At 36.9% G+C, this 72,089-nt stretch overlaps 1 protein-coding gene across 1 annotated transcript; it reads left to right on the top strand.

The window, feature by feature from the left end:
* The first annotated feature begins 18,994 nt into the window (after positions 1-18,994).
* Positions 18,995-43,247, top strand: LPL (lipoprotein lipase). The gene is made up of 10 exons (XM_021699030.1): positions 18,995-19,269; positions 25,915-26,084; positions 30,472-30,651; positions 31,990-32,101; positions 33,234-33,467; positions 34,862-35,104; positions 36,992-37,112; positions 38,058-38,240; positions 39,272-39,376; positions 41,469-43,247. Coding segments are annotated over exons 1-10 (1,437 nt in total). The 5' UTR covers positions 18,995-19,181; the 3' UTR covers positions 41,470-43,247.
* Positions 43,248-72,089: the final 28,842 nt, after the last annotated feature.

A 72,089-nucleotide genomic window follows, 5' to 3' on the forward strand; every position in this document is an offset into this window, starting at 1 on the left:
TAAAGCAGACCTTATTTGCAAGATTCTAAACTATTTGGGGGTAGCCTGAAGAAATGGTTTCTTTTTCTTCATTCCTATCCAGGCAGAGGGCTCAAAAAGCTAGAGGGAGACTAAAACCCACAGATGCCTAGGGCAAGAAATTACAGGTGAAGATATATGGTAGACCATTGAATGCAGCAGCCCAGTTCCCAATCTCTCTTTTGAACCAAATGAAGCAGAAAAGATCTTATTTGTTATATTCTAACCTATCTGAGTGTTTCATGAAGGTCTGGTTTCAGTTTCTCCTAATTCAGATCTCAGGTAGAGACAAGGATCAGATGGTGCTTAGCAATGTTTTAAGGAGACAACAGACACCTGGGGGAAGAGATTACGGGTGAATACACAACAATAGAACATCCAGGAAGAGAATCTGGAGTAAGGCTTGACATATATTACAATGGCTATGATAAACTAAACCAACCCCAAAACAGAAAATAACAAGATTTGGTGAAAATGTGGAGAAATTGGTACCCTGTGCATTGATATTGGAACTGTAAAATGATCCAGCTTCTGTGGAAAACAGCATGACAGTTCTTCAAAAAATATAGAACAACTGTATTTAGCAATTCTATTTAAGAGTTACTATTCAAAAGAATTGAAAGCAGGGACTCAAATAGATACTTATATACCAATATTATTACTCACAATAGCCAACATGTGGAAATAACCCAAACGTTCATTGATGAAAATATGCATGAACAAAATGTAGTATATGCATACAATGGAATATTATCCAGTCTTAAAAAGGACAGAAATTCTGACACATTCTATAGAATGGATGAATCTTGAAGACATTGTGCTAAATGAAATAAGCCATAAAAGGATAAATATTATATGATTTCACCTATACGAAGGACCTAGAATAGTCAAAATCATAGAGAAATAAATTATAGTAGTGGTTACCGGGGGAAGGAGAATAAATGGAGAGTTATAGTTTAATGAATATAGAGTTCTGATTTGGGCTGATGAAAAAGCTCTGGGGATTTATAGCGGTAAGAATTGCACAACAATGTGAATGTACTTAACACCACTTGGATTGTACTCTTTAAAATGCTTACAACTATAAATTTCATGTTATATGTATTTCACCACAATTTAAAAAAAAACCTCATTGAGTAATCTTGGTGGGCTTTGAGCTATAAGGGTGGTCTCTCTTGCCTAGTAAGTGGCCTGGGAATGATTAATACAGAGGAATATTGCCTCCTGAGATGACAGGCTAGAGGAAATACAGCTCTAGATTGGTTAGTTTGCTTTATCAAAGACATGTGCCCAGCTAGGTCTTTCACTAGTTTTTAGACTTGACCATCCCAGTGAGAGGCAGTCTCTCCCCAGCCAGAACTTAAGATGTCCAAACATCATAATATACAGAAAATTAAAAACACATATGACACAAACATCAACTGAACATTTCACCCAACAGTAGTAGAATATTCATTGTCCTTAAGTGCACATGGAATATTCTACAGAATAGAACATATGCTATGTCATAAAACAAGCCTCAGTAAATTTAAAGAACTTAAATTATACAAAGAGTGTTCTATGACCACAATGGGATGAAATTAGAAATCAATAACACATAGAAATTAAAAAAAAATCAGAATAACCAAACCAATGTTAAAAGACAGAATAAAGTTAGAGGTTTCACATTTCCTGCTTTCAAACTTACTACAAAATCATAACAATCAAGATAGTATGATACAGACTAAAAGATAGAGATATAATCAAAGAAATAGAATCGAGAGTCCAGAAATAAATCAATCTTCACCTTTGTGGTCAATGATTTTTTTTGATAAGTTTGGGGAAAGAATAGTCTTTTCAAAAATGTTGCTGGAGAACTGGATATCCGTGGTCAGAAGAATAAACTCGGATCCCTATATCACAGCATTCATAAAAATTAACTCAAAATGGATTAAAGATCTAAATATAACAGCTAAAACCATAAAGCTTTTCGAAGAAAACAGGGATAAATCTCTGTGACCTTGGAGTAGGCAATGGTTTCTTAGATATGATAACTAAAACACACTATAGAAGAAAAAAATACATAAATTGGACTTCATCAAAATTAAAAACAACAACAACAACAGCAAAGCATATGTGCTTCAAGGGACACCATCAAGAATGTGAGGAGACAATCCACAGAACTGAAAAAAAAAATCACAAATTATATATCTGATAAGCGATTTGTATATAGAATACATGGAAAACTCTACACCTCAATAATAAAAGACATATAATCCAACTGAAAAAATGGGCAATAGATCTGAATTCACATTTCTTCAGAGAAGATATACAGATGGCTAGTACACACACAAAAAGATTCTCAATATCATTATCTATTAGGTAAATGTAAATCAAAACCACAATGAGATAACCCTTCACACTAACTAAGATGTCTATAATCAAGAAGACAGATAATAACAAGTGTTCATGAGGATTTAGAGAAATTAGAACCCTTATACACTGCTGGTAGGAGTGCAAAATGGTGCAGTGACTTTGGAAAGCAATATGGCAATTCCTCAATGATTAAACACAGGGTTACCATTTGACTTGGCAATACTGCTCCTTGGTGAAAACACATGTCCACATAAAAACTTGTATCTGTGAATGTTTATAGCAGCATTATTCAAAATAGCCAAAAAGTTGGAATAATTCAAAGGCCCATTAACTGATAAATGGATAAATAAAATGTGGTATATCCATACAATGGAATATTATCTGTCATGTAAAGAAATGACACATGATTCAACATGCTGACAAAACCACATGTTATATAATTCCATTCATATGAAATATTGAGAATAGTCAAATCTATAGAAAGTATAATAGTGGTTGCCTAGGGCTGGGGAGCTTGAGGAAAATTGGGATTTACTGGTTATAGGTTTGAGGTTTGTTTTTGAGGTGATGAAAATGTTCTAAAATTGATTGTGGTAATGGCTGTGGAACTCTGTGAATATACTAAAAGACATTTAATTGTATACTTTAAATAGATAAATTTTATGGTATGTGAATTTTATCTTGATAAAGCTATCTCTCTCTTTTTAACAGTGGTAGGGATAGTTATAGGTAGCAGAATGTCACTGGGATAGGTATAAAAAAGCAATGAGATACAAGTAACTGGGAGGTGGGCAGGGCTGCAACACAAGTAGATATGAATAATACAGAAGAGGCAACAAAATTTCAGGTTTGAAGCACCTGTAAGCTTAAGTTTTAATACACAGGCACTAGCCATGATTGTAAGGTGGCTCCATGAGCCTTTAAATGAGGAAGGAGAGAATAATTATAGGGATATCAATATCCTAGTCAGTTCTACCACTGGGAATCTATGTGGGTCTTAATGAACACGACATATTAGGAAGCTCTATTTTTCTATATTTCTTCTTTTACACCAAGGTTTCTCAGTGTCAACATTGACATTTGGGGCTGGATAATTCTTTATTATGTGGAGTTGTATTAAGATGTTTAGCAGTGAGAGGAGGGTTTAGATGGCAGAAGAGTAGGGTGACCTTAAGCTTGCCTTCTCCCTCAAACCCACAGCTAGGTAAATATTAAATCATTCTGAGCACTGAAGAAATCAATCTGAGGGCTGAGAGAACAAAGCTGCACATCTATAAGCAGAAAAAATGACCACCTCATGGAAGGTAGTTGCTGCAGAGAGTTGATTTGGGGGAGAAAAGAGCTTTGAGCACTGTGGAGGGGCGGGAGCTCTGACTGTAGAGAGAGAAGCTAGAGAAAAAGAGTGAAAACACATGCAGGGAATTGCACAAGACAAACTCTTCCCCCTAACCACTGACTGGAAAAAGGAGAGGGTTTAAATATTCCAAGTTTTTAAATAAACAGTGGAGCACAGAGTCTGAAGTTTCAGAGGTCTGTAGCATCACCAGTGTTGCACCTGGAATTCTTGGTGGTGCTCCAGTGGGGTAGGAGGTGGAGATCCAGGAGCGGGCAGTGTGGTCTGAGGATTCCCTTGATCATATGCAGAGAAACAATTCCCCTGTTTGGAGTGCATTCGGTAGAGGTGATACAGTCTCTCAGGGGCAAAAGACCCTGCAGGCACCATTGAGCTGCCTTGTTCACCACCATAGGAACTAAGATGCTGCCTGAGGACAGCAAACCTTGGCTCTGGCTTTGTGCTGTGCTCTCCATAAACGTTGAACTGCTGCACAGTCATGCTACCATTTTCTGAGACAAGCTAACACCAGTCACAGTGCAGGAAGACCCTTTCCCAAAGGATCAGCATGGGTCCATGCCCCAGGGGTCTCTGAAGTTTGGAGATTTGAAGTCCAACCATGCCTGAGATAAAACACCAGAGTGCTGTGCAGCCTTGCAGGCAGACAGCTCAGACACAGACAAGGTGAAGGCAGGGATCAGACAGAAGCCAGGGACACAGGAGGGGTGATTGTTTGCTCATCTTTGAGGGCTTCCTAAACAGTGGTGCATGAAGCTTCCTGCTTTAGAGATGAGAGAGCAGGGTGAAGCCATTTTCACTCCCAACCCATCGACCAGCACAAACTTCCTGCATGCACCAAGTCTCCTAACAGTACTGCAAAGCTTCAGCACTGGGGAAACAGAGCTAGCTTCCTTTTTTTTTTCTTCTTTCTTTCTTTTTTTTTTTGGTTTTGTTTTCTTTTTGGTTACAGAAAGCATTTTTAAAAAAATATTATTTATTATTATTTTATTTTTTATTCTTTATTTTTATTTATTTTATTTTATTTTTTGGATCAAGCTTCTCTTAACAAGCAGACCAAGACACACCTAGAATCATTTATTTGTATTTTTTTAGACCTCCAAAATGTCAAGAGGGAGGAATTTACCCCAAAAGAAAGAACAGGAAGAAGTTACAGCCAGGAATTTAATCAATACAGACATAAGAAAGATGTCTGAACTAGAATTAAAAAAAAAAACAATTATAAGGACACTAGCTGGGCTTGAAAAAAGCATAAAAGACACTAGAGAATCCCTTACTGCAGAGATAAAAGAACTAAAATCTAGTCAGGCCAAAATTAAAAATGCTATAACTGATATGCAAACCCAAATTGATGCCATGACAATGAAGATGGACGAAGTACAGGAATGAATCAGTGATATAGAAGATAAAATTATGGGAAATAATGAAGCTGAAAGAAGAGGGAAAGAATGGTATTGGATCATGAATGTAGAATTAGGAAGCTCAGTGATTCCTTAAAGTGCAGTAACATTCGTACTATAGGAGTCCCAGAAGACAAAGAAAGAGAAATGGGGCAGAACATTTATTTGCACAAATTATACCTGAAAACTTCCCTAATCTGGGGAAGAACACAGACATCAAAATCCAAGAAGCCCAGAGAACTCCCACTAAATTAAACAAAAGCCAGCCATCAACAGGACATATGGTAGTCAAATTCACAAATGCACAAGGAAAAAATCCTGAAAGCAGCAAGGGAAAAAAAAGTCCTTAACCTATGAGAGGAGACAGATCAGGTCACAGCAGATCTGTCCACAGAAATTAGGCAGGCTAGAAGAGAGTGGCATGATATATTCAACATGCTGAATGGGAAAATTATGCAGCCAAGAATACTTTATCCAGCAAAGCTGTCATTAAGCATAGAAGGAGAGATAGAGTTTCCAGGACAAGCAAAAACTAAAGGAGTTCATGACCACTAAACAAGCCCTGCAAGAGATATTAAAGGGGCTCTTTCTGTGGGGGTGAGGGAGAGACCAAAAGCAACAAAGACAAGAAAGGAATAGAGAACATCACCAGAAACATCAACTTTATAGGACACACAATGACACTAAGTTCATATCTTTCAATAATCACTCTGAATGTAAATGGATTAAATACTCCAATCAAAAGACATAGGGTATCAGAATGTATAAAAAAACAAGACCCATCTATATGCTGCCTACAAGAGAGTAATTTTAAACCTAAAGATACTGGCAGACTGAAAGTGAGGGGTTGGAGAACTGTCTATCTTGCTAATGAACATGAAAAGAAAGCTGGAGTAGCCATACTTATGTCATACAGCCTAGATTTTAAACCAAAGACTGCAACAAGAGATGAAGAAGGGCATTATACCATAATTAAGGGGTCTATCCATCAAGAAGATCTAACAATTACAAATATTTATACCCCTAACTTGGGAGAGCCAAATTAATTAATAACAAACATAAAGAAACCCATTGATAATAATACAATAATAGCAGGGGACATTAATAACCCACTAACAGCAATGAACAAATCATCTAAGGAAACAATGGCTTTGAATGACAGACCAGACCCGATGGACTTAACGGATATATTCAGAACACTTCATCCTAAAGCAGCAGAATACACATTCTTTTTGAGTGCACATGGAACATTCTTCAGAATAGATCACACACTGTGTCACAAATCAGGCCTCTCTTCAAGTACAAAAAGGGATTGAGATCAAACCATATATATTTAAAAGTCACAATGCTATGAAACTTGAAATCAATCACAAGAAAAAATTTGGAAAGATCTCAAATCCATGGAGGTTAAAGAACACCCTACAAAAGAATTAATGGGTTAACCAGGAAATTAAAGAGGAAAATTTTAAAAAGTACATGGAAGCAAATGAAAATGAAAACATGACAGTCCAAAACCTCTGGGATGCAGCAAAAGCAGTTCTAAGAAGGAAGTATATTGTAATACAGGCCTACCTCAAGAAGCAAAAAAAGTCTCAAATACACAACTTAACCTTACACCTAAAGGAGCTAGAAAAGGAAGAGAAAATTAAGCCTATATCCAGCATAAGGAGGAAATAATAAAGATTAGAGCAGAAATAAATGATATAGAAACAAACAAACAAAAATGATAGAATAGATTAATAAAACTAAGAAAGAGTTGGTTCTTTGAAAGAATTCATATAATTGAAAAACACCTTACCAGACTTATCAAAAAACAAAAGAGAAAGGACCCAAATAAGTAAAATCATGAATGAAAGAGGAGAGATCACAAACAATACTACAGAAATACAAACAATTATAAGAGAATATTATGATGAATAATATGACAACAAACTGGGCAATCTGGAAGCAATGACAAATTCCTAGAAATGTACATACTACCAAAACTGAACTAGGAAGAAATAGAAAATTTGAACAGACCCATAACCAGTAAAGAAATTGAATCAGTAATAAAAAAATCTCCCAACAAAAAAAGTTCAGAGCCAGATGGCTTCCCTGAGGAATTCTACCAGACTTTTTATTTATTTACTTATTTTTATTTATTTATTTATTTAAAGATTTTATTTATTCATTTGACACAGAGAGAGAGAGAGAGAGTCCACAGTAGGGGGAGTGGCAGGCAGAGGGAGAGGGAGAAGCAGGCTTTCCACTGAGTGGGGAGTCTGATGTGGGGCTTGATCCTAGGACCCTGGGAAGGCAGATGCCTAACTGACTGAGCCACCCAATGTCTACCAGACATTTAAAGAAGAGTTAGTACCTATTTTTCTCAAACTGTTCCAAAAAATACAATGGAAGGAAAACTTCCAAACTCTTTCTATAAGACCAGCATTACCTTGATTCCAAAACCTGATGAACATGGATGCAAAAATTCTCAATAAAATACTAGCAAATTGAATTCAACGGTACATTAAAAGAATTGTTCACCATGATCAAGTGGGATTTATTCCTGGTCTGCAGAGGTAGTTCAATATTTGCAAATCAATGAATGTGATACACCACATTAATAAAAGAAAGGATAAGAACCATATGATCTTCCCAAAATATGTAGAAAAAGCACTTGACAAAATACAGCATCCATTATTGATAAAAACCCTCAACAAAGTAGGGATAGATGGAACATACCTCAACATCATAAAGAGCATAAAGACCCACAGCTAATATCATCCTCGATGGTAAAAAACCGAGAGTTTTTTACCTATGGTCAGGAATAAGACAGGGATGTCCACTCTCACCATTACTATTTAACATAGTACTGGAATTCTTAGCTTCAGCAATCAGATAACAAAAAGAAACAAAATGCATCCAAATCAGCAAAGAAGAAGTTAAACTTTCACTATTTGCAGATGACATGATTTTCTATGTGTAGAAAACCCAAAACACCACCCCAAAATTGCTAGAATTCATAGATGAATTTAGCAAAGTTGCAGGATATAAAATCAACTTACAGAAATCTGTCACATTTCGGGCGCCTGGGTGGCTCAGTTGGTTAGGCGACTGCCTTCGGCTCAGGTCATGATCCTGGAGTCCCGGGATCGAGTCCCACGTCGGGCTCCCTGCTCAGCGGGGAGTCTGCCTCTCTCTCTGACCCTCCCCCCTCTCATGCTCTCTATCTCATTCTCTCTCTCAAATAAATAAATAAAATCTAAAAAAAAAAAAAAAAAAAAAAAAAAAGAAATCTGTCACATTTCTATACACCAATAATGAAGTTACAGAAAAAGAAATCAAGGAATCGATCCCATTTGCAATTGTACCAAAAACAATAAGATACCTAGGAATAAACCTAATCAAAGATGTACAGTATCTGTACTCTGAAAACTACAGAATACTTAGGAAAGAAATTGAAGAGGACACAAAGAAATGGAAAAACATTCCATTCTCATGGATTTGAAGAACAAACATTGTTAAAATGTTTATACTACCAAAAGCAATCTACACATTTAATATAATCCTTGTCAAAATACCACCAGCATTTTCCCCAGAGCTAGAACAAATAATCCTAAAATTTGTAGACCCCACAGAAGACCCCAAATAACCAAAGCAATCCTGAAAAACAAAAGCAAAGGTGGAGGCATTACAATTCTGGACTTCAAACTATATTACAAAGCTATAGTCATCAAGGCAGTATGGTACTGGCACAAAAACAGACACACAGATCAATGGAACAGAATACAAAACCCAGAAAAGGTGACTCCTGGGTGGCTCAGTCAGTTAAGTGTCCAACTCGTGATTTTGGCTCAGGTTATGATCTCATGGGTTGTGGGATGGAGCCCCACATTGGGGTCTGTGCTCAGTGGGAGTCTGCTTGAGTTTCTCTCCCCCTGCCCCTCCTCTCCTCTCTCTCAAATAAATAAATAAATAAATAAATAAATATTTATATATTTAACATTTAATAAAAAATATGTATTTTTTAAAGGAAAGAAAACCCAGAAATGGTACCACAACTATATAGTCAACTAATCTTTGACAAAGTAGGAAAGAATATCCAGTGGAAAAAAGACAAGTCTCTTCAACAAATGGTGTTGGGGAAACTGGACAGCAACATGCAGAAGAATGAAACTGGACCCCACCCTTTTATACCATACACAAAACATTAAAAATGGATGAAAAATCTAAGTATGAGACAGGAATACTTCAAAATCTTAGAGTAGCACACAGGCAGCAACCTTTTTCACCTTGGCAATAGAAACTTCTTACTAGACACGTCACTGGTGACAAGGGAAACATAAGCAAAAATGAATTATTGGGACTTCATCAAGATAAAAACTTCTGCACAGTGATGGACACAATCCACAAAATTAAAAGGCAGCCTACAGAATGGGATAAGATATTTGTAAACAACATATTGAATAAAGTGTTAGTATCTAAAATCTACAAAGAACTTAACAAATTCAACACCCAAAAAACGAATAATCCAGTCCAGAAATGGACAGAAGACATGAATATACACTTTTACAAAGAAGACATCCAGGTGGCTAATAGACACATGAAAAAACACTGAACATCACTCATCATCAAGGAAATACAAATCAAACCCATGATGAGATACCACATCACACCTGTCACAATGGCCAAAATTAACAAAACAAGAAACAACAGGCATTGGTGAGGATGTGGAGAAAGGTGAACCAACCCTCTTACACTGTTGGTGGAATGCAAACTGTTGCTGCTACTCTGAAGAACACTTTGGAGGTTCCTCAAAAAGTTAAAAATAGAACTACCCTATGATGTAGCAATTGCAGTACTAGAAATTTATCCAAAAGATACAAAAATACAGATTTGAAAGAGTACATGCATCCTGATGTTTATAGCAGCATTATCAACAATAGCCAAACTATGGAAAGAGCCCCATTGTCCATCAACTGATGATTGAATAAAGAAGATGTGGTATATATATATATAATGGAATATTACTCAGCCATCAAAAATAATGAATTCTTGCCATTTTCAACAATGTGGATGGAGCTTGAGTGTATTATGCTAAGTGAAATAAGTCAGTTAGTGTAAGACAAATACATATGATTTCACTCATATATGGAATTTAAGAAACAAAACAGATGAAAAAGAGAGAGAAAAACAAACCGTAAGAGACTCTTAAGGATAGAAAACAAACTAAGGGTTGATTGAAGGAGGTGGGTGAGGGATGGGCTAGATGCGTGATGGGTATTTATGAGGGCACTTGTGATGAGCACTAGATGTTGTATCTAAGTGATGAATGACTGAATTCTACTCCTGAAACCAATATTTCTTTTTAATTTATTTATTTGAGAGACAAAGAACACACACATGAGTGGGGGGGCGGGGAAGGGCAGAGGGAGAGGGGAAGCTGACTCCCTGCTGAGCAGGGATCAGGACACTGGGCTCAATCCCAAGACCCTGGGATCATGACCTGAGCCAAAGGCAGATGCTTAACTGACTGAGCCACCCAGACGCCCCTCCACTAGAATTAAAAACAAACAAAAAAAGTTTAGCAGGATTTCTGGCTTCTTCCCACTAGATGGCAGTAACACCTCCCCACGCTTACCTTTCATGACAACCAAAAATGTCTCCATACATTGCCAAATGTCACCTGTGGGCCCAAATCACCCCTGGTTGAGAACCCATGTTTTATATGTACACTTTATTCGGTAGGAATAAATGCTATACTGGTAAATATTTAGCCTACTCACTCTCTTGTGGAAAACACACACACACACACACACACACACGACTCAGTTTGTACTATTTGCTAATTTCCATACTCCCTTAATGACTTGTTTCTAGCTCAAATGCCATCAACCTGCTTGCATAATTCCTAAAAGTTTAGCAGTCATCTTTAGCAAGCTTTTTAAAGCCTGCTTCAGCAAATTACAGATAAGGATTAACAGTGTTTGAGTGAATAGAGCATTCTAGCTGAGACTTGATGTTAAAGTGATTCCTGGACCAGGGTGCTAGCAACCAGGAATAGGTCCAGAGCTCCAACTTTCGTGGTCTCCTCTCCTTTCACTGTGGGCTTTGACACCTATTTTCTTTTTTTTTTTTAATTTTCTATTGTTATGTTAATCCCCATACATTACATCATTAGTTTTTGATGTAGTGTTCCATGATTCGTTGTTTGTGCATAACACCCAGTGCTCCATGCAGAACGTGCCCTCTTTAATACCCATCACCAGGCTAACCCATCCTCCCACCCCCCTCCCCTCTAGAACCCTCAGTTTGTTTTTCAGAGTCCATCGTCTCTCATGGTTTGTCTCCCCCTCCGATTTCCCCTCCTTCACTCTTCCCCTCCTGCTATCTTCTTCTTCTTCTTTTTTTTCTTAGCATATATTGCATTATTTGTTTCAGAGGTACAGAACTGTGATTCAACAGTCTTGCACAATTCACAGCGCTCACCATAGCACATACCCTCCCCAATGTCTATCACCCAGCCACCCCATCCCTCCCACCCCACCCCCCACTCCAGCAACCCTCAGTTTGTTTCCTGAGATTAAGAATTTCTCATATCAGTGAAGTTTGACACCTATTTTCAATGCTTACTATCAAGATCTAATGATTCGCTTTCCTTGGAACTTTTCAGTGAAGCTGCTGCAGCCGAAGTCCAAGATGGAAAAGTCTTTGGCATTCAGGCAGTACTGAGGCGACAGGACTTCTTATTTTCTCATGGCCAGTCAAATAGACAAATTGGGTTCAAGGCCTCTAGAGAAAGCCCTTAATAATGTGGGCTCAAGGTCCTGGCAGATTTATGCCCTTCTTTCATTTCTCTTAGGTAATAAGTCAACTGGGTTGACCTGTAGCTTGAAATAGTCCAAAGAGTGCATCTAGGGTAGGATATGTGTAGTAGGCTTGGGATGGCTGTGTAGAATTTTGAACACGGGTCAATCAAATCTCTGTGTAGTGAGAAGACATATGGTAATTAATGTATGAAGTCAGAGAATAAACTTTTTAGAAATAATTCTAAAGATCAATTTGTGTGCGGATTCTCCCAGGTGATTGTCCAAGTCCAGACAAATTCTCAATTCTGAGTATGATCAATTCTTAGCCTTTATAATGGTGAAGATTGTTCACATGTGGCACAATGTACTATTATTAGATAATAAAATTACATGTTTTGAATGAAAGGTATTGGAATGGGTACTGGACAACATATACATATTTTTTGATAAAATAGTACTCTAACTCTATTAATGATGACAAAAAATCAATAAAATGGCAAGGTTAGTTTTATACTAAAATAGCAATATAAGTAGGAGAAAAATATCACTTATAAAATTATACTGGTTGCAATAACATTTCTAAATCATGCAATAAAATTAAAAAGCATCACCATATAATCACAAATGTTTATAGCAATGCAAGCTCAGACCTGGATCCTTTTGATTTGGTTCTGATTTGCATTTACCTTTCTTCATTTGTGAACAGCATTACATTGTCATTTTCAGGCATATGTAAGCTTCTTTAAGACTTCAAAGGTTTCAATTTATTCTTTTAATTCTGGCTTTTTACTTAACTATTTTGCCAAGGAAACTAGAAATAAATTTTAAGATAAATGTAAATACCTTGTATTATATACTGATTTTCACCTTTTAAACTTTTCCTTCCTTTCTTCCCCTATTCAATCATTTGTTCATATAAATGTTTGAGTACCTATAGTGGTGCCCAAATCTATGTTTGGTGCTAGGGAAACAGATGCTATGACTCAGGAGGTCATAACAAACTCTTGGAAGGAAATCTGGGAAACTCTATGAAGAGGTACTTAATATGGCAGTCCTTCAAAGACTTAGAAATAGAGTTACTTGTCATATGACCCAGCAATTCTACTACTTCATATATACCCACGAGAATTAAAAACATACTGTTCACACGAAAACTTGTACATGAATATTTATTAGCAGCATTATTCATGGTGGCCAAAAAGTGGGAACACTCATATTCATTAACTGATAAATGGATAAATAAAATATGTTATATGCATACAATGAAATATTATTTGGCAATGAAAAGGAATGAAGTACTCACTCATGTTTCAAGATGAATGAACCTTGAAAATACTATACTAAATGAAAAAAGCCAGTCATGAAAACCACATATTATATGATTTCATTTTTATAAAATATTTATAAAATATCTAGAATAGATAAAACTATGGAGACCAAAATAGCCTAGGGTTGGGGCTTGGGGTGGGGAGGGGATGTGACAGCTAATGGGTACAGACCTACTTTGGGCATGATCAAATTTTCTAAAATTGGTCATGTTCACACAGCTCTGTGAACATATTAAAAACAATTTAATCATCTTAAATGGATGTATTGTATGATATATTACTTATATCTTAATATTATATATTATATTGTATATATATTAATATTAGTATTATATATTATATATTATAATATTATATATTATACATATATAATATTATATATTATATGATATATTACTTTTATCTTAATAAAGGTATTTTGTGTCATATATGTAAAGCTCTTAGAAAGACTCCTGGCACATATAGCAAGTGCTGTATGAGAGCTAGCTGTTATTATTTAAAATAAAAATTAAAACAAGAAATCATTTTTCACTCTCTAGGTTGGTAAAGATTAAATAGTTCAATAATATACAGTGATGGCCAGAATATCCACAATCATTCAACTCTCCTACACTGTAGGTAGGAATGTAAATTTGTGCAGTTTCATTAAAGGACACGGGGGCTTTACATATTACGATGATAAATATTCATACTTTTTGACTCAATAATTTTAAAGAATTTGTCTTTTTCATTATAACCTAGTTTATATTATCAAAAGATCTAAATAACTATTAATGTTGTCTGGTTGAATAAATGATGGTACATCCATATAAGGGAAACTCACATGGCCATTAAAATTTTAAAAAGGGAGGTCTTCTTCATAAGCTCATGTCTAAGTCACATATTAAGTGGAAAAATAAACTGCAGAACAGTTCTTATAGTATGCTAACATTACTGTAAAAAGTAAGTTGTGAATTTGTAGATGAATATGAACATACATAAGCACACATTTACAAACACAGTTATGCTTGTAAATGCATAGACTTTCTACAAAGGTACACAAGAAAGGGAACTAGTTGCTTCTGGAGAAAGACTAGAGGATTAAAAGTATGAGGTCAGAAAAAGACTTTTGTTTGGTTGCACACACATTTGTGCTGCTTGAAATTTTTTGCCTTTTGTGGTTTTATTTTGGTCAAGAATATATTAATTTTTTAACTAAAGAGGTAATTAAGAGAAAGAAGAGAAATATGAGGCCAGCAGAAAGCTCCCGTCAGATAAAGAGTCCTCCATTTCCATAACCCAGATAGATTTGGCCTAGATTATGACAAGTTTCATAATTTCAAAATTCAGCAAAAATTAAAAATAAAATATATCTTGCTTTTCCCCCCATTTAACACTGGATCATCTTTTACTCAGTGTTATTAATACCCCCAACAACTATTGACCAAGAACCTCTTAACTTCCCAGCACAGTTTGATGCTATGGGAAGTACCCAGAGGTGATAAGAACAATACCTTCTTTCATGTTACATATAATTTAACAAGATAAACAAGAAAATTTCAAGTAATAAAAGAGCTTAATGATTATTCAAATTAATTCTGTCTGAAGCCTCTAAAAAATAACTTTTTTGAGATGTTACGGTGTCACCAGAAGTCAGCAGGGGGCACTTCAAACATATCTGTGCTGAACTCAGGTTAGCTCATTTTCAGCCTAGATCTTTGATGTTTTGTCTGAAGTTACCTCGGAATGTGAAGTCCTCAGCAAAAAACACTGGTGGTCTTACATATTCAAGTCAAGTCAGGTCTCAGAGAAACTCTCCTTTTATTTCCTACATGGATTTCAGTTTTTAAGTTGTTCTTTTTTTTTTTTTTAAATAAAACTACTTAAAAATTAACATGGATTATAAATCCAGTAGGCTATCTGTGGGACATTCATTTTGGTTTTTATGAGCTGTCTTCTAGAAAAGGCCTACACCTTTCTCCCCCTCAGCAGTCACAGTATTTGTCTCTCTGGTATGTTCTGATGTGTCTCCCTCACCATAAGGCCTTGTTCCAGGACATGCCATTGCAATGCATTGGCTTTTTAAATTATTATTCACTCTCTCTTTAAAAATTATCTCTCATTTCTCTTCTAAACTTTATTTAGGCAAATCTTTTAATGCTGATATTAAAATATGATTTATTTCTCTTTCTTTCTTTCTTTCTTTCCTTCTCTCTTTTTTCTTTCTTTCTTTCTTTCTTTCTTTCTTTCTTTCTTTCTTTTGTTGTTTCCTTTCTTTTATTCTTGGAAGAGGGGAGGGGATGCATATCCCCAATGCAAAAAACTAAAATCCTTACAATGTGTCTGGATTATTTAACACCATACTTTTATCATTGAAGCAATTCTTTCCATACTCCACAGTTCCTTCACCCCCAGAGCAAAGAAAGTATCACTGGTTCCTTTATTCAAACCTGGTGGAGGAAGGAGAGTAGCAAATTGGCTAAGTATAATATATATTTATACTTTATCTTTTTCAAAATATAACACCCAACTTTACCAATGGAGAATTATACTCTGAATTTAACCTTCTTTTGAACTGCCTCTTGGAATTTCTTCAACATAGCTTTGCTAGGTAATGAATAAAAGAAGTCTGCAAGGTCAGCATCTCCACTTATCAACTGTCCAGTAGGACAGCTCTAGCCTCAGGCACCAGATCCCAGAGCTATGATCTCAACCTCATCCTCACCCTCACTGTCACATCACCATCTCTGACAGATGCAGCTTGTGCATATGTGCATATGGTAAGTGACACTGGAAAAGTTTTTCACAGCAATTTTTGGTTAGCATTTTGATTTTGTTTTTTCTTATTAAAAGTCAATAGATTTTTAAGTACTTATTATATTTAAGAGTTTATATGTGTAACTTTTATTTTCATTAGCCATGCTTTTTTCTACATTAAATATAATTTTTGTGGTAAAGACCAGATCTACTTCAGTACTGATGTTCTTTTAGAGCCCACTTAGACATTCCATCATATTTTAATTTAGAAAAAAAAAGCCACAAAAAAAATATGCCCTAAATTACGCATGCACAACAAACATCTGCTTCTCAGCCTTTTCCAATTTGTAATTACAGCAAGATTAAAATATAACCATCAAATATTTTTCCCCCTTGGGATCGCCAAAGGAAAAAACTTTGTGATTTGTAGTTACTGTTATTTATTCTTGAGTTTCATCTTCTGTACAATTGGAATATTATTAAGTCCAGGGCGTTTTTTGTTTTTGTTTTTGTAATGATTAAATGCAGAAACAGATGAGAAGTGCTCAGTGTATGCAAATAGCAGTCCCTCAATCTAAATAATAGATGATAGGTAGATAGAACTTCACTACAGTTCTGGAGTTTCTGGTCCTTTCTGTAGGTAAACCCATTTAACTTTTTATTTACATAATTTTAAACTTATACCAGGAGCAAGTGTCCTGCTGTAAGAGTGCTGGGTTGTTAAACTTTTATAAAACAATTTAGCTTCTTCTAATCTGAAGATTTTTAAGCCTGTTACAAAGGAAATGCCAATTATGAAAAAAGTCAAGCATCATGTCATCGGTAATCAAATAACTTTGCTGAAGTTTGGACGAGGCACTTCACCGAGGCACTTCGCTAACGCACAGGCAGTCCAGACCTGGAGATCAACAGCCTCCGCAGTACAACGCAGGCATCTCCGAGAACAGCCAATCAGGAGAGCGCATTGCCGCCACACCCACCTGTTCATTGCTTGTCCTGGCGATCGGAGCCAAATTGTCTCCTTTTTTTACCAGGCTGAGTTGCTAGGAGTTAATTCTTCCTGGAAATCTCTGCCACCCCGATGGACATGCAGCATAACAGCACAGGCCATTCCAAAGCTGGTTTCGTGTTAAAAAAAAAAAAAAAAATTATTCTAACCCTTTATTTCTTTGGTTTTGTTATCTGTTAACCTGGGAAATCATTTTAAACATACATTATAAGACTCAGACTTCCCTTTAGCAGTTACATAAAATGTTGTAGTTCTCTGAAAGACACAGAAGTGCAGATTGGGTTGTTTATCTTAGCAAACAATATTTATGTGGGAAAATAGACCTCATGAGTATTCTGTATAAGATAGTGGGCATTTTTGCACTTTTGTTTATATGTCATTTATATCTTGAGCACATACCATGCAACTGTATTCATTTTGTGTCATTTTTTTTTTTTAAATTAGAATTTACTATATAGTTTTTGGAGGGCTACCACATCATAGTTATTCATCTTCTGCACAGTCTATTCTGAAGTTCCTCTGAGGGGTTTAATTCTTTGCAGGTTTCAGAATTCCTCTACATGCTTTGTCATATAGAATGAATGTGCACAATATATTGTTGAATAATTGCCAAGACAATATATTGTGTTGTGGCATTTAATGCATCAAATTAACAATAGAATTCTATTTTACAGAATAACAAATTTAGAATTACTGGGGTATTATTAGATGTATTTCATTTATAAGAAAAACTTAACATGTGAGCCCAGTTTAAATTCTGTGGCCTTTCATCTTTCTCACACACAAATGTGGATGGGGGTAGAATGAATGGAAGGAAGCATTCAGGATATTCAGAGAAATAATTCAATATACAGTGAATTGGAGGTTTTGATTTATGAGTCTGTTTCTCAGATGTAAAGTGTGGAGTATAAAGATAATTGTTTTTCTTGGCTAATGCAAATTATTTACATTTAGAAAGATATTTGAAAGTATTCCGAACATTTTGGCAAAAAATACAACATCCAATGAGACTTCATTATTATTTTAGTTGCATACCTCAAGACAACATTTTTAATAGGTTTATTAAGATATAATTTACATACCATAAATTTCACCCATTTAAAGTGTACAAGTCAATGTTTTACCACAATGTAATTTTAAAACATTTTTTATCACCATTCCCCCAAAACTTCTCCATTGTTCCCCAGCCCCTATTCCCCAGCTCCAGGCAACCACTAATCTACTTTCTGTCTCAAAATGTGCCTATTTGTGGATTTTTATATAAATAGAATCATACAATATGTATTTTTTGTGACAGTCTTCTTTCACTTAGCATAACAAATCTAGTTTTATATTATTTGACCTCAATAATCTGTCTCTGATGATAAAATGTTATCCCTGGATTCCTTTATGAGTTTGAGGAGTGGGTATAATTTTCGTGAGAGAAAACTTAGAAACTAGTTAGAGCAGGAGGGCTTTTCTCCACCACATAGGCTAATCCATTTTGCCAATGTTAATATACCAGATTGTGCAAGCATAAGATGCAGAACAATGTGTGTCCATGGATCCCTAAATTGACATTGTACAGAATTTTGGGAAAAACAAAAAGATAAACAACAACCACAAACACTGCAAGTTACAAACAGAAGCCATAAAAAGAGAAGTATAGTTTAAGTATTGATCAAATGTAGTTTAACAGCTTAACTTCCCCTCCTTGGAAAAATGGTGATTGAGAGTATTTAACATAAATGCATATAAATTTGTGTTTGGTGCTTGTACAGGGGGCCCTTGCAAGACAGAGTCCTTAGGAAAAGCAAAGAGGAACCTTACAGAGAAAGCAAATTTTCCCTTCTGCCCTTTTCCCCTCTTCTCGCGGGCAAGGTTTATCCTCTTTACAGTTTGCGCAAATACTTGGAAGTGAATTTAGGGCCCTCCCCCCAACTTATGATTTTATAGCCAATAGGTGATGAGGTTTATTTGCATATTTCCAGTCACATAAGCAGCTGTGGAGTGGAAACAGTGTCAGACTCGATTCTTCCTCCTCCTCCTCGGAGGGAACCTGCCACTTGTAGCTGCCCTGCCCTCCCTTTTAAAGGGCAACTTGCCCCACGGCGGACCTCAGCTCCAGTCTGCTCCCACCTCGGGCTCGGCTGGTCCATCACCCTGTCCGCGCTTCTGCCAGTGCCCTGTAGCTCCTACAGAGAGACGCGCCCCGAGATGGAGAGCAAAGCACTGTTCCTGGTGGCCCTTGGCATGTGGCTCCAGAGTCTGACCGCCACCCGCGGAGGGGTGGCCGCCGCCGATAGTAAGTTTTGCCCGTAGATTCCCCTCCACCTGCAGACTCCACTTTGGCCACTTCCACACGTTATGAGGATGGGAAAGAGGGAGTCGAAAGGGGTTGCAGATGCGTACCGGAGACCCTCCTAGACTGAGCGCCGGTCCCGAGAAGAGTCAACAGGCTGGGATCCGGGAGGGGTAGGGAGGGAATTGTCCCTCAGATTTTCCTGGAGTCGTTCCCGAGTTGTCCCTTCCAATCTGGCTGAGGCAGTGTTTCCGGGTCCGTAGATTCAGGGAGGAAGAGTAGGGGGTAGCTCGAGGGGCGGGACGAGAGAGGTCGGAGGAAGGGCTTAAATGGCGGTGATTGGCAGTAACTGCCTCGCACGAGGACCCTGGAATGAAAGGCACGCAGGTCAAGGTGACCCTGGCGCGGCCGCCACCGCGGCTCGGCCCCCGCCTACGGGAGCGCCGGGAGAGAGTGGCCCCTTCTCTTAGAGAAGTCGACCCGAGGGGGTGGGGACGGGGGGGGGGGGAGGCGTTGTCCGTATCTCAGAAGCACTGGACACTCGCTCTCGGCGTCGACACGGTGGTGGGGGACTGGACGCGTGGCGCCGAGTCCCGCGGACGCAGCGTCCTGCACGCGTTCGGGAGCCCGGGAAGCTCTTCGGCTTCCATTCTTGCACGCGCCGCTTTTCTTAGCACCCAGAAAACCTAGCGAAGGGCTGCCCTCCTGAAAACATGGCGCAGCGACCTGCAGTCTGTGGCCGCCGGCTTGGGTGTTACGAGGTTTGCATTTGGCTACCCTTAAAGTCCTCGGAGCCGAGTCCCGCTCTGACGCCCAGCTTCGAGAAGCATCCACAAGCACGTGGGGCTTCCGGGAGCCGCAGTGTGAACCCCAGCCACCGCCCTGGCGCCACCGGCTTCTCAGGGTTAAGGCATTACAGGAGAGATGCGAATTTCTGTATTGCGGGGAGGGCAAAAGACCAGCCTGAGACCTGCCCACTATAGAGGCAGTCCTAGTACCTCAAACCCTGCTTGGTTCGCCGAACATACAACAGCAACCAAAAGGCAACTGAAGCAAGTCGTAAGTGCAGGCAACATTTTCTTCTCCCTTCGTGGTGAAATTGCAGTTAGGGCAGTGTGGCTTGGATGTGCTTACAGGCAGCATGGTTCAAGTTATAGTCGAGTTTGTCCATGACTTTGATTGCAGCTGAAAGTTTATTTCAGCAGTGGGTTGTAAAAGAACATTTTTGGTAGATTCATTTTAAAAATGTAGATTTCATCAGATCTGATTGGATTAAAAAAAAACAGTATCTGGAGGTGCAATTAAAAAGTCTTAAGTATCTTATATAGTGGCATGTTGTCCTCCATAGTGTTTAACCCCGTCCAAGAAGATGGTAGGAACAAATTCCATATTATTGCAGACAATACACCATGGTGTGAAGTTACTTTTACCATAAAAAACACACAATTATTTGTTTTCCACAGTTTGTTTTTGCTGGCTTTTTATTTATTTTGAGAGACGGGGAGAGCGCGAGAGCGCACAAGGTGGGGAGGGGGGAGAGGCAGAGGGAGAGGGAGAAGCAGACTCCCCGGCTGAGCGGGGAAGCCCTACATGGGACTGGATCCCAGGACTCTGGGATCATGACCTGAGTGAAGGCAGAGGCTTAACCGATAGAGCCACTCAGGAGCCCCTGTTTTTGCTGGCTTCTTAGAAGTTCACGACCCTAAATTCCTGGTCTAGTTGGTGTCACCTCTCTGGGTTTAGATTCCTCAACTGAAAAATGAGGAGTTCAGGCCACACTCAAAATTATCTTAGTCTCCTCTAATTCATACTCTTTGATTTAAATGGACGCTTTGTGATTAATGAATTAAATTGGATTTTAAGCAACGTGTGCTTTAGCTAGCTGTAAATCTATCAATGGAGAAATCTTTTTTTTAAAATAATTTTGAAATTTTTGTTTTGTTTTTTAAGAGTGAGAGACAGAGAGCGCGCCTGAGCACGAGGGGGGAGGGGCGGGATGGGGGCGGGGCGGAGAGAGAATCCTAAGCAGGCTCCATACCCAGCGCCTAGTAGATGCTGGGCTCCATCTCCAAAGCCTGAGACCTTGACCTGAGCTGAAATCAAAAGTCAGATGCATAAGGGACTTAGCCACCCAGGTGCCCCAAGGGAGGAATCATTTTTATTTATTTATTTTTTTAAAGATTTTATTTATTTATTTGAGAGAGAGAGAAAGCATGAGGTGGGGAGGGTCAGAGGGAGAAGCAGACTCCTCGCTGAGCAAGGAGCCCGATGCGGGACTCGATCCCGGGACTCCAGGATCATGACCTGAGCCGAAGGCAGTCGCTTAACCAACTGAGCCACCCAGGTGCCCAGGGAGGAATCATTTTTAAGTAGACATGAAATTAATCCCTACTATCCTTCCCTCCTACTCTCATTCCACCACTCCCTCCCTTTCTATTATGCTTCTCCCATCACAGCAAAATTTCACCCCTTTTCTCCTCCAGATGAATTCATCTAGGAATGTAACAATTTCAGAGGCAAAAGATATGAGTGTGAGAGAATGGTAAACAGCACCTCTCTGGGCTCTGACTTATTCTGGAATTTTTTTTTTTCTAAGAAGAATGTGAGGATATGAGGCACTCACTGCCCCCAGGCTCTTTGTTGAAGCCACCTCAGTCCCTGCAGGGCCTCATTAGGAAACTTGAAGAGCTAGACAAGGAGCATATGGATCAGTACTCAGGAGCTGCAATTCTATTTGACCTGCCATAGTGAATTTCCAGGCTAACATCTAAGTTAAATGTGATGGGTGATAACAGCGAAATAGCTGATACCATTTGCAAATGGAGCAGAGCTCAGCACTGGAGTGATTGATTAATAGTAATATTGAAAATTGCGTGTCAGACACAGGGGTAGAGTTACAATGGAAAATTTTCACTTTCTTTCAGGTAGTGTAGTGTATTTTTAGCTTAACCTTTCTTCTTTGCTTTGTTCAGGAGGAGAAATTGAGCTATATAGTTTACTGCTTCTATTTTATGAACATTTTTTTTCTATAAAAATGAAAAGCAAATTTGTTTGTTAAATAAGTCAAGAGCATTGTCTACAATGGAATAACTGAAAATACCAATCACTTTAGTCAGCTAGGATATTGATTTTTTTTCCCCTGATCAAACTTTTTTTGTTCTCACCCAGTCAGTTTGGTTTTTGGTATTCTGTAGAAGCTGCCTGAGTCAGTAAGGATGACCATCAGTTTCAGAGAGAAGGGAAATTATTGATGAAGTCCTTTAAGTATGTGTGTGGTGGGGTAGAAACTTCTATGAGAATTGCATTATAATTGAGCTCTTGTACCTCATGTCTTCATATGCACACTAATCCTATTCATCTGATAATTGTGAGCTGACTTTAGAATATCTTTCCTGGGATGCTCAATGTTCCTTCTTTTCTAGGAACAATAATGTATCCCCTATAAATTTACCTTTGAAGTGCTTTGATCTCTCAACCTAATTTCATCTCTGTGAGTTATTATCCACATTAAGTAAATTCCTTGTCTTTTTTTATATGCTTAGAATTTTAGCTATTTAATAACTTAGAAATAAAGATTACATAGGCAAGAAATGCATTAACTTGTATCTTACCCCAAATGTTACCTTAGTGCTGAATAAGGACATATCTGATGGGAACCAGTTGGTGTGGTGATGCTGATATGATAAGTTGAATTCAGGATGGAAGCTCTTATGAAGGAATACACCTTAGGCAGCCACCCTTCCACTAATTTGAAGTAGCTTTAATTTCTAAGGGGACCTGATAAAAAAGATCCTTATCCCCTTAAAAAAGATAAGTGCAGAGTCTTTAATACCATTTTCATGTATGGAAAACAATAATTCTCTTAGTAACAATGGAATCAAATCAGTTCATCTCCCAGCCAAGAGCAATCCCAGTGTATACGGGGACAGCTAAACATATTGACTGACACACATCAGTTGTGTGAGAAAGTGAGGCTTGGGAAGTACATTCATCTTTAGGATGCTGAGACACTCTTATACCAGTAGAGTGAAAATTTCTATCAGAATACCAAAGAGAAGGAAAGGCTGACTGTAATCACTAATAACATTTATGATTTCATATATAGAATTGACATAGAATTGAAAACATCTAGTAGCATACAGAGTGGTGCTGTCTTCCTGTCAAATGCTTCATCATGCTTTCTGTAACTTAAAATGAAAAAGAATCTCCCTGAGAAGTGAAATAAAAATCTCCAAATACAAATTTGTTTGAGAATGTATGAATTTCCTATTTTTTTTATTTAGAAGCTATACACAATAGGAAATGTTAGTTGTGGAAAATTGGACCTCTCAATGGGCTATGCAGATAATCTGTACAGGAGCTATGATTTTTTTTTGTTTGTTTTAGGGAGGGAGCCTGCAAGGCCTGAGAGGGGAGGGGTAGAGAGAGGGAGAGAATCTTAAGCAGGTTCCACCCCCAGTGCGGAGCCATCTCGGAGCTTGATCTCACCACCCTGAGATCATTACCTGAGCCGAAGTCAAGAGTTGGATGCTCAACTGATTGAGCTATCCAGGCACCCCAGAATCTATGAACTTAATAGACTTTTTTTTTAATGGAAATATACAAAGCTAGCCTTAATAATGTCAGAGAATATTCTTAGTCACTTCAGAACCACCAGCAACACCAGGGCTACCGTATTGCATAATTCTAGGGAAAAATAGACCAAAGTGAGTGGCATCCTCTGGAGTCATGCAAGGCAATAGTCTTAAATATCAGTTTAACAAATAGGTGGTGAGTGAGATCTGTGTGCCAGGTCATTTGGATGATTTCTACTTCAAAAAAATTGGTAATCAAACATGGTAAAATATGATTATTGAGGAGGGATGAATTATTTGATGTGGAGAAATATGGGATAGGTGAAACTAATTTAGTTTTAAATTTTCTAAAGTACTTTGTAACAATAAAACAACTTCTTGGGCATTGAGAGCAGAATCAGATTAAAAATTTACAATATTTTTTTCTACTATCAGGTAAATAATAAGGCGACCAGAGTACTTCCTGGTTAGAAAGGAAAAGGAAGACCTACATCCTAAATAAGATGGAAGGCAGAGTGTATTTTTAATAAGTCAATGGCTTTCAAGTGCACTTTTACTATATGAAAATGAAAAAAAACTTAAATATCAATAGTTTATCACAGGCTATCATTTGAGTAAATTATTTTAGAATGTTCAGGTGCTAGAAATTGTTTGTGTGTGTGTGTGTGTGTGTGTGTGTGATCAACTTTTCACCTATAATGAATTACTTAGCAAGTAGCCACAATATTACTTAAGGAGTTTTAGAAAATAATTAAAAAGGAAAATGTTGACCAGTACTCAGCTAATTACATGATAAGTCTGATTTGAATCCCTGTACATTCACTATACTGTATCATTCTTATTTTCACTCTTTGGCCTGGCTTTTGCAATGTTACTTGAAATTACAGATTTTTAGCATTTGAATTGTGAAAAGAGTTAGTTTAAGAAATTAGAAGGACCAGTTATTTATCTTCTGAGTTTTAAATAGAGAAACCTAAAAGCTACAAATTATTACCTTATAGTAAATAGTTTTTAATTTTTTTACTTGTGTTAAGAAATTAATTTCCCCTAATATAACTTCCCTTTGACTTGCTCACTTTAAGAATTTGACTTTATTTGAAATACAATTTACTTCAAGCATTCACTGTAGTATTAAATGAAGACCTATAAAAATTTAGATTTATTATCAAGAGAGTCAAAAGGTTGGCTGAAGTTTTATTTCTCTCCTTATTCACTTTGGGATTGACTATGAAGTCAAAGTGGATTTTTTCCCAAACCTGCTTTGCTATAGTTTTTTAAGCTTTGACTTTGTGTGAAAGACTGCAAAGACAAGTAATATTGGAAAAGAAATATTTGGGGAAAGAACTAACCAGTTCAAGGGCACCTGGATGGCTCAGTTGATTAAGCGTCTGCCTTTGGCTCAGGTCATGATCCCAGGGTCCTGGGATCAAGCCCCATGTCTGGCTCCCTGCTCAGTGGGGAGCCTGCTTCTCCCTCTCTCTCTGCTGCTCCCCCTGCTTATGCTCTCTCACTCTCTCTGTCAAATAAATAAATAAAAATCTTAAAAAAAAAAAATTAACCAGTTCACACATAGCACAGGCATTTCTGAATGATTTTTTAAAACATTTTTAACTGATGTACCTTGCTATGGGGGTGGGAACAATTTTATACAAAAATTTACTTAGACTTCCAACTTTCTTATTGCTAACATTTTAAAAAATTATGCTAGTGAAAAGGAAACAACCTTTCCTCAAGCCTATTATATAATATTTTGGGAAAACATTCCTTTGATGTAATCAGGGATTGAAAGAGGGTGAAATAATATATGAAATAAGTGGAACTTTACAATGCAAGAGCCATGAACCAGTGTTCTTTGGGAGACTGAGTTTTGAATTATAACCAAGAGACCTGAATTCTGGTCTCTGTCAACTTTGATCACCAATGGAGGATTAGTCATTCTCTTGCAATCTACAAATATTTAAAAAAATAGAAACAAAAATAGCACTGTTGGTAGCTGCTTATAAACCTAAAACATACCATTCCAGCAAATAAAACAACCCTCCAATTAGCCACCTATCCAATTTTTCCTTTTCAGGAATTACGGGAGGAAGAGATTTTATAGATATTGAAAGTAAATTTGCTCTAAGGACCCCTGAAGACACAGCTGAGGATACTTGCCACCTCATTCCTGGAGTAACAGAATCTGTGGCTAACTGCCACTTCAACCACAGCAGCAAAACCTTTGTGGTGATCCATGGCTGGACGGTAAGATAGTCTCTTTGGGAAGGAACAAATTGGGGTAGACCAGGCATCCTGCCTGACTGGCTTGCTCCCATTGTTGGGAAGCCTGTGATGAGTCTCCCTATCCTGTACATCTGCTTGTTTTCCAATGGCTTTACTTTAAACTTGAGTACAGGCAATTCTGGCTTGGGGTGGGGATTGTGGAATCTAAAATCACGTGTTCATGAGTACTTCCCCCAGGTAGTGCCATCTTTCATTTTACCATGGTACCTAGTTGATACCCTCAAACCAGCCATTCTTGTGAGGTGAGAAAATAAGGCTTTGCTCAACTACAGAGCAGAATGTAGGTTATCATTTTAGGAAACCAGTGGAGACCTGGCATGATCCTGATTCATGCAGCACAATGTCCTTTCCTAAGGGAGAAGCTGTCAGAGAGAGGAGAGGGTTGGAGTGGAGTGAGGAGATACTGATTCTGGTTCTGGCTTTGCCATTCTCCAGCTCTGTGATTTGATTGATGCTACTTCTCATCTCCAGGCCTCAGTTGACTGATGTGTAAGACAAAGAGGTTAGACTCTACTTCCCAAATTCTCCAGTTGTAAACTTTAGGGAACTTTCCTAGAGATGAAAGAGGGGTAGCCAGGGAAGTGTCATGCAAAATGATTAGAAAAGGTGAAAACTGTGGTTACATTTACTTTTACTTTTAAAGAATACGAATAGGTGATGAGGATTAAAGAGTGCACTTGTTGTGATAAGCACCAGATGTTGTATGGAAGTGTTGAATCACTAAATTTTACATGTGAAACTGTGTGTTAACTAACCGAAAGTTAAATAAAAACGTTTAAAAAAGAAAAAAAATACAAAAATAAAGAATATGATTAAAGTAGTTGCTTCTAAATATGCCAGTCACTTTCCATGGTGCAGTTCTTAGCTAATTCAGTTGGTTGTTAATATTTTCAAACCCTAGTGAGCAGATTTCATTTTGTTATGTAAAAAGGACTTCTATAAAGTGGGAGGTTAGAGAGAAATAGTCCTGCCATTATGTCAGAGCTTGTGAATAAAGTAATAGATACTAAATAAATTCTAACAAGATGAATTAGAGAATGATTGATAGACTTCTCATCTCGATTTCTTTTCCTGTGTAACTTAAGTGTCTTTCTTATTAACAGTCCTGGACAATTGCTATAACTTTTACAGAGGTGAAGGCAACTACTAACAGAATTTATGTGGATGTTTATTTTTAAAAAATCTATTTACTAGAATTAACATAATAAATTACATATCTTATGATAAAAATACATATTCAAATTCTTAACAGATGTTTTTACATTTTAAGAGATTTAAATAAGAAGAAGCAATCATTGGTAGTTTTAGAGACATTTTGGTTGTATATAGAACTTCAAATACTTTTCAAAAAAGTATAGTAAGCTTAATAAACATTTTTTATGACAGAATAAATTGAATATCTCAGACATCTCAATCTTATCCCTAAGAGAACTTGATACTTTAAGAATTTTGCAAAAGCATAGTTCCTTCTCATGCAAAGATGACATGACAAACCCAGTATCAGCAGATAGTGCCAATTTCTATCATTGGTCCTCCTGCCCACTAAGCCCACCATATTCTTCACATTGTGTGTCCTGACATTTTGAAAGCCCGAGCTCAGAGGCTAGGCCATTGGCTGTGGAACTGAATTTCAACATAAAGAGCTGGTTGGTCTATGCAGTAACCAATCCAGCCATACTGGGTAACTGATCTCAGCTTATCTCAGTGGAATGCCTGGCTGGTTCAGTTGGGCCACCTGGGATGAGTGGCCAGAAGGGCTTCAGTTCAGCTGTGTGTCTGGGAATCAAAGATTTTAAAAATTTGTGCTGATTTTAGGAACCTCAGAAAAAAACCCTAGTAAATAATACCTTTTTAGAGTTAAAGAAGGTGAGTACTTGGATTTTCCACTCCTTTATTTTTTAGGGCTACTTATAGCCGTATTTTAAGTTGAATTAAAAAAGAAAGGATTGGAATAGTTTTTAGGCAGTTAATAAAAGTATCAGTCACTGTAGGAGTAAGTTGGGTTACTTACTCTTTGACAGATTGCCTAACTTGGAAACATTGATAGTGCAGAAAAACTTGTAATAGGGGTTTAGAGCAAACAAGATTTTTTGCCTTATCTGAGGTAAACTCTTTAACAACTCAAGGTCATAGGACAAAGAGAAATGTAGAAGTTCTGCAGCTTTGCTATGGAAAATTCAAAAGAATGCTTAGCGTGTAGTATGCATAGAGCACATTCCAGAAGGCAGTTGAGACACAGCTGTCCTGAGCTTTGCCACCTGGTTAGGTTTCATAGACCAAAGTGTTAAGTACAGAGTTCTCATTGTAGTAGGAGGTCCTCATGCCTGGCTAAAAGGAGTGGGTAACATTGCATTCTGAAGAATTGACATCATCCTCTCTTGAAAGGCAGTTGCAAAGTGTGGCAAACCCCAACATCTATGAGAGGAGAAGGGGAGACAGGACCAATTCATCGGGGTTTTGGGCTAGGTAGGTGTTCTGACTTGTTCCCTCAATGACCCAGGCTGCACTTAGACTTTTTAAAGCAGCCTCTTGCTGACACAGGTTCAAAGAAGATTTAAATGAGTTTCTGATGGACTAACATCACCTTTATACCTTTTCTTTTTTTCTCTTCATACTTGAAATGGCAATAGCTTTAGAGCTGGTATTAAATTACTGCAAGTAGATTGGGAGTCAGAATGGTTACAAGAAGACATTTATGAGATGGCAGGTAACTTCAAGATCATCTGAACCCAACCCCTTTGTTTTATAGATGGCTTAAAAGGTTAAAACAGTGCCTACATTCATAGAAGTAATTATTGGAAGAGCTGGGACTGAAACCAAAATCTCCCGAGTTTCAGGCTTGCTTTTCCTACCACAGAGTACAGCAATGAGGTGAAAAATTGTACAGTTGTTAGTGTCAGGAGTGAAGTGAGATCTCATGTTTTGATAGTTTTAGTCTAGAAAATAAACTAAATAAAATGGAAGCATAAATCTGAAAGAATCCACTATATAAGATCAAAGTTCCAAATGAAGTCCCTTGGTTTAAGAATTCATGACTCCTATTTTTGTTACCGGAATTAATCTAAGAAGAATATAGGTTTTATAGGTCTCCCCTGAAAAGCTACTTTAAACATATATTTCAGAACCTTCTTCATTGAGTACATATTTAAGTAACCTTTACTGTGGCTACAACATGATTTTCTCTCAGGTCATGATAGGGGTGGGGAGATTTGGGAATTTGAATCAGGTTACTGCTCTGTTCAAGTTCATGGCAAGATGGTGCACAATTTTACAGTCTGCAGTTTTTAAGTGTGTTTCCATTATTTTAAAGTCTGCATCTTTGCAAAGGTGTCCAATGTCCTCTCTGAAAACTTAAATTAAAATTTTACGTAAATAGAGTTAACCTGAGAACTCTTACAGTTCTTTTGACTTTGAATTTGGGAGCCTTTTTAAAATAAGAAGCAAAGACTTACATTTGGAAGTCTCCTTATCTCCAAACAGGGCCAATCTAATAATTGGTAATTGTGGCTGGTAAGCCTCATTAATTTCCACTCTGATAATTAAGAATTTGAGAGAATTATAGAAAAATCTAAGCTGAAGCTGATCATTTGCTTATGTATTAACAAAGAGATTGCTAAATGAATTTACCTTCTGTTAGGATTAGTATGTTTGAAACTATTTTTTTCATTAGCACTTCAAATGTTTTATATAAATGACTCTCTATAAGAAGAAAAAAGTGCATTCACATCCTCCAAAATAATATGGTTGGGGCACCTGGGTGGCTCAATTGGTTAAGTGACTGCCTTCGGCTCAGGTCATGATCCCGGGGTCCCGGGATCAAGTCCTGCATCGGGCTCTCTGCTCGGCAGGGAGTCTGCTTCTCCCTCTGACCCTCCCCCCTCTCATGTGCTTTCTCTCTCTCTCTCTCTCAAATAAATAAATAAAATCTTTAAAATAAATAAATAAATAATACGGTTGGGAAAAATTTATTAGCCTAATTGGAAGTAATTAAATTTATTTTGAAATAGTATATAATTCTGCTGCAGAATTTTAACTTATTCAGATTGATCTTTTATATAAATTATTGGTTTTACAAAATTTATAAAACAAGTTTTTAAAAATTGGTGGTGTAAACCTAATCTGCCATTCCTCAGCTCAACACATTCCTTCTTTGGCATACTCAAATTTTCCTCAGGAGAAGCAGGCACAAGTCTGAATATTCTTTTGCATGGTTTGATTTTTTCTGAGCCAATGGGCTTCCTTTCAGGTTTGTTTGTTTTCTTTCCATTTAATGTAGGTGTATTAGGCTGACATATCTATAACAAGTTGCAGGTGGGTATTTTAGGAAAGCTTGTATCATCCTCTTCAGGTGACAGGAATGTATGAGAGTTGGGTGCCAAAACTTGTGGCTGCCCTGTACAAGAGGGAACCGGACTCCAATGTCATTGTGGTGGACTGGCTGTCACGGGCCCAGCAGCATTATCCAGTGTCTGCCGGGTACACCAAGCTGGTGGGAAAAGATGTGGCCAAGTTCATCAACTGGATGGCGGTAAGACTGGGGAAAGAAGGCTTATATGTCCAAAACTGATCCCTTCGCTAGTGCTGAACAAAAGGCTGGTCTTTATTCCTTTTCACATAAATATAAATATTTTCTGGGGCAATTCAAATCTTCAGAATAAGCACAGGCATTTTTTTTTAGCCAGAAAGCAGCATTATGATAAGAATGATAAAACTGTAAAGTCAAGGCATAATCCTGCCCTGCCCTATCCTTTGATATTCTCATAGTGAATAGATCTGGTGAGACCAAGAACTAAGTAGGCCGAGCAGACAAAAGCTTGTTATTTCAGGGCAGAGGGAAGATGTCATGTTCAGCCAAATCCTTCTCTACCACTTGGCTGGCACATGGAAATGTTATCCTGTCTTTGACCCGTTAGAATACCAATCTTTTTCATGAAAAGATTAATAATACCCATTCCTTAGTGTAGATTAAAGATCCAGATTTTTATTGAGGGTTAGGGGACTGATAGATTTGAGCTAGGAAGAAAATGGCAGGCAAGGTCTGTAGACTGTGAGGTGGCTATGGGTCAGGGGTTCTGATTTAGCTTCCACTTTTATCTACTTTATTCTCTGATGTCATCCTCTGAAAATTACCTTTGAAAAATATCTTGGGGTTGGCTGAAAGAAAGTTAATACTCTGACAGGGCCAAATTATTTAAGCCAGATACTTGGAGGTAGAAAAATAATCTGTTTATTGGACTGACCATTAAAAGATAAAAGTTCTTTTCTTGACTCTTCTGCTCATCAGCAAAGTGAACCTGGGCAAATCAGATCGCCTGCCTGGGCCTCAGGCTTCTCATCTGTTGAATAAAAAGACTGGACCATATGTGTATGTGGTTCATTCTCCCTGTAATACTTTCTGGTTTTAAGTCATTTTTCTGGCTAACCTTAAAGAATAAAGTGATGTAGGGTATTTAGAGTAGGGAATAATGGGTTAAGGTTAAATATATATTTAATATATGTGTGTGTATTTACATATAGTTTATCCACATATAGATGCACACATATATACATATATCTACATATAAATATATAGCTACACATGTGCATGTACATGCATACATATGTTTTCAGATATATGGAAATTCAGATTTCCATACACTTCAGTTTCAGATGGATGGGAAAACTTTCTAATTAAATATGTTTTTAAAGAAAGAGAAAAATCTCAACACTAGAGTGTTTGATCTAGAGCACAAAATTAAAATAAGTAGAGTTAATTTTCAGCATTGCCTGCATTTCAAAAACAATACTTATATTCATTTTTTTTCCTTTTAGCTTTGATCTTTTGTACAGAACTGTAAGAAGCTCTTTTTCTTTTTCTCTTCCAAAGGAGGAATTTCACTATCCTCTGGACAATGTCCATCTCTTGGGATACAGTCTTGGAGCCCATGCTGCTGGCATTGCAGGAAGTCTGACCAATAAGAAGGTCAATAGAATTACTGGTAAGAAAGCAGTGCCAGGAGTCTTATCACAGAAGAGTTGAGATGCCTGTCATTCTGAAAGAGAATCAGAATGTTTGTCAAATACCCATATGTGTGTGGTGTTCCTCTGTGTTCGCCCAGCCATTTGATTATGTCATGGGAGGGCTTTTTTTTCCCTGGAGTAGGATAGAATACAGGCCCTTGCTCTCCAGGGCTTACCACCTACTGTCAGAAGAGAAATAGAGCAGCGTTAAGCACAGAGAGCCAAATGGAGTCTCTGGGAAGCTCATTCCCCTCCTCCCTCTGCTCTGTGCTTTGGTGGTATATTGCATGTATGTCGCCTCTCACATCAGTGCTGGGAAAAATGAAAAAGGACCAACACCAGAGGCTAGTTGTAAAAAGGAAGACAGTCAACCAGGGCAAAGGCAATGGATGATTTGGCACGCCTAGAGAAAAAGAAAGAACCCACCATTGTTTAAAGGCCTTCTCACCAGTTTCAAAAATAATTTACAAAACGAGATCTACTTGTCCTGAATGAAAATTGCTATTTAATGGCTAGTTCAAGAAACTCAGATTCCTTTCAGAGGAGCTAGGCCTACTTTTAATACTCTCAGTAATTTCAGAATTCAGTCACTACTGGAACTAGAGGGTATTATGCTAAGCAAAATTAGTCCATCGGAGAAAGACAATTATCATACGATCTCACTGATATGAGGAATTTGAGAAACAAGGCAGAGGATCATAGGGGAAGGGAGGGAAAAATGAAACAAGACGAAACCAGAGAGGGAGACAAAACATAAGAGACTCTTAATCTCAGGAAACAAACTGGAGTTTGCTGGAGTGGTGGGGGGTGGGAGGGATGGGGTGGCTGGGTGATAGACATTGGGGAGGGTATGTGCTATGGTGAGCGCTGTGAATTGTGCAAGACTGTTGAATCACAGACCTGTACCTCTGAAACAAATAATACATTAGATGTTAATTTAAAAAAAAAAAAAAAGAATCCAATCACTACAGAATAAGGAGCTAATAAGAACCTATGTGGCTGCCAGTTACATTCAAATGATGAACAATTGAATGCTACGGTGACACTAATGGAGGCCAAAATGAATGGGAATTTAAAAATCTGTGAGGCCTTTATTTTTTTTGCATTAAGGCCTAGATCCAGCTGGACCTAACTTTGAATATGCAGAAGCTCCAAGTCGCCTTTCTCCCGATGATGCAGATTTTGTAGACGTCTTACACACATTCACCAGAGGGTCGCCTGGCCGAAGTATTGGAATCCAGAAACCAGTAGGACATGTTGACATTTATCCTAATGGAGGCACTTTTCAACCAGGATGTAACATTGGGGAAGCTATCCGTGTGATTGCAGAGAGAGGCCTTGGAGGTAAATATGATTTAGAAGTTAATTAAATGTAATATTCACACTTAATTCTTATTGATCCAGTCTCCTACCCATTCCCCACAAGTATGTAGTTTTAATATACACATTTAGCCAAGAAATGTTTCTGAAGAAGCTATCATATTCAGCACAATCACCATTACAGCCTTAGTACTTCCTTTGGTCAGACAGACAGACATTTTTTCTTTTATGTATTATATTGTAGACTACACTGAGTACTAAGCTTCCAGAAATAAAAGAAGAGAATAAAAGACAAGAAAACTCCACTGCATTTGATAATAACAGCGTAAAGTGATATCGGGTCACATGTTGTTATACTTTGAATATGGTTGTGAAACCATAAGAGTTATTGTTAATTAGTCCAAATTTCTTTTGTCAGCCTTTTAAAGAGATGTACAAATTAGAAACAAATCAGGGGCACCTGGGGAGCTCAGTCTGTTAAGCGTCTGACTCTTGGTTTCAGCTCAGGTCGTGATCTCATGGGTCATGAAATCCAGCCCTGGGTGGTACTCTGCCCTCAGTGGGGAGTCTGCCAGAAGATTCTTTCACTCTGCCCCTCCCCTCACTCATGCACATGCATTCTCTCCCTTCTTCTTTCTCTAAAATAAATAAATAAATCTTAAAAGAAAAAATAAATCACCATTCTCTAATAATGAATATTCCAAAATTTAAAGAAGAAAATATAATTTAATATTATCTTAATGTTTACTTCAGTAATCTTGTTTGTGTTAAATTTATAATTTGTTTTAAGCGATCTTTTCATCCTTTGTGAGCAATGGAACCTACCTGTAGTCAATATGCTCAGGTCTTTTGTACACATGTTATAGAAATTATAGCTTAATGTTACTATTTTCAATAGTTATAAAATCTTATGGTAAGAGATACACTTTTATTACATTGCTAATTATTTCTGTGATTAATTTGATGTAAAAATTATTAGTAGTGAGACAACCTCCAATTATACATAGTATCTATGATAAAATACTATTCACTTAACAATTCTGCCTTTTATGATGGTTGTTTCTAGTAACATGTAGAAATATTTTATGTTTTCAATATAAGAGAAGGATATGATAAACTGGGGGAAATCAACTTCTGCCTTGAATGTCTCTTACTGTATTTTCATAAACATACAAATATATGACAGCAGAAAAGGCAAAAGTTCTCTGAAAATTTGCAGTTTTGACACTCAGGAAGAGATGAAAAACTGCCACCAAAAATACTTCCTTAAATAGGGCTTACACTCAGTCAGTCATAGGACTAGATCCTTAGGTAATTTTGTTCTGACACCACACCTGAACTAGTTTAGACATACACGATGAAACACTCATTGTGGACACTCATGGAGTTGAATTTTCTTTGTGCCTCTTTTTCCCCAGATGTGGACCAGCTAGTAAAGTGTTCCCATGAGCGTTCCATTCATCTCTTTATTGACTCTCTGCTGAATGAAGAAAATCCAAGTAAGGCCTACCGGTGCAACTCAAAGGAAGCCTTTGAAAAAGGGCTCTGCCTGAGTTGCAGAAAGAACCGTTGCAACAACTTGGGCTATGAGATTAATAAGGTCAGAGCCAAAAGAAGCAGCAAAATGTACCTGAAGACGCGCTCTCAGATGCCGTACAAAGGTAGGCTGGAGAATGTTGTGAATAAGGAAAATCAATTTGATTTTTATCATGCTCATTGCATCACAGGTACTGAGTCTGTCCTTCACCAACAGAGGTAGCGGAATGATGTTACTAGACCCTGAACCCTCACTTCCCACTGCCAGTAAGGCGCAGTGCACAGCCTGCACTACCCTATGCAGCAGCCTTGTTTGCCACCCTCCTCTGTAACTGTGACCCCTAGCATGCGCCAGCCCATTAGTACCAGGCTCATTAGTACCAGCTAATTTGAATCCATCCATCTATCCAGGGTCAGCAAGCAAACTATGGCTCCTGGGCCAAATCCAGCCCACCACCTGCTTCTGTAAAGAAAGTGTTATTAGAATACAGCCACACACGTTCATTTTTTTGTTGACTAAGAGTGCTTTTGTGCCACTGCAGCAGAGTTAAGTAGTTGGGACAGAGACTGTATGGCCCACAAAGCCTAAATTATTTGCTATCTCGCCCTTCATACAAAAAAGTTGGCCAACTCCTAAAGTTTGCTTTAAGTGAAGGCAAAAATTACCTGTATTTTAACATTCAACTATTCCTGGGAGGGAAGAATATACCAAACCTCAAGATATTTCCATTTTGTCATGAATTTGGACCCAGTTGAATCTCAAACTTGTTTAGAGCAAAATTTACAAGGACTGAAGGGAAAGAAGAGAGGAGATACCAAGGAAATCTGGCAAGAGGAACTAAGACCAGAAAAGCTAACTTATGTGGAGTCCAGATGGAAGTCCGAGGGAAGGGATGATATTGAAGTATAGTTTTCCAAGGTAAAATGTACCTGATGGAGGCAACTATCTGTAAGGTGGTTTGTTAGAACCTCTATAGTGGTGTGTTTGGTGGCCCAAAGGTTTGGAGCAACAATGATTCAAGGAAACCTTTTAAGCAATGAGTTAGTTTCCCTGACTCTTCAGAATGAGAAAGTGGGTGCGAGGTATAGAGGAGACTGGAATCTTCTGAAGACTCATCCCCAGGCGTCCTGCTCAGTGCTATGCAGTGTTCCATCACTATTCTTGGGGGTACCTCGGCAGTCTCAACTTCCCCTGCTGTGGTCTGTGGTGATGCCTGCAAGGGCTCCATTCAACCCCAAACTCTGTTTCTCTTCACCTCTAGTAGCTGTGTGTTAAGCCTGCTGCCTTTCCTATCTCCTTAACCTCCCCCATCCCACCTACTCAGGGTGATGGGGAGAGCAGGGAGGAAATGTAGAAGTTCAAGTATCTGCTTCCAGAGGTTCTCCCTAATACAGAACACATTAGGAACTAGCAGTCTTTATGGCCTCACTGACGATGATTCAATGAATAAGTTTGATTGTGAGCTTGCTACAATACCTGCTCTGTGCTAGATGGTGGAGGGATAAAGAGGATAAACGTGATCTTCTGACATGAGGGAATTTACACATAGGTGGGGAGTCAGACGTACCCATAAAACGTGAAGAAACAGTTACATACAGTGTCCCATTAACAAATGCCAAATATGTTCCATATAGATATTCGGGGACAAGATGGCCAAGAAAGGGTGGAGTTCTTGGAGAAAGAATCATGGGTATTTTGGCTTCTTGATTTGATCTCCCTTGTGCCCCATCAAAGATGACTACTTTCCAGGACTGCTTAACAATTCATACACACCTGGATTCCTCCTATCCACCACAACCACACTTTCCTGAAAGGGAGTGGAATTCAAGGTCTGAATTTTCTAGTAACAAACACTGTGCAGATATGAAGAAATCCTTCACACTGATAGTCATGTGTGAACACTTCCTATTTAATGGTTCAGAATTCTGTGGTTCTGAATTACCTGTTTATTTGGGGGCGGTGGTGTTTCCATAAAAACTGATCAGCATTTGTTCCAATTTTCTCTCTACAGTCTTCCATTACCAAGTAAAGATACATTTTTCTGGGACTGAGAGTGATACACAGACCAACCAGGCCTTCGAGATCTCTCTGTATGGCACTGTGGCCGAGAGTGAGAACATCCCTTTTACCCTGTGAGTAGCCACATGACATTTCCTCCAGCATGTGGGCTTATCACCGGCACTGCTACCTGCTCTAACCATTGGTCCTTAGAGCAGAAGAAGAGTAGGACACTTGGAAAAGAAATAGTCATCATATTTTTTAAAAAAAAGCTTTATGGCAAAAGATACTCATTACATTAGTACATATAATAGCATGGATTAGAAACAAAATAAGTACCCAACATTGAGGCAATGATTAAATGAATTGTGGTTTAAAGTGAATAAAATCAATCTAGTTTCTAAAAACTATAATTATAGAAAACCAGGTAAAACATGGCAAAAAATGGAAAGTAAAATATGAAGTAAACAAAGAAAGAATAGAGAATTTTAGGTATCCTATGACTTTAACAAAGTAAACATGTTCACATAGCAATATAGATTGAAAGGGGATATATGAAGATGAATATAAATGCCTCTGAATGATTGATTTATGGATTTTTTTCTTAAGAATTGTATTAAATAGTTCATACTGCTTGTGTAAAAGTTAAAATAGATTAAAAGGGTGTAAATATCTTTTAAAATACCCTAAATGCCATTGATCTTCATCTTGAGTATTTTGCTGGACATTTTTTGCGTTTTTAAAAATATCTCCCGGGCGCCTGGGTGGCTCAGTTGGTTAAGCGACTGCCTTCGGCTCAGGTCATGATCCTGGAGTCCCTGGATCGAGTCCCGCATCGGGCTCCCTGCTCGGCAGGGAGTCTGCTTCTCCCTCTGACCCTCCCCCCTCTCATGTGCTCTCTGTCTCATTCTCTCTGTCAAAAAAAAAAAAAAAAACTTTAAAAAAAAAAAAAAAAAAAAAATATCTCCCAAACAATAAAGCTATTTATGTCTTGGGAGGAAGAAGAATGAAAAAAAAAAGACCAAAAAACAAAAAACTTGTTTCCACAACTAACCAAATACGCTGATTTTTTTCTTCAGGCCTGAAGTTTCTGCAAATAAGACCTACTCCTTTCTGATTTACACGGAGGTGGATATTGGGGAACTGCTAATGTTGAAACTCAAATGGAAGAGTGATTCATACTTCAGCTGGTCAGACTGGTGGAGCAGCTCTGGCTTCGCTCTTGAGAAGATCAGAGTAAAAGCAGGAGAGACCCAAAAAAAGTAATTAAATGTATTTTTCTCCATTTACGTTAGACTCTCTGTGTCCTTACCTAGGGATCGTGGAGCCTTCAACATTCAGGTGGAACTTTAGTAAGCTTTTTCTTTAAAACTATATCAACTAGATAATTACACCTATAATTTTGGGGAGGAGTATTCTTTTATTATCGTACCAGGGAAGTAATAGTATTTCTGAATTTCATGGAAAGAAAATATAAGCCCTGAATTGATCACAATTATTGAGTGAGAGCTGAGATTTTAAGTTGAGGATCTCAGCTTCTCATTTAGCACTGTTTCTTGCAAGCACAAAACAGTTATGGAAAGAATCTCAGAGATGTTATTTTGACACTAAAAAATTAAAATCAACCTCTTCAAGAAGAATGAGATTCCAAGGTAATCTCATCCTGTCTCCCCACCCCCACCTCACATATATCTATAAATTAATTGCATAGAGAGCCCCATAGGATTTAAAACTTTTTTACTAAATGTATAGGTATTTTGCAAACTATAGTGTGCCATTATTGTTAATAAAAATGACTCTTTAAATTAGGACTGATAAATTTTTTCTCTCTGGTCATTTTCTTTGATAACAAACAAAACAAACAAACAACAACAACAACAAAAAACAAACAAAAAACAGGTTGGGGATGGAGAGGCTATGCAGAGTATTTGTTTCTCTAACAGGACAGTTGAAGAATGGTTTGTGAATTCCCTAATGCAGATACAAGGAAGTGGTAAAGTTGATCTTGTATCACCTCGTGGTGAAAGCTTTGTGATTTTGAGGCTGCTCCAAGCTGTCTATATCCTGTCTAGACTGATTAACTCTATTGTTGAACAGTGGGTTAGGCCCTCAAATAACTGTCTGGTTCAGATGTGTTGCTGACCAGAATGGCCTGACTTTAAACAGTTATTGGAAATATCAAAATAATTAATCATAATGATCAGGTAGGATTTAAACAGCCCTGACCAAACCATATATTTTCGGTTGTTTCTCTTTTCCCATATGACATGTTCACATCCATTTTCTTCTACAGGGTAATCTTCTGTTCCAGGGAGAAAGTGTCTCATCTGCAGAAAGGAAAGGCATCTGTGGTATTTGTGAAATGCCATGACAAGTCTCTGAATAAAAAGTCTGGCTGGTGAGCATCATGGGCTAAAGATCCTCGGGTATCCTGAGCTTGCACTCAGGGACACTGCTTCATACATTGCTCTTCGTCCCATAACTAAAGACTTGCACTGGTTCTTGTGGCTAGAATCTTCAGGTGGTCTTTCTTAGCCCTTCCATGTACGCATTGGCCTGGCCCATTTGTTTTTGGCAGTACTTCCTCTTTTTTCTTTCTCTTTCTGTTCTTTTATTTTCCTTTTGCACTACCACAAAATCATTACTGCTGCTTTTTTCTGTACTGCATCCCTGCTACCTTTACAGAGCCTGTGTGCAGAGCATACAACACAATAGTCATCATTGTGACTGTGGGCCTAGCCCCTCCAGGGGAGCAAAACATCAGCTGCAGCACATAGGACTTCTTGGTGGTCCAAGTGGCAGCAGACTCCAGGACAGACAGCCAAAAAGGGGCAGCCACCAAGCATCCATCTCAAAATCCCCAATGATGGGGAGCTAATGGAGTTAGAATTTAGGAGGTGGTTTTCTTTTCCATCTGAAAACAATCCCCTGGCTCTTTCCTACTGACCTTTAAGACTAATCCATATGGCAGCTGTCAGCTAAATCTTTCCAGAGTGTCAATACTAAGTGGAGATTAAGCATGTGCCCTTCTCCATGCCCTCCTGGATTCTCACATTATCTCACTTTCATTTGTCTACTCATTCCCCTGCCAGATACCAAGTACTAATGGGTTACAAGTATAAGAGGGAAAAGCTTAGATCACGTCATACAAGCCAGGGAAACAAGAAACAATGGGAAAGGTTGGTCACAACATCATCCAGAAATAGAAAAAACAATTACTTCTGGTTTGTCTTCTCTCAGTTACATTGATAGACAAAAGTAAAGAATAAGAATTGCCTAATCAGAAAAGCATATTAAAGACCCTATGTGGAATTTCTATTATTACTTTAAATTTCTATTTTATGTTATAATTTATCCATGGATAATTATGGATTATGGATAAATCAGGAAAAATAGGCAAAACAAAATCACTGTGACTCTCTCCCCCTGGAATAACTCCCAATTAACATTTAAATTTATATTCTTTCAGACCTTTTCAATGCATATATAATTTTTATATTTTTTCATTTTTTACAAAAATTGAATTATGACATACACTTTGAACAATAAGATGAAGCCACTTGATTAAAAACATTAATGTAAGAGTACTCAAGATAAACTTAAAATGGAAAATAGTTGATGGTACTGAGCCGGGCAGAATAACTGAATTTTTATCTAAGTGGACTATTCTACTTAGAGGTTCATTGCTTTGTTTTCCCTCATCACAAATCTGAGACAATTTCACATTTTCTTTAACTTTTAGAAGCAACTCCTCTGTGAAGTTTTATACATGCATTTATGTCACATACAAACACACACAAACACTTGTACATATACATTCTCCCCAAATCATCCATAACTTTGACTATATGTGAATGTAGAAACAAAACCTGAAAAATTAGGAAATACCTCCAGCTGTTTTAAAAGTATTTCTGGTCATATTACTTATATAAGTCACAATCATTTATCTGAGAAAGTCTATTGATACATTCCTTGTCTGATTACAGGATTACTGAGACCACAGATATTTAGGTGGTTTTTCTTTATACATCTGAACTTTATCTAGGAATTATGATTCAGACTAATAACTACTTCTGCAGTTTCTCTCTTCTGTCACTAAATTAATCAAAAGTTCTCTGTCTCTTATCTTCTGATATAACTCTTTAGAAGACTCCTATCACAAGAAAAGAAAGAATCAGGCATTTCATTTGACAAGTTTTAGAATTAAGAAATCTTCTTAAATCATATCATCTTTGAAATCATTTGATTCAGTCCTCTGAAAATGATAGTCCTTATTGGGACATGGCTAAGTAGATCTTAGAGTGTCTTTCTTTCCCACAAGCCTGCCGTTATCTACATCTGATCCATTATCCTCATGTGCCCTGGGTATATACTCACAACCTTTGTTCTGAACTTCCAGTTGGATAACCTTTTCATCATGAAGGTGGAGGGGGGGTGGGTTGTAAAACACTAAGCAAATAATAAATTGCCCTTCCTCTGCTTTTTCTCAGAACCTTGGGCAAATCTACAGAAGGAAGAGCAGCACATGAATTCTATGAAGAATGAAATAACTTTTACAAAAGATGCCCAGTGCTTTGGGTGTTTCAAAGAGAAATTTCCTGAGTATTAATCCCTAATTAATAATTAATTAGTTATTTTAGGATACAGTCTTAAATACCCAAAAAAGTGGCTAATTCAATTTGAGGAATATAGTGGCCAAATAGCACATCTTCCAACATTAAAAGATCGCAGATTTGAAAATCACTGTTTTGTCCTTTGAGAAAGAAGTAAGAACCATTTTGGCTCATGGTAACATAATACACCTTCTTTATCTAGTGAGTTAAACCATAGCCTAAAATTAAGTAGAATCTCATTTTTTAATCAGAAGTCTGCATTTTCTGAACTGATACCTTCTCAGTGTTTTCTCCAAGTCTGAATATAGAAAATGATTTTTTTTTTTGGTGACATGAGTTGGACCCATTTACTTACTAGTCAAAACACCTGACTTTTTTGGAATGGTTTTTCTCTTGCCATTGGGTTCTGTGTTGCCCAGGAATTAACCAGGGACTAGTGACTTGGAGAGAGGAATAGAAAATGAAATTGATAAATCACTGAAACTTTAAACCCTCCCTGCAGCTGGTTGCATCATTGCTAAGTTACAAATTAAAAGAGATATAAAATTTAGACCAATTCAGTCTTAATAGGCTTACAGTTTATCGTTTAATCTCTACCTGCCGTTGTCTCAAGATTATATTTTAACAGTGCTTTCTAGGTTGGTGTTTTAAATGAGCCTGTTATTGTCAACTGACACATAATTTTAACTATGGGGAAAGAAAATGATACCACAATTTCATTAATCAGATTTCTGAAGTTATATTCATCAATTTGAGGTCATTTAATATCTGATAGGCACTGTTCAATTTTAGGTTTATCTCAGTCATGCTTCAGTCATACTTTGAGCATGTCTCTTTCCTGGTTTTAGTAAGAAAATATGTACTCAAGGTCAAATTTTACATCACGCAAACTTCTATAAATTTTAGACAAGGGCCATTGTTACTAAGTCAGGAGGTGAAAAATTATATATCCGTAAACAGTGCTTAAAACCACTGTGGGCAATTAAAAGAATCCTCAATTGCCATAGCCACATGAAATGCCATGAGAGGTGTTATTTTTAACAATGAGTCAAGAGTGAGTGAACAGTAATTTATAAACTAGAGATCATATTTTCAGAATGATCTTCTATATATTAATATAAATTGATAAAGAAGTAAAATGTCTCAAAGACTATTGCTGGGAATCCAAACTATGAACATGTGTGGGTATCTGAACATATGACTCACATACGAAGCCCCTCATGTACATTTATTATTCAGCATAGCTTGGAAAGTAAACAATCAAGAGATATAGTATTAGGATGTATTGAAGTAGAAATTATTCCAGAGGTGCCAGAACTTAAGCCCTTCATTTGAGAAATATGGTTATACCTATACAAAGTAGGATGAATGCTGTGATTGATATCAGCCAACTTGGAATGAATTTTCTCTAAAAATAAAATATTGTGAGATTTGTTGTTGTCATCCCCCTTCATTGCTAATTCATTAATTTTCTGGATTTGGGTTTTGAAAAAGGGTGCGTAAACTTGAGAAAATATGGATCCAATCAGTGTATGGCCCTAGGAACTCTGGCTTCTACAGACTTCACTATATATATATAAACAATGCTTTGGCTTTAAATGTTATTTATTAACTGTAAATATATGTGTATATGAGTAAAGGGAAATTGTATATCAGAAAGGGTTGTGGCTAACTGCATTTATAGACATGTGGTGCTAACTTTGTACACGTCTTTGTCAGTGACGGTCTCACTGAGCCAACTTACTCTGATGAAATAATACCATAAAGTAGACTTTTTAAAAAAGGAAACTTAATTAACTATGTTAAGAAATGGAATCTGCTTTTAATAAAATTGACAAAATTTTATTATGACACTAAGTCATTATTTTGTATTGTTTTAGTTCCCTAAAAAGATATTTATTCTTAGGGCAGATTCATTCAGCACATTTTTACTGAGTAAAATTAGTATACTTGGTAAAAAATTTAGCTTCTAAAAATTATAATACTCATTATATTTTATTTTTATATTTACATTTGTACAAAGCCTTAGAAATCCTTTAAACTATAAAGGAAAATAATACAGATTTTTTTTCCTAAATAAAATGCACAGAATTTTCCTTGCCTGCACCTACTTTTTCACTAGTAAAATGTTAAATTAATATAAAAAATTCTGACCACTTTCTAGAATACATTATCTTTATTTCTGAGGTCTAATTGTTACCTACGAAGTGAGTTTGTGCAATAAAATTAACTATTTGGTGTGGGAAGGTGCATTTTTTAGAACTTTTCTTTGCGAAAAGAACAACATAGCCATATATGCAACTAAGTAAAGATTGCTTCTTAGTACAGTCAGAAAGAATTTCATACAGAAAACAATTGTTTCAGTGGCCACTGATCCAAAACTTCATTGTTAGTTAGGTATAGGATCTTCTGGACTGGGGTCCCCTTGACAGGAAAAGACTCCCCAATTTAAACTTTGCTCACTGTCCATCATTGCCTGTTGATATAATCAAAAAGACAAATAATAACAGGAGTTGGCAAAGCTGTAGAGAAATGTGAACCTGTATATATTGCTAATGGGAATGTAAAATGGTGTGGCCACTCTGGAAAACATTTTGGCAGTGTTTTTAAAAATTAGTTACAGAGTTTAACCCATTTGACCCCGTCATTCCACTACTAGGTATATACCCAAGAAGCCTGAAACATATGTCCACAAAGATTTGACAAAATGTTCATAACAGCATTATTCCTAAGAGCACCAAAGTGGAAGCAACCCAAATTTTAAAGCTATACAGTTGTTTCAGTGTCACTTTTATACATAGTTCTGTATATGTAAACATGTCTTCATGGTTTACACTTTCATTTGTATCTGCTGGGCTGAATTAAGCTTTGTTGTGATTGTGACCAATACATATTCAGGCCATGTTAGCGCTGTGTTTATAACATCACCAATTAGTTGTAATAAATGTTCAACATACACCAAAAAAAAAAAGAAAGAAAATGTGGTATGTTCATACAAAGGAATATTATTGAAAATTAAAAGAATGAACTGCTGGTATCTGCTACAACATGGATGTACCTCAAACTCTTGTTATATGAAAGACCAGATGCAAAAGACTACATATTGTATGATTCCATTTGTATGAAATTTTCAGAAAAGGCAAATTTATAGAGAAAAAAGTAGATTTAGTTGTTGCCTGGGGATGAGAGTTGGAAGAAAAATTAACTACAAATGAATATAAGGGATATTTTGGGGGATTGTGGTGTTGATTGTACAACTCTGTACTTTACTTAAATTATATTGTACACTTAATAATATGGGTGACTTTTATGGCATGACTCAGTAAAGGTCTTAAAAATGTATATGCATAGACCTGTGGGGATAGACACAATCACGTTACATTTATAACCTATGAAAACTATAATTTGGAGACACTCCCATCTTGCCCCATAGGGGAAATCTGCAGTGTTTATCTACTATCCTCTAACACCAGCCTTGTCTATCCTAGGACCCAACACATGGCAGTTTGTCATAAGTGAATGCTGCCATAACCTTGTTCTATTAAAAATGTTTTATTTTATATATGCAACTGATAAATCACTAAATTCTACCTCTGAAACTAATAAAAAAATTTAAAGAATGCCTTATTTTAGCCTGATTCAGTTAGACTGCAGGCCCATTTTTGATGCACTTATCATACTGTAGAAATGTTATTATAGAGATGAACCATGAGAGACGATGGACTCTGAAAAACAAACTGATCGTTCTAGAGGGGGGGCTGTGGGAGGATGGGTTAGCCTGGGGATGGGTATTAAAGAGGGCCCGTTCTGCATGGAGCACTGGGTGCTAATATGCAAATAATGAATCATGGAACACTACATCAAAAACTAATGATGTAATGTATGGTGATTAACATAACATAATAATAAAAAAAAATAGAAGATAAAAAAATGTTATTATAAAGATAATTATCCTCTAAATGAGTCTTATTGGGGATTTTAAATATTTAAAATATCAACCATTTTTAGAAGTAGCAGATTTTTAGAAATCACTTAATACAGCACTGTCATTTTTTAGTTGATATAATAAGCTCAGAGAGGTTAAATAACTTGCCTAATATACTACTAGTTAGTAACACATGAAGCTAGGACTGATTCTTACTGATTAATAACAGTATATCCTCCCACATTTACATCATTCTGCCTCCCAAATATATTAAAAATATGTGCTTAAGTATAAATTAATTTCATATACAAACAGCACAATGCATTTACCATTAGAAGATACATGCTGGGACTTCTAATAGTGGAAAAGGGATTTGCATTAATCCCACCACACTCTTTGTGACTATTGACATAGCATGCATGTAGTGATGAAGTTTCCCACTAAGTACACTCCCTTCCATGGCTCCTGACTGGTTCATTACATCTCAATTTTTCATTTTGTTATCATAGTATTGTACACAGAGAACTATGTATCTGCAGCTCAAACATATATGTAGAACAACTGGAATAGTGTAGCAATCAGCCATTAAGTTGGCCCCAAAGATTCTCACCTCTTGTTATTCACATCCTTGGATAACCACCTCCCACATGGGCTTTTGTGACTAGTAGATATGGAAAAGGTGATGATACATCATTTCCAAAATTAGATTTTAAAAGTACCAGCTTCTGTTTTGGTTGTTCTCTCATCTGTCTCTCCTCTTGGGTTATTAACTCTGGAGGAAACCATGTTGTGAATGTCCATATGGAGAGGCCTAGGTAGTGAAGGACTAACATCTCTCAACAGCCACAAGGACGAGTTTGGAAGTGGATCCATCAAACTCAGTCAAGCCTCTGAGACAGCAGCCCTGGCCAATATCGTGAATGCAATTTCATGAGAGATTCAGCAATATATTCCAAATCCTTGACCCACAGAAACTGTGAAATAATGCTTATTGATCTAAGCTGCTAAATTTTGAGATAATTTGTTATGCAGTAATAGATAACTAAGAAATATACTTTACCTACAGACAAGACTTTAATAGTTTTGTTTGTTTTGTTTTATTTATAAATTAAACATTTATAAAACCATATTTCAAAAGAACCAGGGAAGGTTACATTTTGAAGGAACCTTCTTTCTCCCCTTCTTAACTTTAGGAAGGCAAAGGATAATAGATAATCAGCTATTTGGTTTCTATTCTTAGTGTTTCATTTTTGTTTTTATAAAATAATATACTTCTTCCATATAAAAAGATTATCTATAGAGTCATACTTATATCTAGTGAAATTTGCAGTTAAGAATGATCAGATAACTTTCAAACTAAATTCCTCCCTTCCCATAGCACTGCCATCCAGAAAACTAATTTCACACAGAAATATCTCATAAGATTTCTGTCATTTAGAAATTCTTTATACTTGAGTTAGCTATCTTACCCTGGCCACATCAGTCTTTACCCGCTAGTGCTATTGCAAGTTAGTAGCTTGTCTCCCTTTTATTATTATGGGTTTATAGACAGTTGTGTCACTATACCCTTCAATTCAGGGGCTGGGAGCTTCCTGATGAGACATGCCAAGTCCTTCTTGAGGTTTCTACAAGTTAATCAACTGAGGGACAAAAAACTCAGTCAGCATTTGCCTCAGAGTTGCTGACCATGCTTGTTGAATGAATGTCTTCTGTGTTCCATGTTTACATGTAGCCTGGAATTTCCAAATTCATGGAAACTAATGAGAATGAAAACACATCAGTTCAAAACCGTTGGGATATAGCAAAGGCAGCCTTTAGAGGGAAGTACATTGCAATACAAGCCTCTCTCAAAAAATTAGAAAAATCTGAAATATAAAAACTAACCTTACACCTAAAGGAGCTGGAGAAAGAACAGCAAATAAAGCCTAAACCAAGCAGAAGAGAAATAATAAAGATTAGAGTAGAAATCAATGAAATAGAAACCAGAAGAACAGTAGAACAGATCAATGAAACTAGAAACCGGTTCTTTGAAAGAATTAATAAGATCGATAAACCTCTAGCCAGACTTATCCAAAAGAAAAGAGAAAGGACCCAAATTAATAAAATGATGAATGAAAGGGGATAGATCACGAACAACACCAGGGAAATACAAACAATTTCAAGAACATATTATGAGCAACTATATGCCAACAAATTAGGCGATCTGGAAGAAATGGATGCATTCATGGAAACTTATAAACTACCAAAACTGAGACAGGAAGAAATAGACAACCTGAACAGAACCATAACCAGCAGGGAATTGAAGCCATAATCAAAATCCTCCCCAAAAAGAAGAGTCCAGGGCGAGATGGCTTCCCATGAGAATTCTATCAAACATTTAAAGAAGAAATATTACCTATTCTACTGAAGCTGTTTCAAAAAATAGAAATGGAAGGAAAACTCCCAATCTCATTCTATGAGGCCAGCATTACCCCCAAACCAGACAAAAACTCCCATCTAAATGGGAAATTACAGACCAATATCCCTGATGAATAAGAATGCCAAAATACTCACCAAGATTCTAGCCAATAGGATCCAACAGTACATTAAAAGCATTATTCACCAACACCAAGTGGGATTTATTCCTGGGATGCAAGGGTGGTTCAACATTTGCAAATCAATCAACATGAGAGATCACATTAATAAAAGAAAAGACAAGAACCATATGATCCTCTCAATAGATGCAGAAAAAGCATTTGACAAAATACAGCATTCTCTCTTGATTAAAACTCTTCAAATATAGGGATAGAGGGAACATACCTCCATACCATAAAAGCCATCCATGAAAAGCCAACGGCAAATATCATTCTCAATGGGGTGAAACCTAGAGCTTTTCCCTTAAGGTCAGGAACACGACAGGGATGCCTAATCTTACCATTATTGTTCAACATAGTACTAGAAGTCCTAGCCTCATCAATCGGACAACAAAAAGAAATAAAAGGCATTCAAATTGGCAAAGAAGTAGTCAAACTCTCACTTTTTGCAGATGACATGATACTTAATGTGGAAGACCCAAAAGACTAGACTCCAAAATTGCTAGAACTCATATTGCAATTCAGCAACATGACAGGATACAAAATCAATGCACATAAATCAGTGGTATTTCTATACACGAACAATGTGACTGAAGAAAGAGAAATTAAGGAATTGATCCCATTTACAATTGCACCAAAAACCATAAGATATTAGGAATGAACCTAACCAAATAGGTAAAGGATCTGTGCTCTAGAAACTACAGAATACTTATGAAAGAAATTGAGGAAGACAATGTTAGAAGAAATGTTAACTGCTCCTTAAAGTGGAAAGAAAATAGTTCCAGGTGGAGCGCCTGGGTGGCTCAGTTGGTTAAGCGACTGCCTTCGGCTCAGGTCATGATCCTGGAGTCCCGGGATCGAGTCCCGCATTGGGCTCCCTGCTTGGCGGGGAGCCTGCTTCTCCCTCTGACCCTCCCCCCTCTCATGTGCTCCCTCATTCTCTCTCTCTCAAATAAATAAATAAAAATCTTTAAAAAAAAAAAGAAAAGAAAATAGTTCCAGGTGAAAATATGAATCCACAAAACATAATGAAGATCACAGGAAATTATAATTAAATCTATATATAAATTTTTTCTTAATATTTAAATATGCTTAAACAATCACCTGTTCAAAGCAAAAGTAATGACAAAGAATTGTGGGGCTTATAACTTATGTAGAAGGAAAAAGATAAAAATGAACCAGAGGCTGGGAAGGAATAAATGAAAGTATACTATTGTAAGGTTCTTATGCTGTAAGTGAAGTTGTATTATATAATAGCATTAGAATAAAGACTGTGATAAATTAAAAGTTTACATCATAAATGGTTAAACTGTGAATAAAATAACAAAACAGTTTGAGTTAATAAACCAAGGAAAGAGAGATACAATGATGTAGTAAAATTATTTAATCCAAAATAATACAGAAAAAGAGAAAAAGAAAAAAAGAAAAAGAAACAAAGAACAGGATGGACAAATAGAAAACAATTAGAAAATAATATCCTTAATTCTAATCATATCAATAATAACATTAATTATAAATGTTATACACACTCCCAAATAAAAGGGGATTTTAGGGGGCCCGAGTGGCTCAGTTGATTAGGCATCTGACTCTTGATTTCAGCTCAGGTCTTGATCTCAGGGTTGTGAGTTTAAGCCCCATGTTGGGGCTACTTAAGTAGTCCCTTCTTTAAGCCTACTTAAAGAAAAAGAGATTTTATATATGTCATATATATATATATCTGAAGAGATCATCAGAGAATAATAATGAGAAACTAAAACTCTCATACATGACTAGTGGGAGTATTAACATATATTCATTTTGGAGAACAGTTTGGCAAATTCTTAAAAAGCTAAACAAACACCTACCATATAATTCAGACTATCTACTCTTAGAAACTTACCAAAGAGAAGAGAAAGTCTTACACAGACTTGTATAGGAATGTTTATAGCAGATACATTTGTAATAGTTATAAACTGGAAACAACCCACATAACTATCAACATGTGAATGTGTGAAAAAATTGTGGACTATTGATACGCTCAACAATGTGAATTAATCTCAAAATAATTATGGCTGTGTGAAGAAGCCAGACAAAAGAAGAGTACAGACTGTATTATTTCATTTATCTAAAATTCTACTAATTTCAAATTAATCTATAATGACAGAATGCTGATTAGTGATTGCCTGAAGACTGAAGGGAGGGAACACAGAAGAGTTGTAAGGCAACATGAGTAAGTATTTGGGGTTGTGGATATGTTCATTATCTTGACTGTGGTGATGGTTACACTGTCACAACACATTAAATTGTATACTAGAAATGTAGCTTATTGTATGTGAATTATACTTCAATAAGCTGATCAAAACAAAACAAGATAGAGAAATACATATATATTTACCCATGGATATATTAAAAATCAATTTTTCTTTTACAGAAACCATTCCTGGGGCCAAATAATTGAAGAGGAGTCTCACAAAGCTCTATCTGCTCCAGCAAAACCTTGGAAATACCTTCCCCAATATGTGCAGCTTTAATGTAACAACCTGTCTTAGAGAAAATCATGTCTTAATTCCATCATGCTCAGTAAATTGTTCTTATTGTTGACCAAAGAAGCTCAAGATTCCTATGTCATTCATCATCTAACTCTCCTCCCTTTATGACTCTGTATATTCCCTAATTTGACTCTGTTCCCACCTCCCCCAACCCCACACATCCTTCCACATTTTCCTCTGGGATTCTTGATTTGTCATCAGTAAAATCCATTGTATGCTACTAGGTATTTACCCCAAAGATACAGATGTAGTGAAAAGAAGGGGCACATGCACCCCAATATTCATAGCAGCAATGTCCACAATAGCCAAACTGTGGAAGGAGCCAAGATGTCCTTCAATAGATGAATGGATAACAAAGATGTGGTTCATATATACTATGGAATATTACTCAGCCATCAGAAAGGATGAATCCCCACCATTTACATTAACTTGGATGAACTGGAGGGTATTATGCTAAGTGAAATAAGTCAATCAGAGAAAGACAATTATCATATGGTTTCACTCATATGTGGAATATAAGGAATAGCACAGAGGATCATAGGGGAAGGGAGGGAAAACTGAATGGGAAGAAATCAGAGAGAGAGATAAACCATGAGAGACTCTGGACTCTGGGAAACAAACTGAGGGTTACAGAAGGGAGGGGGTGGGGGGATGGGGTAACTGGATGATTGGTATTAAGGAGGAGTCCTCATCATGTTGTGATGAGCACTGGGTGTTATATGCAACTAATGAATCACTGAACACTACATCAAAAACTAATGATGTACTATATGTTGGCTAATTGAACGTAATAAAAAAAATCCATTGTATGCTTAACCTCTCTTCTGAACATAATCTTTACCTTCTTTCTCTGAGACTTGGTTGTCCCTTGAGAATACCTCTTGCCTGCAGCCTTCTGTAATGGTAGATATTTTCTTTCCTCTTTTGTCACTTGGCCTGAGGGTGTAGATATCCCTGCTTGTCCTTTCCACTTTTAGACCATTGCCCCTTTCTCTTCCCTCAAACTCCAAGTTTGCTAAAGCTCATGTCAACAAACTTATTATCTTCTATCTCTCCTTGCAGATAACTATATATAGACCTCTGAGTTATTTTTTCTAACCATTATTTTAGCACCTGGCTTACACTCTCTAATACTAGTCTTGTCATTATTCTTATTGATTGGATACCCACATTGTAGCGGATTTTATTTTCCAAAAATGGCCACAACAATATTTCCCATTCCACATGTTCTTCTACAATGTTTTATGTTCCCATCAAGAGTTGGTATCTGTTCTCCCCACCCTTTTGAATCTGTGTGGGCACTGAGATTGCTTCTACTAATGGAATATGGTAGATATGACATGGCACCAGTTTGGGTATAACCCTTTACTGGCTTTCTGGCTTCTGATTTCTACCTTTTGGAGTGCTCACTCTTGGGACACTTCTCTTTGGGACCCAGGACTTGTTATATTAGAAGTCCAAGCTACATGGAGAGACCATATGTTGGCACTCTGGTAAAAACAAACAAAACAGAACAGAACAAAAAACAAAAAACAAAAAGCAACTAGCTGCGCGTCCAGCCAGCAGCTAACATTAACTGTCAGCCATGTGAGTGAGGCATTTTGGATTTCCAGCCATTGAGTGTTCAGGAAACTATAATTCCAGCTGGCACTTGGATGCAACCACATGAGAGATCCCCATAAAGAACTATCCAGCTAAGCCTAAGTCAACCTACAGTACAATGAGAGATAATAATTAATTCTTCCTTTAACTACGTTTTGGGGAGATTCACTATGCAACAATAGATAGCTGGAATGTATACAGATGATGCTTCCAATATTGTGGCCTCACAATTACTTTATCTCCTCTCCTTCCATGGTCTTGTCTTCCAATCTACTTTTACACAGACTTCCTGAGTCGTATACCACAGCATGCCATTATTCCATTATTCCATCACTTATAAATTCCATTTCAAGTTTGGCCACTAATTTCTGTCTTTCTATTTAATCAATCTAATGTTCACACTGCAACAATTCTTCAAATGCCTTGGAACCTCCAATTCATTGATTTATCTATTTCTTGCTTCCTTACATATCCTCACTTTGATCCTTACTCAGCTTAGATTTTAAGGCCCAAGGTCATTATTATTCTACTGCCCAGACTCTCAAAGTTCTTGCCCCTCTCTCCCTGAATTGAACTTCCCAGGGCAAAGTGCAAACCCTGAATAAATCCAAATCATCACTTTCTCAATGACTGCATCTGAACTGCAGAATGTGACTGGAAACACACAAATTCATGCACATAAGTGCACGTGTGTGTACACACATAAGCACATGCACACACACACAACTTTGGTGACTATCTCACTTTAACTTTGTCACCACCTCATTCAAATTGTCCCTTATAGCTGCTCAGTAATTCTACTACATTTCCAAATATTCTTTTACTCTCCCAGGTGATTATTTCATCTCAAACCTGCAATAACTTCTTACCTCTCTTCACTCACAGCTGATGACTTAGCTTCTTATTTTACTGAAGATACAGATGCAATCATAAGGAGAACTTCTGTCTTCTGCTCCTCAATCTACCAATCTCCCTGCTACTATGTCCATATACTCTGCTTTCCTTCTTGATATGACATGTTCCCTATTCCTATCTAAGGCCAATTCCTTTATATATCAATTGTGCAGGAGAAGGAATTTCTTCTCTCCTACTGAGACATTGCTCTAAAGTTGTCCCTGTTCTTTTCTGCCCCTCAGTTTTTGCTTCCCTACTAAATCATTCTGTCAACATTTAAGTGAGCTGTAACAGTTTCTACTTAAAAACAAAACATTTCTTTGATCCCAATCCAACTCCAACTACCGTTCTATTACTATGTTTTCCTTTTAAGGCAAAACTGCCTGATTTTTCTCCACTCACTTTTTCTACTTCCCTTCTCCATTTTCAAAGTCTAATCAAGCTGTCACTTTTATTCTACCAAACTTACTCTTGTTAAGATTACCATGATGCTAAACCCCTGGGGGGTGGGATATGTGTGATATTCTTCCAGGAAGCTCCCAACTGTCTTAATGTTAATGCTTTGCTAGAGGGAAAAACAACTTTAACTTGACAGTGGCAAGGCCTCTGGTATCTTGTAGGTCCTCTTTAGCATATGAAAGTTCTTTGGAAAACCTCCCTTTTCCTTACCTCCCTCAAGTTTATAAGCAGCCACCCCTCATAACCCCAGGGTAGCAGCTCTTTCTGCCCACAGGTCCTGTCCCTGTGCTTTAATAAAACCACCATTTCGCACCAAAAAAAAAAAAAAAAAAAAAAAAAGAATATAGTATTGTGGGGGCACCTAGGTGGCTCAGTCAGTTAAGCGTCCGTCTCTTAATTTCAGCTCAGGTCATGATCTCAGTGGGGCTCTGTGCTGGGCATGGAAACTGCTTACGATTCTCCCTCTTCCTCTTCCCTCTCTCTGCCCCTCCCTTGCTCCCTCTTAAAAAAAAAAAGAATATGGTATTGTGTACTTGAAACTCGCTGAGAGCAAATCTTAAGCATTCTCATCATACACACACACATACACAGGAGTTAACTGTGTTAACTATTTGAGGTGATGCTATGTTAATTATTTTGATGTTTGTAATTATTCTATAATGCATATGTATATCAAGTTCTTACATTGTAGATTTTAAATATATACAATTGTATTTCTCAATGATTCCTCAATAAAGTTAATAAATAAATATCCCCACTTGGCTTTCTGATATATATCTCAAATCTAACATGTAAAAAACATAACTATTGATTATAAACCTTCTAATTCCCCATTTTTTCCCACCCAGTTAATGGCAAGTTCCTGTTGCTCAGGAAGAAAACTCTAGAATTTATACTTAAATCCTTTTGTTTTCTTTCCACAAGGATGGTCAATCAGTCAAGAAATCCTATCAACTCTGCTTCAAAATATATCCTGAATCTGACCACTTTTTACCTTGTTAATGCTATCACTATCAAATCTTACCTGGATTATTACAACAGTCTTCCTTTAATCTCTCTGCAATTGCCTTGGCTACCCATTAGTCTTGTAATAATATAACAGACACATGAACTTTCTAGAATGCCACATAACAATCCCATTCCTCTACTCCAAACTTAATTTCTCTGCTAACAACAAAACTGTAAATTATTATTTGCACACATGAGCAAATGTGTGTGCAGGTATGTGCATGCATGTGTATGTGTGAATGTATATATGTATGTGCACTGTTAACTTTATTTTACATTTAGCCCACTTCTAGTTAATTTTTATATATGGTGCCAGATAGAGGGGTTTTTATTGTTATGGTGGAAGTGGCAGTAATCGTTTGCTTTTTTATCTAATATAGTCAAATTGTTTCAGCAGTATTTGTTGAAAAGACTGGCCTTTCTCCATTGAATGACATTGGCAACTCTGTTCTCTGATCCTCACAGATCATTTACTCATAATGATTGATTTTTTTTGGCATATTTGGGCTCTGAACAGATTTAACTCAGAAAGCTGGCACAAAAGTTCTAGTGTGGGGATTTTCCTATTTTATCATGGTTTAAGTTTTTTGCTTGTTTGTTTGTTTACCTTCTCATCCCAGGCTTCTGGACCTAAAATGGAAATCTGCCTAAGATGTGAGATGAAGGGAAGTACCTCAGGTCTAGACCTGAGTTATTTCTCTGACCTCTCCCATTCCTTTGACATGGTCCCAATATCTCTAGAGTCTTTTTTGGATGTAGATATCTCTTAATTTCTAAGTTAAGACAATTTTTCTTTAGCGAAAGGTAAAACACAAAGATTTCACAATCCAAATGAAACTCATTCTTAGGACACAATAGAAGAAATTGCTTAAGGGGATAAGATCAATAATTAACAAAATTTAGAGCGTAAGCCAAGGATGGTGAAATTTTCCTTCCAGTCTTAGTGTTCCTATAAGGGGCTAGTATGGTAGCAGAAATCATGTCATGGATGAGATGTTGAAGATTGGCACATGATCTGCACCTGAGATCCAGAGGCTATGGTTCTAGGTCCTCACATGCATCTTCTTTTCTAATCCTTGTAATAATCCATGAGGTTGGCATCATTGCCCCATTATAGCTGAGGAAATGTTATGTGCAAAGTCCAAACTCACACTACCAGCATATGGCTGCCAGGAGATATAATCCCAAGATCATCTCCTGAATTAGGCTGAGCTAAATCAAAATTAGAGCTACTCTAAGCCTTAATGGTGACATAATGGCCCAAATGCAAGTCAAGGAAAGTGGATAAATAGAGAGACAATAAATCATTGTATTCCCTATACTTTTCTAAATCAATCAATTCTTCATTAATCTAATATGGAAGCTCTGCACCAGACAGCATGCCTCTTACTCTTTCCCCAAACAAGATTTCTTACTCTGACTTATACATTTTGGCTCCTATGGCCCTCTCTGCCAAGAATAACAACTGTATCTTCTCTATACCTTTAATGACTGTATTCAGTGTTCTGAACTCCTTCTCTCCTTTCTTCCATTGCTACATGACCACTAGGATCTATCAGCATGAGTGTAGCATGTATTCAGATATTACTTTTTTATTATTAAGTTCACTTAGCCAACATATACTACATCATTAGTTTTTGATGTAGTGTTCAATGATTCATTAGTTGTGTATAACACCCAGTGCTCATCACATCATGATATTGCTTTAATAAGAATAACAGATACCATTTTCTGTGCATCAACTATGTGCTAGACACTGTGCAAGTCACTTTGTTTACATTTGATTTTTTTAAAGATTTATTTATTTATTTTAGAAAGAAAGAGTGAGTGGAAGGGGGGAGGGACAGACAGAGAGAGAATCCTGAAGCAGACTCCCACAGAGCATGGAGGCCAACCCAGGGTTCTATCCCAGGACCCTGAGATCATGACCTGAGCTGAAATCAAGAGTTGGCCACTTAACCAATTGAGCCACACAGGCACCCCTACATTTGTTTTATTCTCACAACATCCCCCTAAAACAGACATTTTTATCTCCTCCTTATTAATGAATACATTGAGGTGCAGAGAAATTAAGTAACTTAGAAATTAAAGACTCATAACTAGTAAGTGAATAAGTTGGAATTCAAACCCAAGTCTGACTTCTAAGTTGTTGGTTTTCCTCTTAGTTTTAAATCTATTTGAGCATGTCAGTGCACTTAGGGGATGGTCCACCAGAAGTCTATTGGCAAGGAAAAGAAAACAAGAACACACAAGAGCAACTCATAGACAAAGGGTCAGGATGGAAAAGAGAGACAATTTTTGAATTCTTCCATGTGTCTGTCCTACTGTCTTGCAGCCCAGCCCATATGTTTTAGGGAGTTTTAGGGAGAAGGGACTAATCTGTGGATGGCTAGATTTAGTATCCATGGTGTGGGGTCTGGTAGCAGCTTTGGCCAAACATTTTCCCAGCAAGTTTTAATGCACAGGAATCTCTGGTGTTTTTTGTAAACTGCATTGGCTTCAGTGGGGACTCAATCAGAAAACCTTGACATCTCTTCCATTTAAACGATTCATTGGTGGTGAACTGTGACAAGTGATATTATTAACAGCTGGAGGTACAGAGGAAGGCAAGTGTAAAGCCAATTCAGGCTGACAAATTTTATTAGGCACCTACTACATGCAGACAATTTTTAAGGTGCTAGGGTCGCAGTACCTATGGTAAGTTTGAGCAGACATATGGAGTAAATAGGAAAGCTATGAATGACATAGATCTTCATATGCTTCATGTGCTCATAAGTGAATGTCTTTTTGTAATTCAGCTACCCAGAGTGGGCATTGTTTTGTAGTTCAATCAAAGACCCTGTACATGTTAGTACTGACGCTACTCTCTGCCTTGTCCTTCACCAAAATTAATTAGGGAGGGAAGATTTAAAGATGCTGGAGGTGTCTGTATATGAAGTAAGAGCTAGAAAATAATGCTGTGTTATATTGTGCTTTGGTTCTATGTTGCCTCCATCATTCTATTTACCCAGAAATAAATTTATATCATTGTTTATCTTGCCTTCTCAGATGGACACCAGGTTCCTTTAATAATAATGATTATATCATCTATCTACTTAAAAAAAAACCTCAAAGAGTATAAAAATAAATATATTTATATTAACAACTCTTTGTTAATTAGATGTAAAAATAAATGGATGGTGACAATCACGAATAAGTACTTTTTTCTTTATTTTTAAAATTTTAATTCCAATATAGTTAACATACAGAGTTATATTAGTTTCAGGTGTACAATATAGTGGTTCAACAATTCTGTACATCATTCAAGCCTCATCATGACAAGTGTACTCCTTAATCCGCATCACCTACTACACCCATCTCCCACCCACCTCCCCTCTGGTAGCTATCAGTTTGTTCTCTATAGTTAAGAGTCTGTTTCTTGGTTTGTCTCTCATTTAAGAAACAACAAATGAGCAAAGGCATAGTACTTTTTAAACTCTGACAAATAGCATAAATGAATGAAACTTCACTTCATTCTCCATATCTCTACCACTACAGGTTACTATAAGCAATGGGTATAATTGAAATTGACCAGTATACTCATTCTCTCTGGGAACAGGACACTTAGGATGTTCTAAAAATACATTCTTTGATTTATTAAAATATATTGCTTGAGAATGCAACAAACATGAACACAATTAGCTCCAGGAAGAGATTTTCCTGTATGTCCTAAGAAGAAGAATATAAAAAGGAACTGAGATGCTGACCTAAAAAAGCTAAGTAAAGATTGGGTGAATTGAGTTGGGGTTAGGAAAAAAAAAATAGAAAGCAGAAGTTAAAAAGAAGGAAGGAAGATATTCATATTTTAACACTATATAGTTAATGTTAATTTTAAAAGAAAAAATAACTGTTTCCTACCGTGTGTGCCAACATCATGTGAGATGGTGTCATACACAAAAGCAATGACAGTAGAGGTTAAATAAAGAGCTGGTTGAATTCATCCTTGTGAACTCAGCTCTTCGATATGTAAGAAAGGGCTAGAAAATTAATATCTCAGAAGTCCCCAAGTTGGAGAGTTTGGGTTGTAAAATGAGGTCCTAGGATTCCTCTATACGTGATTTGGGCTAGGATGTCAATGACAAGTATACTACTCTCAGAGGTATGAAGCATTTTATTTGAAACCAGGCCACTTATTATTTCAAGGTGACAATGACTTCAAGGGCACATTTTAACTCTATATGCATCAAATAGTATCACTTTGTTCCTTGACCTTTGTAATCTTAAAGGAGTGAATGAGGATGATACCTTTTTATCCATACCAGTGAAAGAAGAAACACTGAAATTAGAATTGACTATTTTCTGTGAAAGAAATTAGCAGGAATAGCCCACTATTATTATAAGGTTAACCACTTGTGGATAGATATCTTTCCACAAGATAATTTGTCAAAGGAATTGATAAATTACAATATTTTCCACATTTTCTCATAAGTTACATTTCGAAAATCTTAGAAAAAATAGTGGAAAGGATGTGACTCATTTAAGATAAGCTGAAATATGATTTTCACACACACCAAAAGCAAAGTCAAAAGATAACAAATTGACAAAAGATTGATATTTAAAAAAAAACAAGTTTCTAAAAATCAATAAAATTGTACACATGTGCACACACACACACAAAGAGGGGAAAAGGGCAAAAAATGTAAAAAAGACCCTCAAAGAGATGAAAAGATAGTCATTGTTACTCATAATAAGAGATGAACAAAAAAACAAAATACCACTTTTTACCAATTTAGATTGGAGCAATTCTTTTTTTTTTTTTAATAAGGATTTTATTTATTTGACAGAAAGAGACACAGTGAGAGAGGGAATACAAGCAGGGGGAGTGGGAGAGGAAGAAGCAGGCTTCCCACTGAGCAGGGAGCCCGATGCGGGGCTTGATGCCGGGCTCTATCCCAGGACCTTAGGATCATGACCTGAGCCAAATGACTGAGCCACCCAGGCGCACGTCCCTAGATTGGAGCAATTCTAAAGTTTAAAGATACACTTTGTTAGCAACCCTAAAGGGAACTAAGAACTCTCTTACATTGGTGAGGAATGTGCATTGGTACAATTACCATGGAGGGCAATTGGTAATACCTATCAAAATTATAAATGCATATCCTTTTCTAATATCCCTGCTCCTAAGAATTTTATCTTGAAGATTCACATCTGCCTAAAGATATTAGTATGGTGCCACTCATCACAGTTTTGTTTTTAATAGAAAATTTGCGAACAACACATATGTCCATTAATTTGCAATCATAATTATTTGCAATCATAAAAAAAATTGAGGATGAAAAATCATTTGTCAAAGTTTGGTATCCATTCATGATAAAACCCTCAAAAATTTAAGAATAGAAAGGTATAATTTCAATTTGAAGAGCATTGTGTTAGTCAGGTTTCTCTAAGAGAAACAGAATCAATAGAATATATAGAGACATTATAAAGACAGATGATAGAGATAGAGCTACAAAGAGATTTATTTAAAGAGTTGGCTCACATAGTTATGGAGGCTTAGAAGTCTCACGATCTGCTGTCTGCAAGCTGGAGAACCCAGAAAAGAGGTGATATAAGTCAGTTTAAGTCCAAAGGCCTGAAAATTGGGGGCCAGTGGTGTAAGTCCCAGTCTGAATCTGAAAGCCCAAGAACAAGGGGTGCCAATGTCTGAGGGCAGAAGATGGATGTCTTGGGTCAAGCAGATAGGTCTGCCTTTTGGTTCTATTGAGACACTCAACAGATTGGATGATGCTTACCAGCATGGGAAAAGTTAACTTCTTTACTCAGTCTACTGATTCAAATGCTAAATCTTTTCTGGAGACACTCTTACAGACACACCCAGAAATAATGTTTTATCAACTATCTATAACATTTTTATTTTATTTTATTTTATTATTTTATTTTATTTTTTAATTTTATTTGTTTTATACAAATACATGGGATATATCGACTGGCTTCCAGTCTGTGTCTCATGGTTTACATTTGGAACTGGGGTGTTAACTTGTATTAATTTTTTAATTTTTTTAAAATCATTTTATGATGCTTTGACAGCTTAGGTCCTTGTAGACCTGGGGAGTGATGAGAAAAAACTCTACAGGCCTGATATTGAGGCCAGATGCTTGGTTCCTGGACCTGTTTTGAAAGCAATAAGCAGAACTATAGTTGTAAAGTCACATTATTAACTTAGCTCCATGTTCTGTTTTGCTACCTACTTAACTACTTCTTAACTTTAATCTTTTGAGCTTTTACAAGATGTAAAAATGTATATAATTCTGTAAAAATTGTTCATTTTCTGAAGCACTTTCTTCTCTGTGAAGATTGTGTTTCATGGGCAACTGTCCTAATTTGAGCTCTAATAAAACTCTATTTTCTTTTCATATTAAGGTTCTTTCTCTGGTCAAAGATCTTTCAACAGAAAGCATTGATGATATTATTTTGTACTTTTATGCCAGGGTGATTGCTTAACTATCCTGGGTCCATCATGTCTCTTGATCCTTATTTAGATTCCCTAGGAGTCTATGTGTGGAGCCAATAATGAAGGCTTTATTAAAAATATTACAACATATATATTTTTTCAATGAAATTGAATTGTTGTGCAAATGTTATACATGTGTTTTGAGGTGAGTTTTTGCTCTGTACTTTTGTAACATTTATAGCATAAATACAAGAATAGTAATAAAAATCCAAATAATAATATTCAAAGCAACAAATGGGGAGTAGATATGGAATTAAGAAGACAAGAGAAGAATCCAAAGAATTCATTATAGGAATTTATAATCTTGAATGAATTTGAATATCTGTTTACCTCCTTTATCTACAGTTATTTGTGTTTTGTGATATGTTTGAGCTGATTGGTATAAACTGGTAATTAATTTTTCTGTTGTCCGTAATGATTTTCCTGGCCAATTAGTATCCATAGATATTACATCTTGTGGTGGTTGTAATTCTATCTTTCAAAACATTTGATTACCAGTATCAATATTAGTATAATTTTTGTTAGAATCAGGCAATTCTATTTAAAGCCAGTATTACCCTGTATAGCAGTAGAGTTGTAACGAAAGGTACTCTGATTACAAAATAAATTAAGGAGACACCTGGGTGGCTCAGTTGGTTAAACAGCTGTCTTGGTCATGATCTCAGGCTTGTGAGCTCAAGCCCCGTCAAGCTTGGAGTCTGCTTAAGATTCTTCCTCTGCCTCTATGCAACCCCCAACCCCACTCATGCATCTCTCTCTCTCTCTCTCAAATAAATAAATAAATACATACATACATACATACATACATACATACATACATACATACATACATAAATACATAAAAAATATATTTAGGAGCATTACAGGAATGTTTTGCAATACTTCCCCCCCCAAAATCTTCCTTTTCCCATATACCATATGTTAGTTTGTATAGGTGTAGCTGTTATAGGCCAATTTGGAGTGAATTTAGAGTTCCATTGTTGTTTAGGGCATAACCATCTATTTGCTTGAATTTACAAATGTCAGTAGATATTGGAATCCAGTAAGAATCTTTGACTAATAAATCCTATCATCCTTCAATGGAAAGAACTCTGGTGGTATTTTTAATAGTTCTTATTCCTACTAATTGAACATAAGTCTGATTGGCCATAAGTTTGGGTACCCAAGACAGTGATTAAGCACTTATATAAGTTTTAGGAGACTTTTAATAATTTTCCACAGATGAGAGCTATATAATTTCCATAAATGTACATTTTGGGTTTCTTCAGTTAATAAAGAAGGCCATTGACTCATAGCTACCTCAGATTCCATTTGGATTATTATGTCTAGGAGTCCTTGTCAGGTTAAAGTACATACTCTTTCCTGGTTGTTGGACATGAGCATTTTCAGTCATAATATGCTAATTTGATTTAGTCCTTTAAATTAATGCTAGATTATTAGCCAGACAGATTTCCATCATTTACCTTCTTTCTGAAATAAAAATATTTCTAATTTTCCTTTTTGTACAACAGTGTTTTTCTCCTTAGCATGTCTTTCTTCATTAAAAGCAAACTCAAATTGACTGAGGATACCAGGCCTGATCCCATGGCACCCAGATCTCATTTATTTTTCTGTGGCCAAAGCTGATTTATCCACCAAATGCGTTGTTTCATTGTAAACTAAGAGTCTTAGTACAATTAGGATAAAGGTTTTGACCCAAAACTATTGGGTTCCCCAGACTAATGTTAAATGAGTAGTAGAAACTCTGAAATGTAGTTTAGTCTGAGTATGCCATAAGGCTTCTCATAATCTTCTGAGTCACATGGTAAAGTTAGACTCAGGAAGTGGCTGAATTCACCAAGTCATTCCTAAAGTAGCATTTTTTAAAAAAGATTTTTTTTTTTAATTCATGAAAGACAGAGAGCGAGAGAGAGAGGAGACAGAGGGAGAGGGAGAAGCAGTTTCCCTGCTGAGCAGGGAGCCTGATGTGGGGCTCAATCCCAGGACCCTGAGATCATGACCTGAGCCGAAGGCAGACACAGCTGCCCCTAAAGTAGCATTTTTGATAGATACTCATTGGTTGTTTTTGTTTTTGTTGTTACTGTTGTAGGCCATTCCATCAACATAAACATGGTTTGTGAGTACACTGGATACTTTGGCATGTTAGACAAGCTACCCCTAAGTTTCTCCTGTTGTACCCAAACACCTTTCTTAATAAATTATCATCTAAATTTATAGAGACATAATGGTCAATCTACTGAGTGTTATATACAATGCAGGTTAAATTTGAGTTAGGTAATACTTCCTAAATTTTTTTTTTCTAATAAAGACCTTTTATTATGTAAATACGTGTGTGTGTGTATACACACATATACATATGTACATATATATACATATACACATATAACAGAAAAAATGTAGTATTTTACTTTATTATATATTTATAGACAAATGCATAGTCCTGTTGGGGAGGAAGGAAGAATTTCCTCTGCCCTCAAGGTCCTTCCAGATGGACTAAGAATTCAACTGACATGAAACAGATTAACAAGAGAAAATCAAATTTAGTTTCATACATACAGTGAATCCACACAGACATTAAATTTCAAAGACAATCAAACAATATAAAGCTTATAAAAGCTAATGAGAAGAATAGGAGTCTGAGGATATAATGGGGGAAAAGACCATTAGCAAGAAGTTGAGAGGAGATGTCTGGAAAATAAATATTGCCCTATTATGCAGATAAGTTTCTTAGGTAAAGAGGAACCTCTGTTAATACCTCACTTCCTGGTATATGTAGGCAGTTGATGGGGAGGTAAAGAGTTTTTTCTGAATCTGGAGGGTTTTGATTGCTTTTAACCTAAAACAATGTTTATGTCAAGGTGGCCTATCTTGGGTTGGCCTGCCCTTGGCCCCTACATTTCATAACACTTAGTACCTACTAAATATTTGTTTGCTGAACTAATCTGGTAAACCAATATCTTAGTTGTTGCCCTCTTCTGTAAGAAAACAATTTTTAAAATCTATTCCATTCTCAAGAAGGAAAGGAAAGTTAAAAAAGGAAGCCTCGGTAGGATGGTAGTAGAGTTAAAAGGTGTGGGAGGTGGATCAGAGTAATCTCAGGAGGCAGGTACAGCAAGGTCAGTTTGGCTTTAAGTGCCCCCCTTTGAGATTTAAAAGATGGTTACCCCCAAAACAACACAATCTGCTAGTAAAACAAAATTGAATTTTTTGCTTACTTCAGTAAGGAAGAATGCAACCTGGCAAAGCATTGGCAGTGTCTTAGAGTAGGGATGATAAAATCAGAATTTATTGAGAATCAGAACCTAAGCTGGGGACTAAGGGAGGATTAAGTGTCTTTCAGAATTATCTCAGATCACACATACACACGCACATGCGTGCACCCATGCACACACACATGCACACACACACATATCTTCAAACAACAGAGAAATTTTTATTTTGAAATGAATGGCTTAAAAGACTGTAGTGTCATGGGGAATGATTCTTTGTGCTGGAAGTTTTGGTGATTGTTTATGAGAGTAAGTAGTGATTATTGTGGTAATAAGGATGAACAGTTGTGTTCTAGGACTGTCCTGACATGGACACCTTGGCCTCAAGGCCTGTTTTATAGGGTTGATCCTTTCAATGTCCCAAGGACATGACAAGCTAAGGTTAGATTCTGGCAGGCGTTAGCAGCAGACAAGAGCCAGTCTAGTGGAAAAAGGCATATGGGCCTGCAATTCAGGTGGGGTGGGCAGTGGTGCTGTGCTTCAGGGGATTCATCTTAACATAGAGGGAATCCATCCTGTATCTATATCAGGGAGAAACTATAAAAATCTATGCAGGATGACTGGGATGTGCTAGACAAGTGAGTTCAGTAGGGACACTGAAGTAGATGGCCTGTCCTGGGAGCTTAGCCAACATGATGGGGAAGCAGGGAAGGCAGTGACTTGCTGGGTCTAATGTCCACAGTGTCTGCATGGCAACATCACTAATTAGAATTCTAAGTTTCCCAGGCCGGTGGGATGTGTCACTGATATTCTTCCTGTCATGATCTGGATTGGTTCAGTTGCTTGGCTGAATCCAGGTGATAGGCCCAGGGACTCTGCAGGGAAGGGCTGCTATGGAAAACAAACCCAATAGAGCCTCTGTACTATTAAGCCTTTATTCCTGCACATAGTTGAAAAGACCTCTTTGCTAACACAAAGCAGCTCCTTGATACTTTCTAAAGGTCTACCATGTGTATTCATTCCTGGGCTAAATTGTGGGGGACATACCATAGAAGTTAAGCCATGGTTTCTATCTTAATTTGGGCTGCTATAACAAATTGTCATAGGCTGGGTGGCTTAAATGACAAACATTTATTTCTCATATTACTGGGGTAGGGAAGTCTAAGATCAAGGTGCCAGCAGATTCAGTGTCTGTTGAGGGCCTGCTTCTTGGTTCACAGACAATAAATAGTCTTCACGCTGTATCCTCACGTGGCAAAAGAGGCAAGAGCACTCTCTAGGGTCTCTTTTATAAGGCACTAATCCCATTCATGAGAGCTCCACCTTCATAACCTAATCATCTCCGAAATCCCATCTTCAAATACCACATTGGAGATTAAGTTTCAAAATATGAATTTTGGTAGGACACAAGCATTCAGTCCATGGCAGTGCCTTACTTCAAGAAACTTGCTACCTACATGATGATAATGCAGCTGTTCGTGACAAAGATGCAAGGTTGATACTTATTTAAATCACAAGATCAGTGTTGGCTCCTAACCAGGTTAGGATATACTAGATGGTATTGGCCACATGGTATATTAAGAGCAGAAATGATTTGGGTAGCACTGAGCAGGGTAGCAATCCACATTAGACAGGACTCCCAAAATGTAGACTGCACCCATCTGGGTAACTGGTGTGTGTTCCTAACCATAGGGTCTATTCTGAAAGTAGAAGTTTTCAGAAATTATTTCAGCATCCAGATTAACGTTAGCAGTTGCTCTCATTTTATGGAAACTCCAGTTTTAACTGATGTCATGGTTACAGATTTAGGTTATAGCTTTAGGCTCTCCAGTAAATGAGGGTGATCCTGTCAGCTGCCTAGACTATAGACTCTTTAGGAAAAAAGTTTTACTCATTCCAGAGAACCTCAGCTAAAAGAGGATAGAGAGGCTAGCTAGCCTTGCAGAGGAGAGTAACTGAGAGAATCAGAGGCCAAGGCACTGGAAGTCCTTGACCTTCTTGGTAATTTGGCTTGTTGACATAGATCAACAGAAGACCATTTCTGAACTTCTTGAGCAAGTGCAGCCTGCCTGGCTGTTTCCTCCATATTTAGTAGATATGAGGGCAGACGAGTCCTGGCTAGGAGTGAAGAACTTATGGGATATCAGTGCACAGCTGGGATAGAGTTAGGACCCAAGCCAGGAATGGAAATAATCATGAAGGTAGACAAAATGCAGATCAATAACTTTTTACTTGACTTTGTGTCTGATGACACTGACTCCACTCTATTTTTCCAAGTCTGCAGAGAACACTGACTTTCTAGATTTACATTTTATATTCCTTGGCACATAGGCCATTATTGGACAACAAGTTAACAAAAAACAGACTTTGGTCTCCCTTTGGTCTCTGTTTCAAGAAAAATTTTGCCAAAAATCTCTGCCTATCAAATACTATTAGAAAGAATTAATAAATTATGCTTTTATGAATCTTGAAAATTAACTGTGAATTGACCTTATTTGCAAAAGGTATATATATCCGAAGGCAAAACAAACAGCAATCAAATTCTTTATGAATATGGTATTACTAATGATGACTTTGAAGGAATTTAAAATATATCTTATAGTGCATTTAAATTATGTCTCTGTTATCATTTGTCACTATCTGACTTACATTGTGGCAACTATGTGTCTCTAAACTGCTACCTTGTGAGTCTCTGGAGGGTCAGCACTATGTCTTATTTATTCCTGTGTTTCCTGTAGCACCTAACCTAGCACAGATCTGAACATTTACTGGAAGCTCAATAAATGTTGAATTAAACTGATCTGGCACCTGGACAACCTCGACAATGCTCCACTCTGTCTCTATTTAGCTTCTATACACAGGACATATATTGAGAATCAATGACATCAACCCAGCTTTGAACATGAGAAGTGAACATGAGAAGGTGGGCAGAATGTCAACAGGCCAAGATCAAAAATGTAGAAAGAACAGTGCTTTGTGGCTTCCAGTTATCTGGAAATGCTACGGCATTTAAAGAGATATAATACTAATTGCCTAATACAATTATAACAATGATTTGTTACCTTGCAAAGATCCTAGTTCATTTGCCGAAGAAGTGCTGGCCATTATTAATGACATCATTATTAATAGATTAATAGTAATAAGTCACCTGGTATAATACTAGAATCTTGGAAAACAATTTGGTGTACAGTAAAGCCAAGAAAATTCCTTTTGAGTAACATTATTTTGGGCTTAATAAATAGGGATGTGGCAACTATCTAGACAGACTGAGCCTTGACTAAGGAAATCCTACATGTCTTATAATACTCAGTTCTATAGGCTTCTAAAAAGCCCTTCTTTCATCTTTCTCTTCTTTTGTCCCCACACTGGTCTTCAGAGGACCCCAGCTCTGTATACCTAGAGCTACCAAATTAGTATCACTCCCTAGGTCACACTGCATCTCCAATCCTTATCAAAAGGAGCCATGCTTAGAGGGGCATTTTATAACCTTGTCAGGGGTGAATGAACAGGACAAGCACATTCAACTGGAATGTCCCCAGACATTCTAATATGTTTACATCCACACCATTGTGATAACTACTGCTTTCTTTGCCTATCTCTCTATTAAAATTTTAATTCAAATTTATATTAATTATTATAAGTGTGTTATAATAATATACTACATTGTGAATGACCTATGTATGGTATTAATATATGACAGTATCATAAATATGTTAATGAAATAATAATTTGATTTAATATAGTTTTAAAAAATATAATTATTTTCTTGGCTAGATTTTATTTCATTTTTTTTTCAAGTTTTTACTTAAATTTCAGTTAGTTAACATACAGTGTAATATTAGTTTCAGGTGTAAAGCCAGCAGAAGAAGGGAAATAATAAAGATTATAGAATTGAAAAAATGATACAGAAACTAAAAACAAACAATAAAAGAGTAGAACAGATCAATGAAACCAAGACTTGGTTCTTTGAAAAAAATTAATAAAATTGATAAACCTGACTTATCAAAAAGAAAAGAGAAAGAACCCAAATCAATAAAATAATGAATGAGAGAAGAGAAATAACAACCAAAACCACAGAATACAATCATAAGAGAATATTATGAAAAACTATAAGCCAAAAATTGGACAACCCGGAAGAAATGGACAAATTCCTAGAAACATAAACTATGAAAAAAAAAAGTGGAAACAGAAAACTTGAACAGACCAACAACCAGCAAAGAAATTGAATCAGTAATCAAAAATCTTCCAGTAAATAAAGGTCCAGAGCCAGATGGCTTCCCAAGGGAATTCTACCAAACATTTAAAGAAGAGATAATACCAAATTTTTAATTAAAAAAATAAAAAAGGATTAATACCTATTCTTCTCAAATGATTTCAAAAAAGGGAAGAAGGAAAACTTCGAAGTTCATTTTATGAGGCCAGCATTACCCTGATTCCAAAACCAGACTAACACACTACTAAAAAAGAGAACTACAGGCCAATACTCCTGATGAACATGTATGCAAAAATTGTCAACAAAGTACTGGCAAATTGAATCCAACAGTAAATTATAAGAACCATTCACCAAAATCAAGTGGGATTTATTCCTGAGCTGCAAGTTTGGTTCAATATTCACAAAATGATCAACATAATACACCACATTAAAAAAAGAAAGGATAATAACCATATAATCCTTTTGAAATATGTAAAAAATGAATTTGACAAAGTACAACACGCATTCATGATAAAAACCCTCAACAAGTAGGGTTAGAGGAAACATGCCTAAACATGAAGGCCATATATGAAAACCCCACATCTAATATCATCCTCAGTGGGAACAACTGAGAGCTTTTCCTTTATGGTCTGGAACAAGATAGGGATGTCTACTCTCACTACTTTATTTAACATAGTACTGGAAATCATAGCCTCACCAATCAGACAACAAAAAAGAAATACCAGGCATCCAAATTGGCAAGGAAGAAGTCAAACACTCATTATTTGCAGATGACATGACATGACTGAAAACCTGAAAGACTCCACCAAAAAATTGCTAGAACTGATACACGAATTCAGTAAAGTCACAGGATACAAAATCAACGTACAGAAATCTGTTGCATTTCTATACATTAATAATGAAGCAGTAGAAAGAGAAGTCAAGGAATCCCTCCCATTTATAATTGTACCCAAAACCATAAGATACCTAGGAATAAAGCTAACCAAGAGGTGAAAGACCTGTACTCTGAAAACTGTATGTAAAACACTTACAGAAGAAAGTGAAGAGGATTCAAAAAATGGAAAGATATTCCATGTTCATGGATTGTGAGAACAAATATTGTTAAAATGTCTATACTACCCAAAGCAGTCTACAGGTCTAATGCAATTTCTATAAAAAATCACCAACATTTTTCACAGAGCACAAACAATCCAAAAATTTGTATGGAACCACAAAAGACCCGGATAGCCAAAGCAATCTTGAAAAAGAAAAGCAAAGCTGGGGGGCATACCAATTCTGGACTTCAAGCTATATTGTAAAACTAGTCATCAAGACAATACAGTACTGGTCCAAAAACAGACATAGATCAATAGAACAGAATAGAAAATGCAGAAATGGACCCACAACTATACGGTCAACTAATCTTCAACAAAGCTGGAAAGAATATCCAATGGAAAAAAGTCTCTTCAACAAATGGTGTTCGGAAAACTGGACAGCAACATGCCGAAGACTGAAACCTGACCACTTTTTTATACCATACACAAAAATAAATTCAAAATGGATGAAAGACCTAAATGTGAGACAGGAAACTTTCAAAATCCTACAGGAGAACACAGGCAGGAACCTCTTCGACATCAACTATAGCAACTTCTTACTAGACACATCATCTGAGGCAAGGGAAACAAAAACAAAAATGAATTGTTGGGACTTCAAGATAAAAAGCTTCTGCACAGTGAAGGAAACAATCCTCAAAACTAAAATGCAACCTACAGAATGGAAGAAGATATTTGCAAATGACATATCTGATAAAAGGTTAGTATCCCGAATATATAAAGAACTTACCAAACTCAACACCCAAAACCCAAATAATCCAGTTAAGAAATGGGCATTTTGAAGATATGACTAGACATTTTTCCAGAGATGATATGCAGATGGCGAACAGACACATGAAAAGATACCTAACATCACTCATCATCAAGGAAATACAAATAAAAAACTACAATGACACCTCACACCTGTCAGAATGGCTAAAATTAACACCACAGGAAACAATAGATATTGGAACTCTCTAACAGTGCTAATGGGAATGCAAACTGGTGCAGTCACTCTGGAAAACAGTTTGGAGTTTTCTCAAAAAGTTAAAAATAGAACTATCCTAGGACCCAGCAGTTGCACTACTAGGTATTTATCCAAAGGATACAAAAATACAGATTCAAAGGGGGTACCTGCACCCCAATGTTTATGGCAGCATTATCAACAATAAACAAATTATGGAAAGAGCCCAAATGTCCATTGACTAATGATGCGGTATATACACACAATGGAATATTACTCAGCCATCAAAGAGAATGAAATCTTGCCATTTGCAATGACATGGATAGAGCTAATAGAGAAAGACAAATACCATATGATTTTACTCATATGTGGAATTTTAAAAAGGATTTTATCTATTTATTTGACAGAGAGAGAGACAGCTAGAGAGGGAACACAAGCAGGGGGAGTGGGAGAGGGAGTAGCAGGCTTCCCGCTGAGCAGGGAGCCCAATGCAGGGCTCAATCCCAGGACTCTGGGATCATGACCTGAGCTGAAGGCAGATTCTTAACTACAGAACAACCCAGACATGCCCTTCATATGTGGAATTTAAGAAACAAAACAAACCAGCAAAGGGGAAAACAAGAGAGAGAGGTGAAGGAAGACACAGATTTTTTTTTTTAAAGATTTTTTATTTATTCATTTGAAAGAGAGAGAGATAGAGAGAGAGTGAGCACTTGAGTGGGGAGAAGGACAGAGGGAAAGAGAGACGCAGACTCCCCACTAAGCAGGGAGCCCGACACCGGGCTCGATCCCAGAACCCTGGGATCGTGACCTGAGCTGAAGTCAAAAGCTTAACCATCTGAGCCACCCAGGTGCCCAAGAAACAGATTCTTAACTATAGAGAACAATCTGATGGTCACCAGAGGAGAGGTGGGTGTGGGGATGGGCTAAATAGATGATGTGGATAAAGGTGTGCACTTATTGTGATAAGCACAGGGTGATGTGTGGAAGTGTTAAATTACTATATTGTGCACATGAAATTAATAAAACACTGTATGTTAACTAACTAGAAATCACAACTTAAAAAGGGAAGGGAAGGAATAAATCATATCACATAACATGTATTACTGTACTTCTCTTATGAAGGATAATCATTTATTATTTTAACTTAAGCCTTTGGCTGATGGAAGAGTGTAGTTTAAAAGCATAGGGTGAAATGTTTCCTCTCCTGTGATGTCCCTATAAGATGCTGTATAAACAAAATTGTAAGCATAAAGAAACTGTGGAAGGACACAGAATAAACTAGCAAATGTAGTTACCCATGATAGTAATGCTTAAAGAACTGGATTCTGCAGAAATAGAGTGCTCCTCTAATATATCTTTTCAATGTTCTTTCATTTTTTTGAACTATTTTACTATACCACCTATTCATAATGTAAAAAAAATAAATAAATAAAAGAGAACTAAACACAAATATCCAATCATAGTTTCATTATCTCATTATGCCTTCATCAAAGCACAGTATTTTGGGTCAAGCAAATGATCATCCTTCATAACCAAAGGCATGAATTAAGATCCAATTAG

The sequence above is a fragment of the Neomonachus schauinslandi genome, chromosome 2, assembly GCF_002201575.2.
Source record: "Neomonachus schauinslandi chromosome 2, ASM220157v2, whole genome shotgun sequence".
Lineage (NCBI taxonomy): Eukaryota > Metazoa > Chordata > Mammalia > Carnivora > Phocidae > Neomonachus > Neomonachus schauinslandi.

Excerpts from the sequence above, each read along its gene's own strand:
- LPL (XM_021699030.1), top strand. The coding sequence starts at position 19,182 with ATGGAGAGCAAAGCACTGTTCCTGGTGGCCCTTGGCATGTGGCTCCAG. Across the intron at positions 19,270-25,914 it reads AGGGGTGGCCGCCGCCGATA|GAATTACGGGAGGAAGAGAT; the intron begins GTAAGTTTTGCC and ends TTTCCTTTTCAG. Across the intron at positions 37,113-38,057 it reads GAGAACATCCCTTTTACCCT|GCCTGAAGTTTCTGCAAATA; the intron begins GTGAGTAGCCAC and ends TTTTTTCTTCAG.